This window comes from Phragmites australis, chromosome 19, assembly GCF_958298935.1.
Source record: "Phragmites australis chromosome 19, lpPhrAust1.1, whole genome shotgun sequence".
In the NCBI taxonomy this organism is placed as follows: domain Eukaryota; kingdom Viridiplantae; phylum Streptophyta; class Magnoliopsida; order Poales; family Poaceae; genus Phragmites; species Phragmites australis.
This window is the reverse complement of record NC_084939.1, coordinates 5,769,932-5,840,287: the sequence shown is the minus strand read 5'-3', so window position 1 is coordinate 5,840,287 and position 70,356 is coordinate 5,769,932. Positions and strand designations below refer to the sequence as shown.

The following is a 70,356-nucleotide window of genomic DNA, read 5'->3' as shown; positions in this document are numbered from 1 at the left end:
TGATGATTCTCCAAAGACAGTGCTGAGCTGCCACATATCTCAATTCGATAATAGGATTGGACAACAGAAGTCTTATTTCATCATGCCCTGCCCTGAAAATTTTCAGCCTATTCCTTCCTGTACCAGCAAGATAGTGAAAACAACACCCTCTGATTTGTTATCGCCTACCACAGAAGATTTCCTAAGAAAGCTTATTGCTCCTATCATACCCATCGGCTCACCTTTTCCCCCAACTTCTTATGCAGAGTTCAACACATTTGAAATTCCACACTAGTGAGTACTGAGTAGTGACTACACTGAAGCCTAGAGGAACGGACCAGATTTGGCCGCGGCGATAACATTCCTTAACTTGTCGATTCTCCCACGCAGAAATGCTTCAGTGTGCTCTTTCTTTGTCAGAATCCAATTGTTGCCCCCGCCGGTCCGCAGAGCGCCAGCCACGCCCACGCCCTCGCCCTCGCCGTGCCCGATCTCGACAGCATCCATGCCCTTGCTGGCGCCGATCCCGTCCGCAGTCAACCATACGATGTCCTCCTCCGTGAGAACGGGTACCTCCACGTCGATGCCGCCGAATGCGAGTGCTCTCGCAACCCGCGCGATCCGCTGGGCCTCAATCGTGATGTTGCCGAGGATGGCCAGGGTCGAGGAGGGGTGGGAGGTAGTGACTACATCATTTGCGGTTGCTCGGACTCCCCCGAACCGCGCCGCCTTCATCAGGATGTCGTCCTTAAGATCCAGGTCCATGAGGTCGAGGGTGATCTCTAAGAGCCCCAACTGCTCGTAGTGCTCCGCGGCCCGACGCAGACGCTCCATCACGGCCTGATCAATCTTCCAATGTCCCTGGCTCGAAGAGAAGTGGATAAGGAGCCGGTGGTAGATGGTCGCTGCCTCGAACAGGTCGCCGGCGTCGACGAACCTGACGAAGACGCGCGCTCGCGGGCCCAGGTCGCGGATGGCGGACTCGAGATCCTCGATGGACGATATCGTGATCTCCCTCGTCTCCATGGCCTCCAGGACGAGAAGATCGCTACTGCGGCGGCCGGATTCGGGTGAGGCGAGGCTGCGGCGGAGAGAGGCGGTGGGGAGGGGGCGAGACGGTGGTGCGGACGGGGGTTGTGACCGTTGCGCCGGGAGGAACCCCTATATATTCAAAATCGTCGAAGGGCGCGATCCGACGGATGTTATTAGTTTGAAGAAGCAAAAAATCAATCTAGAACGTACAAACGACCGGCGATCTGTGGCACCGTCACATAAACCAATAGAATACAGCCACGTGGCGGCGGACTGAGGAAGGGCTGGCTCCAGCTGTCAGCGCGGCGCAGGGCCGTTCCGATTGGGGTCAGCTCGTCGTTGACCTGACTTAGGCACTCGACGTCGTACCTGTGGCCCACCTGCCAGCGTAGGCGTGGGGCCGTGTCCGAGGCCCGAGCTCTCTACTTGTCGTTGAGCTGACTCCGTCACTCGATGCCGTTTGCGAGGCCCACCTATCAGCGATAAAGCGGAGTCCTGCCCGAACAGTCTGCTAGTTGTTGACCTGGTCTTGTTGCTAGCAGGGGCGGACCCACAGGGTAGTCCTGGTAGGCCCAGGACTACCCTGATCCAGCCTAGTTCGATTTGTAATTAGTTAGCCCGGTTGTAAAAAAAATCGAAAAAGCCCATCGTCGCGACGACTCGCCTCCTCGCGCCGCTGCCGAGTCTCCTCGCCTCCTCATCCTCGATTATAGCGCAATCGCCGAACCCAAAAAAAAAGGCGAAATCGCCGGAAGCGCACCTGCGCAAGGTAGAAGAAATCAAGAAAAAGGGTCTATCCATTGACCATCGGTCCAATTGGTTGCTCCCCTGGTATGGTAGGCTCTAGGCTGGTACTTCATCAAGGCATCAATCCATTATCCATTGATTCGTCTGGCAAGGCATCCGCAGCAGGCAGCACCTTGCAGTTGTAGACCATCAAGCATCAAAGCATCAATCCATTATCCATCAGTCCATCCGGTAGCACCTTGCAGGCTTGCACCTGGTACGTCAGTACGTGAGTACATCCATCGACCATCGGTCCATCCGCAGCCCCACTTCCATCGTTTTCTATTTTCTCGTTACCTCATATGATCGAATCGCATTATTTGGTTTTTCTTGCAGTAGCAGACTAGCAGGAGCAGCCGAGCAGGACCGTGTCCGCGTGTCCCTGGCATCGTCTGACGGGCCTACCGTGGCAGCGGCGGAGGCCAATTCACAGCTACTGTCACTTTTTCTGAATAATTGGTTTCAATCATAGTTGCTTTACAGAGATGAAGAGGCAGGGAGATATTGCTTCGTTTTTCTGGAAACATGAAGTGTATATTGGTGTCATTGTTCAAATTCGGCAAGAGCTTGACAATTGGTTTGATGAGGTAAATATGGAGTTGCTTATTTGCATGTCGGCCTTGAATCCCTTCAATTCTTTTGACATATTTATATTACGGTTTTATAAATTTGGGATTTATTGTTGAACTTACGATATTATACCAAATTACCGAATTTGCATTGTCTTTTATCAAATTTTATACTCTTTTACCGAATTTGTAGTCTTAAAAATTTGAATGCCTACCCTATGAAGAAATTCTGGGTCCGCCACTGGTTGCTAGACGCTGTCCGCGCCGCGCCAACCTGAGCGGCGCCGTCCCGCTGCAAAACACCGATACGTCTTTGACGGAGCGTATTCATATCGAATATGGTATCCGATATAGATATAGCTAGGATACGTATTATATATGGAAAAAAGAAAAAGAAAAATCGGATAGGTGCTGGATACGAGGGAGGAGGAGGAGACCAAGACGATGGAGGGGCGAGAGGAGGCGGCGATAGGAGCAATGGGGCAGAGGAGGCGGAGGCGGCCCAATAAGGGCAAGGAGGTGACGGGCCGACGGGAGTGAGGATAATGAATCCATAGTCCCTTCAGATACAACTAATACTATTAATATTTCTCAAATTATACAAGGTTCAATTACAAGAGCATATGTGTAATAATTAAACTATCAGGTGAACTTATTTCATACTGTTCATATTTTCCTTTGATGAATTACTACTAAATTTTTGTGATGTTTTATTGCTTAGGAACATGTGAGAAGCATCATAAACTTATTCGGATATCACCCCTCGAAGTCTAAGTTTACTCGGACTCGAGGCTGAACTCTAGTCGTGATCATGGTCGAATTCGTGGTCGTGGTCCAGACGCAGGATATTACGTTAGTAAAACATGCATAACTCTCTCATACAAAATCCGTTTTAGACAATCTTGGATATTTTGAAAAGCTTACGACGAGCTCTTTCTAATGGATATGAGCTCGACCAAGTATTCCTTATTTAGTCAGAGTCAAAGAAATAAGGTATAGCATCACCGTTTTGGACCTAGTTGGGTCTCGTAATCATGTTGGGGTCAGAGTCCAGGTTATGTATGCCTCTTTCCATGGCTGCACAACCCTAGGTCGACCCCTCCTCACGTCTCCTTATATATACACAGTAGTTATCGTAGTTTAGACTTAGATTTTGCTTAGATTATTCTGTTTTATACAGTTTCACCGCCTGTTCAGTTTGTGGAATCCCAAGTCGAGCACTTCATTGGTAATTACCAATATTCATATTGTATATACCTGTTTTTGCTTGTGTTCTCGATCTGCTTGCAGGAAAAGCTTTCTTGGCGAGGTCAATTGCGTCTTGGCACGGTTGATAATAACGGAGTAGTGGTGTAGTGGTTACGAGGGTTCTCGATCTGTTATGTTCAGAGCCTTTGGATCATCAACTTCGAAACTTCACCAATCAACTTATCATATTACCTTCGGAAGATCGGGCAAACACGCATCAAGTGGTATCAAAGCCTCGGTTGCCCATTAGGTAATCTCAGTTATCCCCTTTGTTTCGTTGTTTTTCATTACCTAGAGTCCAGAAAATTGCCCCACAAAAATATTTAGATATTAGTTTTTTCCTTGTCCAAACCACTTTGTGCCTTCGCAATTTTGTTTTTAGTATTCGTGTTGTTGAGTTTGAGTCCATCGTCGGTGTCTTTGTTGCTGATCGAGTCATCATGATCTAGTTTCTACTGTCGAGTCTTGCTATTTAGTCATCGTGTATCTCGGCCTGCCCTTATCTGTAATAGCTGAGATTGTGTCTCTAGTCGAGTCGACCATCTACTCAGGTTCTTTGTGTGCCACTACCAGCTGACACAAGACCGTGTGTGCTGGATAACGTACATAGTTGCCTGCTGGCTCATGCCCCGTTCAGGTTCAACTCACTTTGTAGCACTGGTAGTGGCTTTTGGTTGATGAGGAGGAACCTCGTGTTTGACATCCACATCGAGCCACACAACCCGAACCATGTTCTCTGGTAGTTTGGGGGTCCTAGGAGTTCCCTCTACCAAGAGGGCACCGTTTGCCAGATGTCATTGACAAGTAAGTTGTATTTTACACTACAAATTGATTAGTATTTGTTTAATTAAATATGGTGTCGATGATCGGTGAACCGTCAATCTTACGAATATTTGATGAATATAGGGGATAGTATCTCGTGCCAAATCAAACACCAAAGGGCGGAGATTTAGACCTGTTTGGGCCTTCCGAAGGATAATAACACTACATCCGATGTTCTTGTATTGATCTTGAGATAAATTATAAGGGAGTTGTGGCTCCCCTAGATGGGACCTACAACTAGCCGAGGGTTCCTTGTGCATTTTCTTGCGAGTTAGGGATGGTAGCTAGACCTGTGGGTCTGGGTCCCTATGGGTTTTGCGCCTAAAGGGTGCGGGTTCGGATGCTAAATCTCGCATACGGGTTTGGCGGGTTGGGTACCTGAACTTGAATGGGTTGCACGTGAGTTTTTAACTTCACCCATGGGTGCCCATGGGTCACCCAAATCATCGGGGAATCCCTCTACGAATCAGCGAATCGCAGCCCAGCCCAACACACCGCACTCGGCACTCGCCCACTCCCACTCCGCACTCGGCCGCCGTCAAAACCAAATCCCTAAATCCCTTGGCCAATTCTCAGATCTAAGACTGACCTCTCCCATTTGCTGGCTCACCGCGCTGCTGCCGCTTCAGCTTGGCCATCCACACCGCCAATTCCGGCCTCGTTGTCAGCTGTCCATTCAAGCTTTCGGTGCTCTCAAGCTCATCGTCTTCTCAACCGTGGCTTCCTCTACGAGTACGAGTAATATTTATCCTTTGCGCAGTGATCAAGTGCGTAAATAGCGTTGTTTGCATCGTTATGTTATTTTGTTCTTTTTTTTTCCCATTACATAGGATGCCATGTTGTCTGTTGATTTGCCTCTGCTTGTGTTAGTTTGTTGGCACATTTCACAATTTTGTTGTGTTTTATTTCTTTGGGTATTGCCTTATGTTCTGCAGAGTGTATTGCTGGTTATAATGCCTCGAGGTTCGCGGAAGAGGTCAAGTAATTGTGTTGATTTGAATTGCGTTGTGTTTATGTGATGTTCGCTCTATGCTTGTGTTGATATCACACTGGGGGGCTCTTTTCTTCTTCTTCTTTTTCAAAAAAGGGGAGGTCATTTTGCCGTGTGTGCCATCGGATACGGCTGTGGAGAATCGCCATAAGCGCCATAGACTGTTTAAGCACAAATGGTACAAGCTGCCAGGTACTTTGGCTATAGAATCGGTGTCTTGAGGTTCTTAGGTCCATACCTGAAGAGTATTTGATAGATTCGATTTTCCCTGCATTCTATATGTCCAATTAAGGGTTGCGTTGTTATTAACCTGCATGCGAGCTTCACGCAGGAGTACATTGATTACCTTAAAGGTATATGAATATGGATATCTACGTGCGTTCCTCTGCATCTAATTCTGTATTATTTTTCCTAATTCTGTTTGGCTCTGTGTTCCTCTCTCTGTCAGAATCTTATCGGGGAAGGTCATACTATGGTCCCCTGATTTTAGGTGTGAGCATTGCCAGGCATTGTTCTGGTATCTGGAAAGGGTACGAGGCTCTACCTCTACTAGGGGCCTAGCACCATCATATAATCTGTGCTGCAGAGGTGGCAGTGTCCAGATACCCCCGTTTAAAGAACCCCCACCATTTCTTCAAGATCTTATAAAATTCTATGGCAATACTCGTTGTAAAAAATTCCTTTGGCATATTTGACATTGACAATCCATGAAATGACTTACCTCATCGCTTGAATTAGACATTGACAGTTCATGAAATGACTTACCACATCGCTTGAATCGTCGTCGGAAAGCTCGTCATCAAAATTCACCTGATCGATCACCAGCTCACCAGGAAGAGGGTTAAAGTTATCGTAGAACTTTGTATATATAGAGGGGCACCGTACGTTCTCTGGTGTCTTCCTTCCCGTTCTTGGAGATAAACTTCTCAGTTTACAGGATGCCCTAGGTACCTACATGTGGTTTCCTTTCATCCAGAGATCCTCTTCATAGAGATAGAGATATGTCTCGAGAATTACAGAAAACCCTGGGATACCCGAGTATGGTAATTATCCTCTAATCATCGTCACAGTGGCATTAGGAAAATTACTCACATGATGGAATAGGGGCAAAATGGTCTTTTAGGCATCTAACAAAGGTCCATGGGCTGCCTAACGGAGGCGATGACATAAAAGGAATAAATTTGCTTGATATTCCATGGCATGGAAGGAAACCGGAGCTATTCGATGGCGAATCGTAGAACCTGTTGCTATTCAGTGACAAATAGTTTATTTTCTCCCGAAAATATCTCGAGTTTAATTTGTGATATTTGCACCGATCATGAATAATTTGTTCATTTTCTCCCGAAAATATCTCGAGTTTAATTTGTGATATTCTGGAATACGTATGGGCGCAGAGAGGATGACCGGATTCGAGAGGGACGGGCAGAACCGAACCTAACGAGAATCCGACACAACCACGTAATATGCACCGCGCCGAGTTGGAGTCTGACGGTCCGGCCGGCCTATATATATCTACCAGCACGTACGTGCATGCCAACCGGTTGAGCTCGACGGTGCAGATATCCGGCGTATATCGATCGAGTCAAGTAGGTAGGTAGGTACGCTCGTCAAAACTAGCAACACACGATCTAATCCAGTTGATAGACGGCATGGGTATGGAGGAGACCTCGACAACACCGGCGGCGGCGGCGGCGGCCAAGGGAAAGAAGAGGGCGCTCGAGCTGGACGAGAGCGAGCCAGCATTCGTGGCGTCGGAGGACGGCGCCTACAGCAACGTCGAGATGCCTAAGAGGATCAACTGCGGCCACATGATGGACGAGTTTCGAGCCGGCTGGGCTCGCATGCGCGCCTTCGATGCTGAGGACGAGCGCTTGACCGCCTTGCACGTGCGCCTCATGAGCGAATCCGCCGCCATGGTCCGGGAGATGAAGGCCAAGGCCGCCGCCCGTCTGTCGAGAGTTTGTGTCATGACCCAAGATCGGACGGCTGACACGGCCGGCACTCAACTCAGAACGCGGGAGAGAGACAGTTAATGGTAGTTTCGGTCGGTAAACAGTAATTAGGTGTCGGTACCCACGCGGGTAATAGATGCAAAACTTACTATTATATTGTTGTCTTAGTTACTAGCTTGGCTGTCTATACGTCGTTATGGTGGTTGTTTATGTTCATGTAATATATAGTGTCTCTCAGCTCATTTTTTTTTTCTTTCGTTTGTGCATAAACCACGTCGCTGTTTTCAAGGCGTAGAAACCCGTGCATCTTTGCACATCTCTCAATCAATTGACACGCAAAGCCTTTGCGCGTTTGTGAGAAAAAAAGATATGACTGATGATTCAATGTCTGCTTGATCGGACGTCATGGAGTTCTCTGTTTACGAATAAGGTCCTGTTCGGAAGACAATAATTCCTCCATGATTTTTTTTTGGAAACGCTGCCATCCATTAAAGAAGAATAGATGTTCTCACATTAATTTTTTCAAAGGACATGGCGCCGTGAAAAGAGGTTTTCTTTCCTAGAGGGTCCACTCGTAAAATAAGTGTTTTAAAAGAGCTAAAAAGTAAAAGTTCCACGAGTTCTCTATTTACGATCTGGGCGAGGCGGCGTTGGCACGGCCGAGCCCCTCGTGCTCCTCCATAGCCTTAATGCCGATCTCGCCTTGCCGTTTCCTCTACTTTTTGCTTCTTATTCATTCACAAGAATATAGTGCTACACTAGTTTATAAGCGTGTATATTTGTGAGAAATCTCCACCATCGTCTATACGAAGCTTTGTTTTGGATGGACCAGTTAAGCTATTTTAGCTACTCCGATCCATTTGAACTGCTTTTCGTTCATTGTTTTTTTGTTTGATTGTTCTAGTCTAATTACTTTGATTAGAGAGGAGGAACAAGGGCTTCACACCAGCATTCCTTCACAGACAAAGGAACACCCGCTTATTCGTAAGTTCTACACTGCAGCTTATGATTTATACGACAGTAGACAATAACCAGGCATAAGAGTTTTCGATCGATCTCACGGGTCCCCGCGCAGGGGGGGGGGGGGGGGGGAGACGCCGGACGGAGGCCGGTAGCAGCTCCTGTGCTGGTGGACGCTCGAGGAGGAGCCGGGGTGGTGCCGGAGGAACGTCCCCGTCCGCCTGAATGGCATCGAGCAGGGCGTCCACCTCCGCCTCCAGCGCCTCGTACTCGCGGAGTCTCGCGCAGGAGCCTCATGACGTTCTCCTGGAGTGCACGCACCGTGGCGCGCGCCGGGCTCTCTCCGGTCGCCCGTGCCGTCGCTTCCACGCCGTCCAGCTCCTCCACGGCCTCATCTATCTGGCGGTACCGCTTCTCCATCGCCCCGTACAGAATGCGCAGCCGCCGGTCCTCCACGCCGGCAGCTGCTGGGGCAGGGGCAGAGGGGGCAGTTACCTGAGCTGCGAAAGCCAGTGCCCGGTTCCTCCGCCGGCGGCAGGCACAGCGCCCAGTGCCCTGCGAACCCAGTAGTCAGGCCGGGCCAGATTGAATCAGAAACGATCGGGTCAGCAACACAAACCTGCTCGCGAGGAGCGTCGGCCCCAGCACCGCCATGCAGGCCGGCCCGAGCAGCAGGGACTCTGGGAAGCCCTGCAGGGTCCGCCCTCCTGGCCTGCGAACGGAAGGAAAAACCCAAGAATTCGATCGGCTCAAAGAAACAACGAGCCCAAAGAAAGCAAGAAAGAAAGCGTAAGAACGAGCACACGCGCAGCATCAAGCAACAGCGCAACGCATGTCCAACAGAACGCGATCGCGCGCGAAGGGCAGAAAACAAGAACGTACCACCGCATCGGCGTTGTCGAGGTGTAGTTGGGGCCGGAAGACCTCGCCATCCGCCACGACTAGGACCCGACCTGCCCGCTCGCTGACCTCCGTCAGCCAACCCGGCGCGGCCGCGACGTCAGCGTGGACCTCTCTTGTTGGAGGGCGGCGAGTTGAGGAGGAGCGACTTGGTTAGGGCGGAGGCGGGGGAGGTGGTGGTGAATTGGAGAGGAAGGCGGCAGCGGCCAGCAGGGGTGGAATTTAGCAGAGCAGCAGGAAGAGTCGGTTATTTTCTCTGGTGAGGGGGGAGGGGCCCACCGAATCGAGTCGGTTGCGGCGCTCGGCCTCGCCGCCTGCCACCGGGGAAGGAAATGCGGTGCTCTGAGTCGGGATGGCATGGCGAAATGTTCTGGAAGCAAGCCGAGGAGAGCAGGGAAGAAGGCCGTTGGCTTAGAATCATTATATTTCTCACAAACAATTTAACGCCGGTAAAATCAAGATTCGAAAGTATTGCAGTGGATTTGGCAGTCGAGGTGTGCATGGTGCTTGGAGGTCCGAGTTCGACCCTCCGTTGTTGTGCCATTTTTTTAGTTTTCGTCTGTTTCATTTTTTGAAATCTAGTTCCGTTTCAATATGTTTATAAGATTGAATAAATTTGCGATATTATGAATGTTTTTTCTCAGATGACGCAAGCATCGGCCACAAACTTTAAGGTGTTTTCATATTCCTCCATGGCTGCATTGGCGATCTATGTGGCGCTTGCATGGATCTCCTATGTGGTGCACTGGCTCTACCGTCTCTCATTTGTCCAGTGTGATTTGTGGTGGCGCATTGAGCTTGGTAATAGGTCATGCGATTATTCCTCTTTAAGTGTAGGTACGAATGGAAATGAATGATTTAGGATTGTGTTCGACCATAGGGATCTTTAGAAGGCGCAAGCATCGACCACACTGCACAAAGAAAAGACACAATGGAGCCGGTGTGCTCATACGAGATCCATGCAACCTTTACACCGCAAACGGTCAACGCAATGAAGGGGAATTTGAAAACATAAAGAACTTGCTGGCCCAATAAGAGATACGTTATAAACTCATGCAACAGTATACTCTTAGAAAGCAAAAAGTAAAGGAAACGGCAAGGTGAGCTCGCCAGTAAGGCCATCGAGGAGGACAAAGGGGCTCGGCCGTGCCAACGCCGCCTTGTCCAGCTTCAGCGCTCTCTTCAATAACTTTGAGCTACATTATATTTTTGAGAATTCATGGAGGAGGAATCATTGTCTTCCAGGCATGGTAGTATCTTATTCGTAAACAGAGAAATCCATAGCATCCGATAAAACAGACATTGAATCATTAGTCATATCTTTTTTTTTTCTTCTCGCGAACGCGTAAAAGCTTTGCCTGTCGATTGATTGAGAGATGTGCAAAGATGCACAGGCTTTACGCCACGCAAAACAGCCAGTGGTTTATGCACAAAAGAAAGAAAAAAAGAAGATCAGCTAAGAGACTGTTACATGAACATAAACAGTGATAATGAACATGTGGTTCTAAATTTGCAACATATCTTCAGAAAATTCATAATTTTTTCATACTAAGTTAGATGGAGATAAGTTTTATTTGAAAATTATAGCTCTCGACAAAATCTACAATCTTTTTAATTCGATGCCATTTAGACATACAACTCTCAAAGGCTATTTAGACACACAACTCTGTAAGCCTGCAATATAATTTGCGGTTGTCAGGAACAACAAATGTTCAGTGTTTGCATGCATGGAGGGATCCATCGCGATTACTTTTCTCTAAAAAAAACTTTGCTTAATGCTTTTTTGAAAAATGTACAATGAGCTAATGGTTGGCGGCTCCGGCCATTCATGCGTCAAACTCCCTGTGCAGGCGCTCGCAAAAGTTGTAAAGTGCGGCTCCGGGCGCAAGCTGCAGCCCGTTGAGCCGCCGTTCACCCTGTCCACCTCTGATCTCTTCTTTATCCCTGCCACCGCCGCCGAGTGATCCTGGTCCGAGTCGATCCGGCCGTTCGTCATAATTAACTAATCCGGAGCCATGTCGATATCTGAACGTACGTGTGGTCGGTCTCACGTGTAAAAGATAATTTAAGTTAAATCTAACCTTTAAATGCACGAGACGAGGTTTATGACTATTTTCCTTCCTCGACCGGTCAGGTTTGAGAGAAATGTGGGCAAAATGTGCTCACACGTGTCCCACTCCCATCCCCCAATCTTACATGCGGGCCCCACCAACTTAAACCACACAACGCCTTGCTTCCCCACCCACGCGGCGTTCCTTATCCCCCGCAGCCTTACACACACCGAAAATGGACGCCACCGCCGCGGCCGCGAGGCGCCTCGTCCTCCTCCCGCTCCGCCCCACGCCACCGCCGCCGCCGTGCGGCGCGGTCGCCGCGTGCTCCCGGCGCCGGTTCGGGCAGAGGCGAAGGGTCCGGGTCGGCCGGGCTCGCGCGTCGCTCGACCGCGCCGCGGTTCTGCTGGACGCGGCGGCGGCGGTGGGTGGGACCGGGTACTCGCAGGCGAGCTACTACACGTCGCTGGGGCTGTTCGTACTGTCTGTGCCGGGGCTGTGGTCGCTCATCAAGCGCTCCGTCAAGTCCAAGGTCCCTCCCCCTGCTTCCCTCCCTCCCTCCTCAATCTTGCCATCCCTGTGCCGCTGCCGGGCGTGCGCTCGTCGGTGCTGCTGGCGTGACTGACCAGGGCGCGCACCTTGCTTGCTCGCCTTCCATTAGATTAACAGTGATTCTGAGTAGAAGATTTCTTGCCGCGAAAATTGGGTAATTCTGGCCCTTCTGGACGAGCATTTCTTGGCTCCAAGACTGTGCGCGCATGCGCATTTGTTTGATTACCTTTGAAGCATGTTTCCTTCTTCCTTTTTTTCAGGTGTGGCTGGATGTGCTTGGTTGTGTGGGTAGTGGAGTAGACTAGTTCTATGTTGGTTAAAGGGGATACCTATCTTTCCTCCCTCCTTCAGTTACCTTTAGTGAGGTTCTACCTGTTCCAAGATGCCACCACTATGTCCGATAGGGACTGCCTTGCTCAATTAAAATCTGGTGGTTCTTGATGAAGCAAAGTTGTATGATCATTCATTTGAATGCAGCAATTTCATAGTGACTGAACTGTGGCTATTAGTTCTTAGATTTATGTGTCTTTGTTTTCTTGGATGTGCTATTTGGCTCTGGGCCAAAATTAGTAACGCTGCTACTGTGTATCATGTTTGTCGAATTGGTGAATGCAGATTGTGCAGAAGACATTTGTCAAGGAGGACGGCCAGTCGATGGCGCCAAATCAGGTAGCTGGGGAGATCCTGTCATTCTTCACCCGCAACAATTTCACTGTCTCGGACCGTGGCGAGGTCATCACGTAAGGAGCACACTGCCTCTCTATCCTGGTGCGGTAATACTTAGTAGCTATGCTTTGCAAGTGTCGAAGAAAGATCCATCCAACGGTTGGTGTGACAAAACGTTTGTTTATACATATAAGTGTATGGCATAGTTTTACTTTTTACTTTTGTTGTGCTTCTTAATTCTATTGCCAAGCTAAATGCTGCAGTCAATTTGCAGCTTTAAGTTCATGTGATGTCCAATCTCCACTGTAGTATTGGACATAGTAATTTGGTGTTTGAAACACCCAAACTTGATTGCATAAAGACAAATCTTTTCAAACAAGTACTTGATTGCTTTACGGTAGAATTACAATGATGAGGCTAACTAAAAAAGGTTACTTGGAAGGAAATGGCATCGATAATCTTATTCTTATCATTAATATCTGCTCAATAGTAGTGTAGCAGACTAGCAGCTGTCCCTGTAACTGGTGACTCCCAGTGTCAAGCTGCATTTCGCAGCATATCTGTAATATAGTCTAGCAAAAGTTACGGATTTTGTTACACGTGGAAATGCATTGTAATTTAACTGAGGTTTTTGTGTTTCTGGACAGCTTTGAGGGCACGATGGTACCAAGCAGAGGGCAGGCAGCGTTGCTGACCTTCTGCACCTGCATTAGCCTCGGGAGTGTCGGGCTTGTTCTATCAATCGCTGTCCCAGAAGGTGGCAACAACTGGTTCTGGCTTATGACCCTAAGCCCCTTGGCGTATGTATCTGCAACTCTACTAGCAGCAAATTCAGAATGAAACTTCCAGTGCAAATGTAGTAACTATCCCTTCATGTTCATGATGGTCCAGGGGAGTGTACTACTGGACAAAAGCATCGAGGAAAGAAGAGATCAAGGTCAAAATGATCCTGTCTGACGACGGGAGCCTATCGGAGATCCTTGTGCGTGGTGACGACGTCCAAGTTGAGCAGATGAGGAAGGAGCTCAAGTTCAGTGAGAAGGGGATGATATATGTGAAGGGCATCTTTGAGACATGACCAGGGTTTTGATTTCTGGAACCAAACAGTAGTTATGAGTCTTTGCTGTGATGAACACACCAGGTGGGGGTGGGGGTGAAACATACGGGCAAATATGTATCTTAGCTTTGAGAAAAATAGGTGATCCTCATACGGGATTCGATTAGTACATGTGTTGCCAATGTGAGGATAATTGATGTATTAACTCAACATATAACTAACGACGATGTAAGAAACTGTTGAGAAACAACTTTTTGAGCATGACAAAAAAAAGTTTTTTGTAGGGGAGAAAAAAGAAGTAGCTGTGGAAGTGTGGATGCAGCTCACATGAGCTCCAATTGAACATCAGCGGCCCAGCGCTGCACGGCTGCACCCAGGATCGCACGCTTTGCAACACCATGTTGCAATTGGGAAGATAAATTCTGGATTGCTGGAGTTTTGCTTTGACCTGTTCTTGCCTATATATGCATCTGATGAAAGTACAGTTCTTCTATGCTAGTATACTAATCTGTTCTTGCATTTGCATACGCATATGAGAGTAGGAGTGTACTTCTATCTTTACTGTATAAAACACGAGTTGGTGTATCAACTCTTACCTTATTTTTATCTCATCTAATAAAAATCTCTAAAATTCAAATAATTTACCCATTTTTATATTTACTTTCATCCTCCAGTCTTATCATCTTGTTATCTTTACTATATAAAACATAAGTCAGCGTATCAACTCTCACTTTATTTTTATCTCATCTAATAAAAATCTCTAAAATTCAAATAATTTACCCACTTTTGATATTTACCTTCGTCCTCCAGTCTCATCGTCTCGTTACCAGCTATGAATATAAGATTCGTTTTACTAATAAAAATAAATAAAGAAATCAGGAGGGAGTTAGCGGATAATCTCCTCCTCGTTTCTCGGATCACATTTGAAATCAAACTACGATATCGTTTCTGATATATTCATTCGGTAATGTTCTCATATCGTATCCGTATCTCCATATCTTGATTTTACGTTTGATGTTACCACATCTAATATTTATATATTTATTGCAACACAATGGTATTTAACTGGTGCCTATGAAAAAAAAAAGTACTGAAAAACTCAAAACTGATACCATGAGCACGAAGCCGATGCGCTCCACCGGCATGACTGGGCCAGTCTTCCAGCCTCGGGATTGGGTGAGACCGAAAACGTACCTGCAGATGGGTGGTAGTTCTTATTTTTCAATTGAAATGGCAAAATTAGTGAAACTCAAGTGTTCGTGAGCAAACGCAGAGAAGGAAATAGGCAAGTCTACATTTCCTACTAAATCCAAGGGGTTGCATCAGAGCATCATACAAGCAAAGGATTTCAGGAGGTACCCGGCACAATGAAAGTTCCTCCTCATGCATCCTCGGGGAGTGTCGTCGTCGAGGATGGATGGCTTAGCGCAAGTCGATATAGCGTTCTTCGACGTGAGTCAAGGTTGATTGTCATCTGTTTATGTGTATGTTCAGATACTATAAATTATATTTAGAAGAGAGATATAAAAAAATAACAAAATGGTCGATACAGGTTTAGTTCATTGGATGTCGGACTCCTTGCCCGTTTGAGTAGCAGAACGTTTTTGGTCAGCAGTGTCAGGTGAATGTTTTGCTTCTGTTTTGATGCGTTGATGTGATTGAAATAGCTGCTGCGGTTTATAACGGTTTCGTTCGCCACCAAAACTTGCATTGTGAGCGTTTAGCTGTTTGCTGCCTTTCTTTCTTTTTCTGATGCCTTTCCAGTCCCCAAAACAGAAAGAACCCCTCCCAGCTTTTCCTTGTGCTTGGTAGATGGATCTTTTTCTTTGTTGTCATAAAAGTATTTTTTATGTTGTTCATAAGGCGAGTAGATGAAATATGACATCAACTTCGAAAGTGAATAGGGGCAGATCCAAATGAAGATAAAAAAATTGAAAAATATAGCTGGGCCCATGCAGAGAGTTAGACCCACGTGTCATAGGAATCTCCAAGGAACCCCACCTACGCGTCGCTCCTTCCCCTCGTGTCAGTTCCACTCCGAAGTCAAACCCCCGCCTTCTCGTCACTGACAGGTGACCCATCTAGCGTCCTACCTCCCCCGGGCACGTCCTTCACTGACACACAGGACCCCACGCACGTTCTGTCCCACCAGTCAGTCACCGTATCCGCACCCGCGAGGACCCCGTCGTAATCGTGACGCTTCCAGTTCCCCACTCCCACTCCAGATCTCCTCCGCCTCCCCGTCGCCGCCGCCGTCGTCATCTTCCTCCTCTCCGGCCGGCCGATGCCTCCCAAATCCTAGCGCCGCCGCAAAACCCTAGATCCCGCCGCCGCCGCTATGGACCCCTCCGGATCCGCGTCCCGCCACGGGCGACTCCTCATCTCGCCGTCGCTCTCCACCCCGACCTTCTCCACCCGTTCCCCTTCCCCCTCCCCCGCGCCGCACCACGACCGCCGCAACTCCACCTCCTCCCCGAAGCCCCTCGTCCCCTTCCCTGCCTCTTCCTCGTCCTCCGTTTCCAGGCCCCGCTCCTCGGTCGGCGGCGCGGGGGCCCGCGCTGCCGCCGCGGCGTCCGCGTCGGGCCCGGCGTTCGCGCACAACGCGCGCGTCGCGGCGGCGCTCGCGCCCGCCGCGGCCTTCCTCCTCGACCTCGGCGGGCTCCCCGTCTTCGCCGTCCTGGCCGTCGGCCTCGCCGCTGCCTACCTCCTCGACGCGCTCCGGCTGCGCCAGGGCGCTTTCTTCACCGTCTGGGCAGCGCTGCTCGCCGCGGACGTCGCCTTCTTCTTCTCCGCCTCCCTCTCGTCCGCCGCCGCGGCCTCGCTGCCGCTCACCACCCTTGCGCTCCTCCTCTGCGCCGAGACCTCCTTCCTCATCGGCGTCTGGGCATCGCTGCAGTTCCGATGGATCCAGCTCGAGAACCCGACCATCGTGGCCGCGCTCGAGCGGCTCCTATTCGCATGCGTGCCTATCGCCGCGCCTGCGCTCTTCACATGGGCTGTCGTGTCTGCGGTCGGCATGGCCAACGCATCCTACTACCTTGCCGCGTTTTCCATGGTGTTCTACTGGCTGTTCTCCATACCCCGGCCGTCTAGCTTCACTAACCGCAAGCAGGACGCACCGATGCAGGACAATGATGGCATTCTTGGCCCCTTGGAGAGCTGTGTGCATACGCTGTATCTGTTGTTCGTGCCAGTGTTGTTCCACGCTGCATCCCATCACGCCACACTCTTCACATCATGGGCCAGTGCGTGTGAACTGCTGCTGCTGTTCTTTGTTCCTTTCTTGTTCCAGCTCTATGCGTCCACTCTGGGTGCACTGTGGTGGATCAGCAGGGATGCACGCACAATGGATCAAATAAGGGTCACGAATGGGTTGGTTGCACTGGTCGTGGTGGTGCTTTGCATTGAGGTGCGAGTTGTGTTCCATTCGTTTGGAAGGTACATTCATGCTCCACCACCGCTGAATTACCTGCTTGTGACGGTTACGATGCTTGGTGGTTCTCTGGGTCTCGCAGCACATGCTGCTGGCAAGGTTAGGGATGCTGTTAGCTCAGTGGCTTTTACGGTGTTGGCAGTGCTAGTCAGTGGAGCAGGAGCTGTAGTCATTGGATTCCCTGTCATGGTATGTTGCAGCCTTCTTTATAGCAATTGATATCTGCGCAAATTTCTCACCGACATTACTAGTGCTGAAATGAGTTTTTTAGTATGGGCTTAAAATAATTTCTGAATAATGTTGAATTTGTTGACCTTTTTTTCTTAACCCCAATGCTGTAATGCATGTTGCATACTACCGTGAACTAACAACTTATATGGACTGTTGAGTGAAGTACGTCTCGTATTATGAAGTCAAAGAAATGCATTGAACTTTTGATGGACCTAGGCTAATAATAACTACACTGTCTGTATGTTTAGGGTACTGTAGAGTTTTATCTGTGTTGCTACTGATAAGTTTTTAGACCAGCTCTGCATCAGATATTATATTAGTATTTGTGCTAAGATGAATTAGTCAAGTGGTTATTAACCTTCTCAATAAGCTTGTGCTGCCTAGTTGCCGTCACATTTGTTACAAGATAAATGATGTACACTTAAAACTGTTTTACGGGACTTGATACCAGTCATGTATTTTCTTGGCTATTTGACTGGATGATGGTCTAAGTTCTTACGTTCAATTGGTGCCTTAGCTGCTTTTCAAGCAATCGTTTTTAGAATCCAGATCAAAAGATCACAATAGTCCTTTTTAGACGAATCAGGCAGCACTTTGTTTATCTAATAAGATCATTAGGGTTTGAAATTTTGAATCATATTCAAAATTTCCAACCACCAAACTAAATCAACACATTCTTTTAAGCTTTTGCTAGAACATATGATACTTCATAACACAAATGATTGACATGAATAAACAAGAAGATTCGCGGGAGAACAGTGGTTTCTTAATACTTCGAACAGTAGTCTGTTGAGGAATACTTTGAACAAGAACAACAACAAAGCCTTTTAGTCCCAAGCAAGTTGGGGTAGGCTAGAGATGAAACCCACAAGATCCAATTAAAAAGATGATGAGAAAACAACAACAATAATAAAGGTACTAGTAATAGTAAAATATAGTAAAAGTAATAACGGTATAAGGAGACCGATGCATAAGTTATGGTTTTGGCGCGCGGATTGATAACTTGTACGCGCTTCTATCCATGGATAGTTCTTTGGGGATATTCCATTCTTTCAATTATCTCTTTACAGACTCCTCCCATGCCTGCTTTGGTCGACCCCTGCCTCTCTTCACATTATTTGCAGTATATTAAAGTTTAGTTATTCATATTTCATTGAACATTAAATTGTGATATTATGTTTCCAAACAGAAGCTGTTACTTAGTAGTACATGGCAATTGCTGCTGGTACATGCTCTTCAATTATGTACTACATGTGTAGCTGATCTTGTGGTCCTTGTTTGTTTTGCTCAAGCTGGTGTTTTTTTTTTTTGAAAATGCTGCTGAATGCCTGAATCCTTACACCCTTATTAGTGTTCCACAGCTTGTGGTATTGCCCCTCTACCACTATATCTTTGATGATGTTGTTGCGTAGTACACGAATCATGGTTGTGACGATGCCAGTGAGGTCCTTGGCTACGATTAAGGTTTTTGAAATGCAGCAGTGTTGCCTAACAAACCCTGCAAAACTATGTCCAGGTAGCATGTATGTTGTAAAAGTAGATAGATCTGTTCTTGACGATATTTGTCCCTGTTGTGAGAGTTTCAACTGGAACATATGAGTGTAATGTTTTGTAACATTCATGATCCATGAGAGCCTTAAGATATGTTTCCGTTAATGGGTAGAGAGAGAGAGAGAGAGAGAGTCCTCTGTCCTCACTTGTTCTCACTCTTCTTTAGGTGTTCAAATTTCATGGTGAAACAAGTCCAAGAACGATATGAGCGTCCACTTAGGGTTGCGGAGTAGCAGTCTCTCGGTGAGCAGAGAGAAGTTCCTTGCATGGTGAGTTCTAGGATAGAGTTGTCTCATTGGAGACATATTGGCATATGCTAACCATCATCTAGCCTCTTGGCAATCAGGCAATGACACAATGGCATATCTTGTTGCAACCAGTTTTACCTGATGGTCAATCTTACAATAACATGCAATTGAATTAACAAGGAACCCTCAATGTACTTGAACTTGTAACATTGTTTCAACCAGTTATTTTTTGTTTGCACACAAACAGACATTTTTGTTAGTCCATACTTATGTTTTTTTGTTAATCTTTTTGCAGTTCCTGCCACTGCCGATGATTTCTGGATATTATGTTGCAAGGTTCTTTACTAAGAAAAGCCTGTCATCATACTTCACCTTTGTGGCAATAGCAAGTTTGATGGTCTTATGGTTTGTGGTGCATAATTATTGGGACCTGAATATTTGGATTGCTGACATGCCATTGAAGTCCTTCACTAAGTATGTCGTTGCAGCTGTCATCATGGCAATGGCTGTTCCTGGTTTGGCACTTCTCCCAACAAAACTTCACTTTCTTCTGGAACTTGGTCTTATTTGTCATGCATTGTTGCTGTGCTACATCGAGAACCGATTGTTCAACTATGCCACCATGTATTACTTCGGATTTGAAGATGATATCATGTATCCTAGTTATATGGTTTTGGGTACAACCTTTTTGGGTTTGGCTCTTGTAAGAAGATTATATGTTGATCAGCGAGTTGGGCCCAAAGCTGCTTGGATCTTGACTTGTCTATATTCCTCAAAACTATCGATGTTGTTTATGACATCAAGATCAGTTATATGGGTTTCAGCTGTTTTGCTACTTGCTGTTACTCCCCCTTTACTTCTTTACAGGTATTTACTCAACTCCATTGTTCTAGTTGGATCATCAATAAAAATTTTGATGTGCCGTATCGATTAATGCTGTCAATTTTATAAGTTGATAAAATATTTTGCTTGTGACATCCAGGGACAAGTCCAAAGGGGCTTCTAGGATGAAGGTCTGGCAAGCTTATTTCCATGCATCTGTTGTAGCCTTTTCTGCATGGCTCTGTCGGGAAACAATCTTCGAAGCTTTACAGTGGTGGAATGGAAGGCCTCCTTCGGATGGTCTGTTATTGGGTTCATATATTCTGTTGACAGGAGTTGCTTGCATCCCGATAGTCGTTGTCCACTTCCCTCACGTTCAGGTTGTTGCTAGTTACCTCTTTGTTCTATACAAAAAGAGTGATCGTCTTACTTCTAAGAGCATATTAGTTGCTGTGCTGTTATACTGGTGTATTAATGCTTAGCGTTTGTATCATTAACAAATATCTTGTGAAGGCATGTTCATTTCTTGAGTTTTTATCATGATGTTATGTGCTTACTATGGATGATTTGCTCATTTTTAGTGCTAGAAACAGAAGTTCTAAATGTACTTGCTTTTAGTATTGGAAATAGAAATTCTAAATGTATTTAGGGGCGTGATATCAAACTGTCGCATCAGTTGTTAGAGTGACTTGACATTGATGTGGATATTTGTTCACTTATTTAGGACCACATGGCTAAATTCATAGATGCAAGGTCAGACAAAAATGTATCCAGATCTCACTTGCAGTGTGGAAGTTCCCCTTTCTTCTGTTAAAATGTATCTAACCTCCCTGCAGTTTTATGAACTTAGCAAATTTAAAGTAGGATTTTTTTTTTAAAAAAAGTCAGTAAATGGGATGCGTTCTGAACTTTGAAGAGAAAACAAAGCCTAATGGAGACAAATATCAGCTGCAGTATAGTTTGCTGCCCTGAAAGATTAGAAAAAAATCCGTTCCATCTGATGAATCTTAAGTTGGACTATTTTTTACTGTTCCTGGAGGAATTTAATTCAAATGATTAACTTGTGACCTGTATGATGTTATGATGCTAAAAGATATTCTTCATCTGAAACAGCCGTTATGCATGCACAAACCAATAATGTCTGGACTTACGGTTACCACAAATCAAATTGTGAACTTTTAGGATTATCTCAGGAGTTCTAACTATGTAGTCCTCACCTGTTAGTTTTATCTAAACATACGAGATAGTACTTGTAGCTTCTAATTTTATCAAGAAAGGGTGTTATCAAGTTATTCACATACATTTATGGTACCAATCAACTAAAAGGAAGTTTTTTATTTTTTATTTCACCAACTGAATATGGTTCCTCTTTACCACAAAGCATCTTCAATTTGATTGAACTATACCACTAGGTGTTTAGGTACTTGTGTTTTCCCTCTCTTCTGTGACTATTTGTTCTATACCTGTCTACAACTTGCAAGTTATTTTGGATCTGCACCAATTGATTATATTTCAATATTTCCTTGCAGTCAGCAAAGAGATTCTTGGTGCTCGTTGTTGCTACAGGCCTTCTCTTCGTTATTATGCAGCCTCCTATTAAACTGTCATGGGTATACAGGTCAGAGTTGATCACAGCAGCACATGTATCTGATGATGACACTTCAATATATGGTTTTGTAGCATCTAAGCCCACGTGGCCATCATGGCTGCTCATCGCAACTGTGGTACTTACACTAGCAGCAGTTACATCCATCATCCCAGTGAAGTATGTTGTTGAGTTGAGGGCTTTGTATGCAGTGTCGGTTGGGATTACACTAGGCATCTATATATCTGTTCAGTACTTCTTCCAGGCATCTTTTCTGTATCCTCTTCTTGTTGCAACAATTGTTGCTGCTGCAGTCTTTGTCGTATTTACACATCTCCCTTCTGAATCCAGCACAAGTGTTTTGCCATGGGTGTTCTCTTTCTTGGTTGCTTTGTTCCCAGTCACCTATCTGCTTGAAGGACAGTTAAGAGCCAAAAGTTTTGCAGATGAGGACGAGGCAGAGAAGTTCACCAACATGTTGGCTATAGAAGGGGCCAGAATGTCACTTTTGGGTCTCTATGCTGCCATTTTCATGATCATTGCATTAGAAATTAAGTTTGAACTGGCTTTGCTACTGCGTGAAAAGGCTACGGACAGAGGTGTAATGCATGGTCCATCTAGTCGGAGTTCTGCCTTTCCACCAAAAGCAAGGCTGCTCCAGCAACGAAGAGCTCATGCTGCACCAACATTCACCATCAAGAGATTGGCAGCTGAGGCAGCTTGGATGCCTGCGATTGGCAATGTTTCTACTGTGCTGTGCTTCATCATCTGCCTTATTCTTAATATAACACTTACTGATGGCTCAAACCGTGCTATTTTCTTCCTCGCACCCATCCTTCTGCTTTTGAACCAGGATTCAGACATCTTTGCAGGATTTGGTGACAGGCAACGTTATTTCCCCGTAACAGTTTCAGTTTCCGGGTATTTACTATTGACAGCATTGTATAGGATATGGGAGGAGACTTGGCCTGGCAGTGGAGGATGGGCTCTTGACATTGGAGGCCCGGGCTGGCTCTTTGCTGTGAAAAATGTCGCTCTTCTTGTGCTCACACTACCTAATCACATACTCTTCAATCGCTTCATGTGGGATTATGTCAGACAGACAGATGCGAAGCTACTGCTGACGCTACCTCTCAACTTACCGTCGATTATGATGACAGACATACTTACTATCCGGGTTTTAGGATTGTTAGGGGCTATTTATTCTCTTGCACAGTACTTGATATCAAGGCAGATACGAATAGCTGGGATGAAATACATTTGAAATAGGGCATGCAACTTTTGAGGTAAATCTTGTATGTCCCGAGACAATTGTTGTCAGTGTAGTCTCCACTTCCCTGAAGCAATCTTTCAATGCATTGCCTGCAGGCTATCAACCAAACATCAATTTCTTTCAAAGGCTCAGGAACAGACGTCTTTGCCCGATCGGCTGGGAGCAAAACTGTGCCTTGTAGCAGAGAGAAACAATGGTCAAATTTTGTACTGAATGATCTGTATACTGGTGCTCTAAAGGTGCTGTAGTATAGATGTTATTGAACAGCACATACAATGCTATCACCTTGGGCCATTTTCTTTGAACTCGTGATGATACCGCATTTTTTAGATAATATTTTTTGATGAGCCTCAGCCAAACTGACTTTGTGCATTTTCATAGATTCTTTCTTGTCTAATTGACTTAAATCTGAATGACTGGACATGGCAATATTCTCCATGAAGCTGTCAGGTCTGTTGTCCATCCGATGTTCTGTATATGCCGACCCAGTTGATTGATTGGTGCATTCAAATCGAATGAGCGATTTTCCTAATTCATGACCTTGCTTTTGGATTGTGTGGTATGGAGATACCTGTCGAACTTGTTATGTAGGTGGCCTGTAATATTGGCAATGTGTGTGCTGTCTTGGGTCCTAAAGTAAAAGCTTGTATGTGTGTGTGTGTGTATTTATATTCTGCAGGTATATTCATTGTAGTTTATATCTGCGTATATCCTATAAGTTGTAATTCATAGTGTTTCGGGTGATGTGCGCAGTATGAATAACAAGTTGTAACTCACATTATTTCGAGTTGTAACGGGGATGTGCGCAGTGAGAATAACAAGTTATAACTCACAGTGTTAGCTTCTTGTGTTGCAATTATATATTTTTGGATATGAAGTTGTAATTGCTCTACCTAATAAGTTGTAACTTATAGTGTTTCGGGTTGTAACTGGGAGATGTGTACAATGCGAATAGTAACTGCGTATAGGCGCAGAATAACCTCGACGTGTGTATATATATATATATATATATATATATATATATATATATATATATATATATATATATAATCTTAAAGCAGAATCTTTTTCAGATATAAATATATAAATTTTACTATTTAAATTTGAGTTACTATTCACTATTAACAGAATGGCTAGCAATATTTATCATTAGTGTGGGATGATGTAAAGATATAATATTATAATATACTTCAGCAACTCATTTACTTTCTACGTGCAATTTTATATTCAAGAATTACTATTTAGTATTGTTTGCACACCATGTGAACAGTAAAATATTATTAAATACTATTTTAAATAGTAATAATAATACTAAAATATTCAATATTGAAAGCGACATTTCTATTAAGTGATGCTATTCAGAATCTTTGCAAGTTAGTGAAATCAACAATTCAGCCGGTTGCACAATAATCATAAAAATCTTACTCGGTACTCACCATTCTTATCGTTAGCTTATTTCAGAGTAGCCAAGCTTTCCCTGTATATCCCTAGTCATGAACATATGTGATAAGTTTTTCTTATCATACCAGACAGTTCTACCCAAAAGGAACACTTCTCTACGGACACAGAATTCTCCTTACTCTGTTATGCTATGTCAGATACAGAGATTACATGAGAACCACTGAAGAGGTTTTTCTTATAGGGTACATAGTATAAAAACTTGTCTCATATAGATAAATTAGAAGACCAAGAGATTTTCAAAAACCATACTACTTTATTTTCATATGCACAGTTTACAAATAGTTTTTCCTTTCAGGCCCTAAATACTTACATACACGGATGTATAGCGGTAGTAACACAAATCCTTCCTTCAATATAACTATTTTACAATGTGGACTTAATACTAGGAGTGAGAGAGAGAGTGCTAAGGATGCTCTCGCTCTTCTCTAGATGCTGCTCGATAGCTGGTGTCTAGTGGTGTCCTCCCTTCTGCTGCCCGAAGCCTACTTTTATAGCTGTCAGAGGAGCTCATTTTCTCCTTTATTTAATCTGATCTAGGTACTTGGATAGTATCTTGGAATCTTAAGGTACAAAATATATTCTCTGTCGACAGAACGTGAAGCCACGTGAAGCCATCTGTTGATTGTCTTTTTTTATGACAGAACGCGTACTTCGGCCTTTTTAGAGCATGTGAGCATACAATCTTCTCAGCATATGAGTATGCAGGCTTTCTTCTGTCTTTTTTCTTCTGCATGGGTCTTCCACGCCCAAATTATTGATATCACCTTATCAATACCATATATCTTCGAAGGACGATATTCTCGACATCTTTCATCTTTCAACAGATATGTCTCTTTATATAATTTTCTTTTTTTAAGATATATTCTTTATTTTGGATTTTGTCCATGTCTGACAACATTCATAGTGTCTTCATCTGAGAATAGGATTTCAAATCTTTTATCATATGCTTTCTTCATTTCTTCAAACTTATCACTCATCTCCTTTTCTAATACTTTTAGAATTTCTTCTTTCATTTCTATCTTCCATTGCGGTAATATTGATTCAATTTTTTCTTCACCTTTCCATTCTATGTATGAACCATTCAAAGGATCCACATCTTTCATTAGGCATTCTTTATATGTGAGCTTTTTTGAAGACTCTTCTTCCTTGATACAAGATGCTGCTACTGAAATTTTTTTATTCTTTGCTCTTCTAAATTTTTGAATATAATCTTTAGCAGCAGGTTTTATATAATAATTTACTCCCAAAAATTTTTGGACTTTATTTAATGCTTCATCAATATTTGCATTTTTTTCCATGACATTCCTCGTGCCAATTTTAAATCTATCTTTTGAGAGATTATTTCTTCAAATGATATGTATATGTCTAGTACCTTTTAATCAAATACAACATATATAAGCTTTGGCTCTATTACCTCTGAATTTTCTGATGTGGGTAGTAATTCATTTATCATGTGAAAATATTCAGCAAGACTATTTAATTGGTAGCATATATCTCCTTTCTTCTCGCTTATTGTTATATTGAAACCAAAAGTTATCTAGTATGCATTCTTGTACTTTATCTAGGACTATATGATCCTTTGGTTTAAATTTATATGAATTTGGTGGGAATATTCTTAGTTTATTTCAGCTCCAAAGCTATATGATTTAACTCCACTAAAATTAATCGATCCCTTCATTCTTGCAAAATAGATGAACGAGAATATAAGTCAGACAACTTATTATTCTTTCCTTTTATATGTTAAAAAATTACTTTATAGCCATTTCCAATTATAATATCTTCAGACTAAATCCATCTTTTAGTAGAACTCTTCTTGCTATTGATTTAATTTTAATAATTCTTCAATATGCATTTTAAACTCGTCTATATCCTTTGGAGTGGCTTCTATAGGACATGTCTTAATTATATAATATGGATTTATAATGTTTATCTTACATACAATAGAATTCTTATCCCGGTGTTTTATTGGTATTTCTCCAATTATTTAGATATCTTCTAATCTTTGTACAATCTTCTCTATATCTTTTTAGATTTTATGTCTATATACCAGTTTGGTGCGAATGATTGTAATCCAATGCATTCTATATAAGAATTTGCTATGTAATATTCTTCTATGCTTACATTAGGCTCGTTTTCTTTATGTTTGTTTGAGAACTCATTGTCTATACTACACTCAAGATTACCGTTTTTAGTGTTGCGTTCCACCAAGCTTTCATACTTCTGAGATATATAGGACATTGTCTTGATATAGAATAAATGTAATACCTTGTTCATGTATAATTATGGTTTGTAAAGAATGTTGTAAAAACCTTAATCCAATTATCATGTCATCTGGTTCTAGTTCTAGTTCCTTTCTCCATCTTTGCTTTTTTGCTTTCAAACATTCTGAGCATACTTGTTTTAGACATATGCTGCATATAGCTCTATTTTCTTGACTTGGGTAGTATATACAAAAATCATATTTTATATTATAATCCCCCTTTCCTCTAATCCAATCATGATCATTACTTTCTTATCCATCATTTCTATTTTAGACCCGCTAATTTGTCTATTAAGTCTATTTCATCATTACTCATTGTTTTCAATCTCATCAGTTTCTATAATTGAATATATTGACTCATTGTCTTTGATTTCATCATCGCAAACTAATATATTTTCATTTACACTATCTATTATTAAAACTCTTTCTTGTTCTTCATATTTGCTAGAATATCTTTTATGATCCTTATTAGAAAAAGTCCTACTTAGGTGGTCAGGTGAATTGTATATAAAACATCTATATGTCTTATCCTAATTTTTCTTAGGATTATAGTGTCTTACATTCCTCTTATGTAAAAATAGAGCTTTATTATCTGATCTTCTTTGAAAATATCTTTTCTTAGTTTTGTAACTATTATTACTCTTTCGTTGAGGTCTATGATATCTTTTATTCTTGTGCCTTTTTTCTCCATAGGTTAATGGTATTTAGACTATTTTATTTCAAAAATTATAATCCGAGTGTTTCATGGATCTTTGAGCTTGTATGTTTATGCATATTTTCTTCAGCTGTTTGAGTACAAAGTTATGGCTTGAGATATATTAATGATTTCTCCTTCAGTTTCTTTCTTATACTCTTCAAATATCATATTTCCTAAAGGATTAGGAAGTTTATTAAAATATCGTTCAAATAATCCCTTGTTATAACCTTACTTTGCGGTAGTAGCATTATATAAATAATATTGCGAACATTCTTTTATTCCTTTCCAATTTGTTAATGTCAGCTTCTCTATTTCTCTTAGCCTTTCATTTTGTAATGTAGAATAACCTAATTCTGGGTCTTCTGCTATTATAATGTTTGATATTATATTTGTAAAATTATTTGGGTTGATGCGTACTCTTTTTAATTCTTCATAAATGTCAGGGTTATTTTCTACCCATTGTTCCCATAAAACCTTCGTTGACTCTCCTAAAAATGTTTCTAAATAAGTTATCATGTCTTCTACTTTATTTTCAATATCATGTTGATTTGTATATATTTCTGAACTATCAAACATTTCCATATGCTTATAATATTTGCCCAATCAATGGGATCATATGCAGCTAAGTTTAGTATTGCACCATCACTCTTACAATTTTGAAATTTTACAGTCTTTTCAAATTCTCTTCTCTTAGAACCCATATATGTATATTGCCCTGGGATATAATTATATGGATAGCCTTCTTTTTCTGGAGGCAACCTTCCTGATACTCTAGATGGTCTCTCCATTTCTCCTTCATTTTTTACTAAACTTTCACCATATATTCTCTTCTTTCCCTTTCCTATGTCTACTTCCATTGCTTCCATTGCATTATCTAGATTGTGCAATCCTACTTCATCTAGGGAGTTTATAAAAACCACTATATTGTTCCGAGGCATCATAAGTTTTGTTTTCAATATATATTTCATTAATTATTTCATCTTCCTCTTCATAACTTTCTAGTAATAAATTGTCGTTTATATCCCACTGCTCATCTTCGCTTGTAATTTTACTATCAATTATTTGCTTACCTTTATCATTAGCATATTCTATCTTATCTTCAATATGTTTATTTATTTCATTCTTAATCTCTAAACTTCCTAAAATTAACTTCTTCTCTTTTTTTAACTTTCGTAATCTTGCTAATTCTCTATAAAAATAAGGTTCTTTATCTCTTAGTTTAGACCATTCACTTGTCATGGTGTACTTATAATCTACAGATATTTGTTTTGATTTTTCTCATAATAATTTATTTCAGTATCTAGGTCCGCTTTTTTCATAAATTCAGATACACTATGCCGCCTATTATCTTCAATATCTTGTTCTGATATTACAGAGTCTAAATCATCCAAAGCTCTTTGACTTATAATTTATGAATATGATATTAGTATCTCCTTTACTATTTTGGTAACTTATATAGTTTTCAGGTTGTTTTAAAGTCTTGTTTTCTATTAACTCGCTTATATTCCATTCTTCTCCTGCTCTATCTTTAGAGTCTATCTTTAAAGGACTAATAAATTTTATTCCCTTTGATTGTATGCTTTCAATTACATCATTCACATTCACCTTATACCTAGTTCTACTTCTATTAGTCAATCTTCCTATAAACTCTATGCTTACTAATAAATTTGTTCCTTTAAATTCTTTGTATCTTTTGGTCTGAAAGCCAAAGCTCATTTTTTTCTATAAATTTTTTTATAGGCATCATCAAGTCTAGAGCTATGTAAGTTATTAATCTATTTTCATTCATATCTCCTTATAAGAATCCTAATGCAGCTTTATTTATTGTATCCAATCTTTTATCTAATAATGTTATTAGAACCTTTATTCTTAATTTTTTCCTTGTCATACCCTTAATTCCTATGATATACATTCTTTGGTGAATATATTTGTACCCCGAATACTTTAGATCATTTTCAAATTACTTACTTACAAATCTTAATTCTACTGGTTGTGTTAAAACACTTAATTCTACTTCTCTAGATATCCTATATAACTCATGCCTACTTTCAAACATACCCATTTGGTAGAACTGTTGATGTTTTATTTTTCTTAAAGTACCCTTCTGATATCTCTCAAGGTCCTTTTCTACATCTATGACTTCTTCTAGGTTATCTATATCTTCACTTTTACCCTTTAGCTTATCCATTAGAGTTAAAGGTCTTGCATCTTGTTTTACTAGCTGGAGTGTTTTTTCTCTTCTAACGAAGCTTTTAGATATATCCATCTTTGTGAATTTATAGCTTTAGTGGATGCAACTATTCTAGATGAAGCTAATACGATCTTTTTGTTGTTTTCTTTGATATTAATTATATTTAAAATTTGGATTAGCAACTGTAGAATGTATTATTCTGCCTTATTATTATCTTAGAGTCTTCTTTAAGTGATTCGTAATAAAAAAAAGTCAATAAGGTCAACTAAGTATTTTTCTGTTTCTCTTGAGGCTTGATTATATTCAAACATTTATTTATGAGAGAACTAATGTCTTGACTTCTTCTAAAAGTCTTTTAATATTACCTATATTTTGATCTAAAGACTTTGATTCTTCTAAAGCCCTTATAACTTCTTTCTTATCAAATAATTTATCTAGAATTAACAAAAAGTCTAGTTTCTTATATAACAACGTAACTTTTTCTTTAATATAATCGTTATTTTGACTTGATTTATTTTGCCCGGTCTTACTTTCTCCTAAGACTTGTAAGACCAAATTTGTTATGTGTGAGGGAATATTTTTCTTCTAACTGCTTATATTCTTTGTATAATCTTTCTAATTTTAATTCCAAGTCATCTTGTCTTTTACCCCAAATTATATAAAAGTTTTGTAATAGGTCAACAATTAGATTTAGTTGGCTATGAGATGAATGCCAACTATGTTCTTCAGAGGAATTAAATGTACACCTAATAGTAACATTATCCTTTGTACTGACAATGTCTTCTAAATTAGATATTTTAGCTTTTCAATGATGACCAGACTCTGATACCAATATTATTATCTCAAAGCAGAACCTTGTCCATATATAAATATATAAATTTTACTATTCAAATTCATGTTACTATTCACTATTAACAGAATGACTAGCAATATTTATCGTTAGCGTGCGACGGTGTAAGGATATAATATTATAATATACTTCAACAACTCGTCCACTTCCTGCATGCAATTTATATTCAAGAATTACTATTTGATACTATGTGGTATTATTCAGATACTATTTAGTACTATTTGCACACTATGTAAATAGTAAAAATTTAATGTAATGTTATTAAAATATTATTTTGAACAGTAACAACAATATTAAAATATTCGACCTTTCTTGATTCGGTAGTATTCATTGATGCTATTAATGATCTTTGCAGGTTGGAAAAACCAACAATTCAGCTGGTTGCACAATAGTCATAAAAATCCTACTCGGTACTCACCATTCTTATCGCTAGCTTATTTCAGGAGTAGCAAAGCTTTCCCTCGACATTCCTAGTCATGAACATATGTGATAAGTTTTTATCATCACCTGAGACAGTTCCACCCAAAGGGAACACTTCTCTACGAACACCGAGTTCTTCTTACTTTATTATGGCTATGCCAGATGCGGGGATTGCCTGAGAACTACTAAAGAGATTTCTCCTATAGGGTACATAGCATAAAAGCTCGTCTCATATAGACAAACTAGAAGACCAAAGGATTTTGAAAGACCACATTAATTCATTTCCACAAGCATAGCTTACAAATGGTTTTTCCTTTCGGGATCCAAAAACTTACACACATAGATGGTTACCTTACAACGGTAGTAGCACAAATCTTTCCTTCAATATAACAATTTTACAAGGTGGACTTAATACTAGTAGTGAGAGAGGGAGTGCTAAGGATGCTCTCGCTCTTCTTTAGATGCTGCTCGATGGCTGGTGGCTAGTGTCTGGTGGTGTCCTCCCTCCTGCCGCCTGAAGCCTCCTTTTATAGCTGCCAGAGGAGCTCCTTTTCTCCTTTATTTAATTTGGTCTAGGTACTTAGATAGTAGCTTGGAATCTCAAGGTATAGAATATATTCTCTGCCGACGAAACGTGAAGCCACGTGAAGCCGTCTACTGATTGTCTTCTTTTGATCACGTGTGTAAGCCTTTTGTAATCTCTTCTTTCCCGGATGAGGGTGACCAAAGTTGGATTTCTTGGTGCGAAGACTCTAAGCAACCTCCTCACCACCTTGTGATCTTCAAGTTCCTCACTTCTAAGCCCTCTAATCTTATTGATCAACACCATCACCCGATCATATATGGCTTGCGGAGTCTCATCATCCTCCATCACAAATCTCCCTAATTTTCCTTCAAGCAATTCTATCTTGGATTCCCTCACACTAGTTGCACCTTCATGGGACACTTGAAGTGTATCCCAAATTGATTTTGCCTCCTCAAGCCCATCCACCTTGTTGAACTCTTCGGGGCTTAAGGCACTGAGTAAAACACTTGTTGCTTGGGTATTTCTATGGATGGCTTGTTCTTGTTCGGGTGTAAGCTCAATATCTTCCGCTGGAAAATCAAGACCTACACACATAATTTTCCAAATGCTTGGATGGAGCGATATTAAATGCATCTTCATCTTGTGCCTCCAAATAGTGAGTACCATAAAAGAATGGTGCACGCCCAGAAGGTACGGAGATAAAGTTGTTAGACGGGGAATTTAATTTGCTATAATCAAAATTAATTTCAACTTCTTTTCTATCTTTGGAGCCACCAGCTGTTGAAGCATCTCCCGTATCCATTTGTCTTCTCGAATCACCACTCGGAGTTTTACCTTTAGGACTTCTCGGGCTTTTCTCTCCGGATGCCGACATCTTTAATTCCTCCAAGCGGTTAAGCCTTGTAGGAGGTTAAGCTTTGATACCAATTGAAAGTCCTTGATGTCAACTAGAGGGGAGGTAAATAGTCATTTCTGAAATTTAAAACTCTGCAGCGGATCAGACAATGTCTGGAGACTCCAGCTCAATCCGGATACTCCGGGTTCCGGAGTATCCGAGTTCACCCGGATTATCCGGACTATACAAGAACTCAAAATCAAAGTAAATTTAAGTAAGTCTAATATAGTCTACGATTTACCACTGTCTCTATAGGATGTATAAGCTCCTTTCAACAATAACCTGCACTCAAATACTCGCAAACAACAATATTGAGGCAAATCCCCAAATAATAATTTGAACAAGTAAATTGCAAGAAATTAAATGGAGACAAGATTTGTTCCCGAAGTTCGGCCACCTCACAAAGAAGTACCTACATCTCCGTTGAGGAGCTCACAAAGATCCGGGCCTTTTTCAACCCTATCCTCACCCAAGCGACCACAAAGATCGAGCTAGGGTTCTTACTCAATTCGCGGGTAATACAAGCTTCCCGTGGCACTCCATAAAGATTGGGTAAGATTGGGTGCTCCACAAGTGACCTCTTACCGTCTAGAAGCACAAAGCTTCAAGAGAAAAGAACACAAATCGCAGCTTGGCAAGAACTCAAAATGCTCAAAGATTTTCTTGTTGCTCTCTTGCTCTAAATCTCACTTGCCAAACCCTAACTCTCAAATCTTGTAAAGATCAAGCATTAGAGGGGTTTGGAAGGGCTATTGAATGCTCTTGAGGAAGTTTGTTCACTGGTAGCTCATCAGCAATAAATGGAGGGGGTGAAGAGGTATTTATACCCTTCCCCTAAAAACTAACCGTTACTGTCTTTTCAAACAGACTCAGAGTATCTGGGTTCACCCGGAGTATCCGGGTAGCACAGAAACTCACGCACCTAACCTGTCAGAACTAGCCGTTACACTGACTCGGAGTATCCGAGTTCACCTGGAGACTCCGGGTAACACTTGAGAAAAAACGGCTAAAACACTAGTTCGGAGGATGCCCGGAAGGTCCGGAAGCATCAGGACCTGGAGACTCCGGACCAACTCGGAGACTCCGGCTATAGCACTCTCGGCAAACAGAGGCTCTTTCTCGGAGTTTCACAAGGAGACTCCGGGACACTAACAGTATCCGGAGTATCTAGGCTAACCTAGAGACTCCGGGCTCAGGCTTTGAAGCGAGACAAGGACTCTCTCTCGGAGCCTCACTCGGAGACTCTGGAACACTTATACTGTCCGGAGTATCTGGGCTAACCTGGAGACTCTGGGCTCAGACTTAAAGCCAGACAGAGACCTTTTCTCGAAGTCTCACTCGGAGACTCCGAAGCACCTAACAGAATCCGAAGTTTCCGAACTAACCCGGAGACTTCGGGCTCAGACAACTCTGCCCTTTTTCCCAGTGTCTGTGAGTGATGATGTCTCTCAAAATTTGGTTTTAACAAGATACTTTGAGCACTGAGACACTAGCAAGACTAGCAAAAAATATCCCTATTTATAGTATGACATTCCTAAACTCAAATTCAAAATTAAAATAAATTGAACCATATGAGTTTCTTCATGCCGCTTCTCTTTTCCTTTTTGAGGGACGTCGACTTCTTTTAACCTTTTTCAAAGGGACTAGAGCCTGTTCATAAACTCGATAAACTCATTAGTCCTTTAATCGTTTATCATCAATTAGCCAAAACTCACAAGGGACCTAGATGCACTTTCAGTTTTGCATTTGTAAAAGATTGAAAGGGCAACATAAAAGATGGCCAAATCACTAATTGTGTGTAGTCTTATTAATGTCAAGGTACATCTTGCATGTGATTTTCACTGAGAAATCAGAGTGCCAACAACACGAGTCAGTCATACGGGGTTTTAGTTTCACAGCTCTAGTTATACACTTATACTGATAGGAAACTAACACCAACTATTTATATGGAAGGAAAATATAAGTAGTTCATTAATGCTATGTTTGGAAAAAAAATATATAGGGCTCCACTAATGAATAAGTATGATGCAAAGTTGTGAACAACAATAGCTAAGAAATCCAATCCTTTATTCTAGTTTCCTTGTTTTGATTAGTTTCATATTCTCTAAAATTATTATATAAGTAATGGCTATAGTCAATATCAAGTATCAATCATTAATATTACTTTTGAACAAAATCTCGAGATTAGTATTTTATTCATTTTTGGAACAACACTCTTAGTTTATTCCTGGTAACAGAGAGTTGCAAGATGACTAAAAATAATTAATTAGTTCACCCTTGCAGAGATAGATACTGATAGATCAAGCAATAGAGTGAGAAATCATAACTACTAGCTATAAGCCCCAATAACAAGTTTTTCTAGAAGGAAAGAAGCTTCACTAACAAGTTCCTGATGATTCTCCAACCAGCAAAATAGGCTTGATGTTTGTTTAGACATAGTAGCCTGGGCATAGGTACAAATGATGACAAAGAGCTACAATTTCTTTAAATATTTTCTTTCCAATAGAGTAATTTTAGTTCAGTGAGGATCGATGAGAACATATTTGAAGAATTTGCAATTATTGTGCAGGATCCCATTTTGCTCATGGCTCAAGTTGTCCATTCGTCGATCACGATACATGCAAATTGTCATATAGAATGGCTAAGATGCATTCCCAACGAACATCACAACCCTACTGCTTCCTATGATGTTGCTGCGAATGGCATTTTTTTGCTATCATCATAGCTAGCTAAATATAGGTAAAGTATTTTTCCTCACTGTTGGTCCGGGTCCTCCATTTTTACACCACCAGATAGCAAGAGATGAGATGGACATTCATTCATTTCTGAACTAAGAACACATCAACCTAAAGAGAAAAGAAACGATTTTTCCCCTTATACGGAGGCAACATGCATGAGTAATCCAATGGCGATATAAGATGCACAAGGACAAATTGAATTCTCGATTCTATCTGAAAGCATGCACAAGGCAAGATCTGGATCGCATTTGTTCAATGCCAACAACAGTCTAGGATGATGACCCCTCCTCCCCATGTGGAATCTAGTCGGTTCTTGATTCAGCATCAAAAAGCATATGCTAAGGACGGATCCATCCATGGGAAGGGAAGAGAAGTTGCATGGAAATGGACCTGGAGCGTCTAGAGCTCCTAGTCGAGGTGGGAGATGGTGGCAGAGAGGTGGTGCTTGTCGATGTACCTGACATTCTTCATCATGGGAGGCGTTGACTACGGCCCCAAAAAAGGCATCGCTGTCCTCTGACTCTGGCTGTGCTACCTCTGCTGCGCCGGCATTGCGATGACAGTAGAGAGGCGGCACTTGCCAACGTACCTGACGTTCCTCATCGCAGCGGTGAGTATGCACGGAGTAGAGGCGGCACAGTAGCGGTGGCAAGGTGCGCAAAGGCCAGAGTCACACGGAGGCCTATCCATTGTGCTCGGAGAGGGCGAGCGAGGAGGGATTAGGATCGAGAGAGATCGCTGGAAATAGCGAGGGGGACAGGTGAGAGAGAAGATAGATATTTGATGGGTAGTTTTCCTCAATGGAGAGATCCGATGGTTGATATTTTGATGATGACATGGAGCAGCCTGGCAGCACCGAATGCGACCGCATTTAGATAGAGAGAATTCAGCCAGCCTTCTGTGGGAAAACTATTCACACAGAATCCGCTTCCTCTGTCAGCAAGCGCATGAAAGAAGACGACGCACGCACGCACTCGTCCGGCCCAGGCCGTGCCACGCTTCCACGTTCTCCGGACCAACCCAACCGGACCCAATAAAGTGGCCGCGGTGCGGGGCCACCAGTCAGCCACGTCGTCCTCTCTTTCCCAGCGATCTCTCCCTCTCCTCTATCCTCACGACAGCCGCGGCAGCCATGGCGGCCGCGCTCCTCCGCCGCGCGCTCCACCTCCGCCGCGTCCTCCCTTCGCCCTCGTCCCCCCTCCCCGCCTCCTCCGCCCACCGCCTCCTCTCCGCCTTCGCCACCACAGCGTCCCAGCAGAACGCCGCCACCGCCGTGGACCTCTCCTCCGACGAGAGCCGCCGCCGCCTCGTCAACAGGTGCGTCCTCCCCGATCTGCCGATCAATCCCTGGGTATCTGACAGCGGGTCTTGGTTGGGATTTGATACTTTCCCTCTCTTGACGTGAGTACGGGTGGGCTGTGCTGTGCTCTGCTGTGCAGGCTGGTGTACCGGAGCAAGCAGAGGGGATTCCTGGAGCTGGACCTGGTGCTGGGGAGCTGGGTCGAGCAGCACGTCCACGCCATGGACGAGGCCAACATCCGCGCACTACTGCAAGTGCTCGACATCGTAAGTCGTCCTGCTTTACCCATTTCCCTTTCTGTTGCTCTAGTAATTTCGTCGCCTGATCGCTCTACTGTGTCATCTTTTCTCTTAATGTAGCTCAGATCAATCGGTTAGTTCATATTGATTGGTTGGTTGCTGAGTAATCGGCCATGTACATGTACAAATTTCCTCTGCAGTAACATATAGCATGTCGAACCAATTATCGGGTGTTAATTGTTATGACTGCCATATCAGGCATTACTTCAGGCAATATCTACGTATATTTCCAGTCCGACATATTTGAAAAGGTATGAACAGTATAGACATATCAAACTTTGAATCAATGGGAAGCGCAAAGCCGACCTTTTTGCGTTCTACAGAGATGGGATCAGTTCTCTTTGCCTTAACATGATGGACCTACACGATTTCTAATGCTTAAGTAAACACTAAACACTGCCTCCTAGTCTGCTGATTCAAGAACTTTTTTTGGTACTGCTTGAGTTGTCTTAGGATCAGGGCTACCGATTGATCCATTAGAATCCTCCCTGATTGTCCCACCTTTGTTGCCATAGACCCAGCCAAATGGTATTGAACAATTTGATCAGATTACCTGTAATCTGTACAGGTTAACAATTTAGTAATGGGGGGCCTTCGCTGGATCGCTTCTATATGCACCATTTGGCCAAGTCTACTAGCACTATCTATGGAATTGTTTCCTTCAGTTCCATATATTGTACTCCACAGGTGTGAAAGTAATTGAATGTTCACCACCCACTCACTGCGCAAGATTTTGAGTATCCCATCAGTTGTACCTTTTATGTTTCAGGGTTCAGTTTATAGGTTTTACTTTATGTATCCTATCAGTCACTCTGAAAAATGGCTGTCCTTAATATTGTTCCTTAGTCCTTAGTTCCTTTGAAGTATTATTTACATCTGTTGTAACCTGCAGCATAATCCATTTACACTAAATTTTCTTTGTCCATATGAATATGAAACTTGTAATAGCACTGTTTGAATGTGAATTGAACCTCATACTCTATTGCTAGTGCGATGCAATAGAACCCTGTTTAAGAACACTTTTCCACAATTAGTGAACTTCTAGATCAACAAGATATGATTACTGCTGATCAAGCCTTTAATGGTATCATTGGCACTTGTTCTAGATAGCAGCGGATGTCTGATGTGCCAATCTTATTCCTGTGATGAATCTGCTGGATGACTGCAGTTTAAAGCATTTATGATATACTTCCAGATGACATCATTCTTTTACCTTTCCCAGATGATACAAAATGTATGTCCTGTCTAGATAGAAGCTTTCAGGACCCACATGTAGGGTATGCTTGTTACTAGTTGATCCTTACTAGTTCTTTGCTAGTAGTCCGTTGTAACCCGCAAGTTCATGAAAAATTCATGCACCCAATTCATCTTGCTGAGCTTCTTTCATACAGTCCAGTGCGTTAATCCCCACTGTGCTAGTGTGGCCTGACCATATGCTAACAGTTATAAATCTGGAGAACTTATTTGCTAAATCTCACACCATGAAACTGTATAAATTGAGCTACTGATTTTGTTTGATAGTATAAGTTCTTACTTTTTCCCTCATGTATTCAGCTGTCAGAGACCTAATCTTTCATGGACCAGCACTAACATGCTCACTATGACATCTGGTCATCAATCACAAACAGAAACATTTTACTGTAGGAGATGCATGCTAAGTAACATCTATCCATAAAGTCCCATTCATAAGTTTGTAGACTACAGATAAGAAGACAAATTCCACTTTGTACGCTGAGATACACAACCAAACCTACTTTTGTCTTTTATGTATCCTGTTCTCATCATTCCTTTTTTCTTGAGCAATGTTTCAAATTTGCATATTGGTTCTAAGATCACAATTGTTTGACTCTTCAGGAGAACCCAGATTTGTGGAAATGGCTTACTGGTCAGGAGCAACCACCCGAAGATCTGAACACTAATCATGTATGACATACCACAACCATTCTTCTGGCCCTTATGTATTTTTTTTAAAAAGAAACTGCTTCTTTACTGAACAACTCATGTCCAAATAGGTGTTTGCTGCCATCAAGTCGAAAATCACAGAAAACCTGGCCAAGCATGCTTCTCCAGAGACCCGATCAACGCCAGGTCAGCCATGGGTAAGAGGATGGGATGACATTTCGAAAGGCAAAGATGGACCAAAGTACGGAAACCAGTGATGAGATGCCTGAAAGAGAGATGTCACTTTTATGTCCTAAATAAAATCCATCTCTTTTCTGCCCATGTATGGTGTTTGTGTAGAATAAATTGAACTGCGGCAGGCATGTCTAACATGCGTCCTCGTGTGTTGAAGTTATCTGGAGAATTGGTTTGTCTCTATCGATGTGTGGTAATAGTGCTCTGTATACTTTCATAATCTTAGTGAAGCATGGCCCTCGTTGTTCCAGACAGTTCCAGGGTAGGGTCTTACCATCTCGGTTTACTGCTGCAAGTGTTCTTGTATTCTTAGCTTGTTTATATTGGCAATTGACGGAGCATCTGGATTGAAACTTCATTAATGAAAACACGGGCAACAAGAATAACCCTGGAAATGTCTTTCTTTGATTGATTTCGTCAATTTTGAAAAGTTATGTGGTTTCTGAAGGTTATTAGCTTATTTTAACACAACAGCATATCTGTAACGAAGAATGGTGAAATGTCTGTCAGGCCTGATGCAAATAATCTCAAGTTGTGAGTCGTCTTACATCTAGAACAGCTTGTTCTGATAGGTGAGCCGTGGCTCGCCAGATCAGAAACTTTTCTTGTTAGATTACTGAGTAGTTTTGAATTGATAGCTATGGTATTTACATAAGCTCCATCCGTGAAAGGCATCTACGGTGACTTCGCGTCGGTCGCTCGGGAACTGACACAGTGGTTTCTTCCTGCTAGCTCAGAAAGAAAGCCACAACCTGTGCCTTCTTGTCCAATGATGCTCAAGTCTTCAGCTGTTTCTTGCCAGGGAATATAACCGATACCTAGATTCGATTGAGGATAGATAAAACCATTATCCCCACAAGATGATTGAGGACAGATAAAACCATTATCCCCAGAAGATGATTGAGGATAGGTTCTTATGGTGCTTCCAAGCAGCAATTGGCAAGATGAGACCTCCTTATTGATATTCTATCCTTGGTGGAATTGAACCGCGCCTAGATGTAAAATACCAATTATTGGTTTCTTAGGGAACAACTCCTGTTGTATCATTGGGTTCACAGATCAATTCAAGTCATTAAAAAAGGGATCATCTGGTCCACTGAACCCTGTTGTATGGCCTCAGATATTCTCTAGCGCAAGAAGTGGACTTCTATTGCCCATTTTAAAGAGTCCAAGACTGAAATTTCCGTAGCTATGTAAAATGTTGTAGTGCAATAATGCAACGGAGAAAACTTTTACCCTGCGCCGCCGTCTAGCTGGTGCCATAAGGGATTATCAGTGTTCAGTTTAGGCAGGATCATAGTAGATTCATGCATGTACTAGGTCGATGTGAATTGGATCAGAAAACTTAGATTTTGTTTCTGCTACAAGCGTAAATCGGAGAAGTATTGATTCTCCTGTATCTCCTTGACTAGTAGGCTATCCATTTCACAAATGCTAACGCTCAGTCAGAAAAGCACAGGGGGACCTTGGGGCACATGGAGTTGTTACTGATTACAACACACACTCAACATGAGCAAATTATCAGAATATATCAAATTATTATTTGAGGACTTGTATCAAATTATTCTCAGGGCTGGTGTGACGAAGCAGTGAAAGCATTAAAAAATGAACAAACTGTGCAATGGAAACAGCAAGCATAGCAAATGGCACAAAGAAAGGTCTTGCCCATGTTAATCCTGTGATTTACAGATCACTTATTCCAATTCACAGACACTGAAAAATGGAAGAGATCATTCTTACTTACAAACAAATGAACAAATAAAAGATTAACACGACGTGCCTTTCAGCGTGAAATCTTCCGAGAAGGAAGGAATTATCACTTTGACATATTGCAGAACCTATGAGCCAGCTGGGGCTTGCTGGGCTCGCATCACCATTTCTTCGGTAGTAGTCCCTATTATCTCATTTGCGCGCTTCAACGGAACACACAAGATCCTCCCAATTGAGTCCTGAGTATAGAATTATTGCAATAATAAAGAAATTTGGAATGGAACAGAAATTTTGAAATTGGCAGGTTCCCACTGGACATTTAAAGTTTATAATGTCACTTTGGTGCAAACAGATACTTCTGTTCTTGAAGATTTGCATGAGTTGGCTTTAAAGTTACTCAGAAGACAATTCATTAGAGATGCAAATGTTTTGAGGGGCAAATGTTACTAGAAGTTTGCAGGAATTAAATAAAAGAAACTTACCCGAGAAACAATACCAAGCTTTTCTAGCTTCTTTACAGCATCCACAACATCAAAGTTGCACTCCACACCAAACTCTTCTTTGATGAGCTGTTCGCAACGTAAGTCAAGATCCTGGAAGGATAAATAGGATACAGCCAACTTAGTTACTGTCAACTTTCAAGCTTCAAATAAAATGGTGGAACCTACTTAACTACACTACAGGAGAAGTACAGTTGCATGAGCATGAAAAATTCTGTGCAAGCAGAACTTTGAGCAAAACGACATAATGATGCACAAGACGTGGCAGAAATGTCACTGGAATCGATACAGAAAACTATGTAGAGCTATACACATGATAGAAAAGCTGGCACCACGTAGGTACGCTTACCTGTATAGTTGCCTTTCCTTGCTCCATCAAAATATAGTAAGAAACGATAACCTCCTTCACCTGTAAAAAAGTTTTAGACACATCTGTGGCACATAAAAGTCAAGATAGCAACAAACAAGAGAAGGTCCTCAATGTTTGCATACTTCTTGCTGGATCACATCATCACACAAGTGAAGAAGTGTTCCTTTCCCACTATCAAGTTGCTTATCATACATTGACTTTGTAATCAAATTTTGGTATGCAACCATATTTGCCTGAAATCTGTTTGGAAAGAGATAAATTTATCATATATCAGTGTAGTACCAGGGAACTGACCATGTTGGTAAATTGTACTAGTCCTTCAGATACTTACCTTCAGACATATATTAGTGATACTTATCAAATGAGATATACACAAAACAAATTCTTCTTATGAGGTATTATAAGATAAATCACTTACGTGAAGTAGATCTTCGCACAGTATCCAATCAGACCAGACAAGATAGCTATGACAACCCATACGTCAGCCTTTGGCATTTCAAGAGAACTTATTAGAGTGACCTGGAAGGAAAACGATATTCAGATGGTTGAAGATAACTAAGTAGCATGTTTTATATCGAAAGCATCAGAGACATACCAAACCAATCACAGCAGAAATAAGAAATTTGACCCAATCCATTGGTGTTAAACTTGGATTCTTCTTCTCTGGCTACAACACAAATACTGATGTCAGATACTCGGTAGGAGAATAAACAGAACCTACAGAAATAACAAAAAAAATCCTGAGAAGAGCACTTCCCGTAATCCATATATATTACCAGAACTAATTCCATATCGGCCATTGGAATGTGCTTGAAGTGCTTTACAAATATTCCTCGATCTGGCTCACTTTCTGTGCTAGCCCTCCTATAGTGTTTTGATCACAATGGGTAACTACGTCAGTGTGTCAACTCTGATGACAAGAGATTGATTCAGGATTTAAGAAGGCTAATGAAAAGACAATTTACAAGAGAATTACCTACCTATACACCACGATTATCCTTTCAAATGTAGGCTCTTGAATTGTCATTTTTCTTAATATATTCTTTATGCTGCCGTAAAAAAGGAATAGCATACATTAGATAATAAGTTCAACTGTAGTTTACCAAAAATTCTGGTAGAGGCAAGCCCGAAACTTCAACCTCAGCTCCATTTTCTCTAGACGAATGCGCTCAACGTGGAGTTCTGGTTCTTCTTCGTCTTCATTAATTTCATCAGTCTTCTTTGTGTCTTTTTTTGATGTTACTTGTTTCTTCGAAAATAATCTATCAATCCTGATATTAAACATTGAATTGATATGATGCATTATCAAAGGAAAAACCATTCAGTTTAGCGCAAAAAAGAAAACAATTGATATTGAGATGTTAACCTTGTGACTCTGAGCAATGACCTCCATGCTCGAGATATGATGACATCCACTTTATCCATGAAGAAGTAGTCAGTTGTTTGATCATTTCCAATGCCCCGACGGAAGACAATAAACTGCAAAGATGTAGTTGATGCGAAAATGACTAAGAAAATACTATTCAGAACCCTAAAAAAAAAAAAACAGGGGCATCCTAACTTGGATGTCTTGCTCAGCAAGGGGTGCCAAGGAAAGACTATTTATGTGACAATTAGAACAAAAATGCCAGTTTCTCCCATTTTCATTTGTTTTGGTTTTTTACATGTGGCACTCTGTTCATGATTCATCGGCATAACAAAAGAAATTGTACACTTTAAGGAGGAAAGAATGAGTAGCAGAATGAACTATAGGAAATGAAAAATACCTTATCAGCGAATGCTGGTAGATTATCATGTGGGTGCTCTTTAAAGTACCTTGTCAACAACTTGTTGTCTACCTAAAATTGTTCAAATAGCTAGTTGAAAAGTGAAGATTGCTGTGTCAGCGTACATATTGAAAATTTTACAAACATGACTTCATACCTTGGATTCATCAACTTTGATGGGAAGGTTCAAAAGATACTGACCAGACTGGGCTACCTCATACTCTTCATCAGATAACAACTTGAAGTTGCTCTTTTCCATTATCTACTTAAGATCACGATTTGAATTTTGGGAACAGAGATAGTTGAAGTTATTATCGTATAAACTCTAACAAACCACACTCGTTAGTATGAGAAGGAAACAATAGCGGGCGAACCTGAAAAAGGTAAGTTAAGAAATTTAGTTCTAGAGTTTCAATCTCATTTGATGTCATGTTCTGCTGCTCCAAACTCTTCTTTCCATAAACAGGATCAAATAAGGAGTACAATTGCTGCATCACAGAACAAACATTTAGCTGAAAGAAACTTGACCAATGTGGACTGTCATAAATGAATAAAATAAGAGGTACGAACCAATAGATCCTCAAATTGCAGAAGATACCAAGCACGGATAGTGTATTCCACCCTCCTACATAGCTTCATGAACTCAACACGGTCGTTGTCACGCTCTGAAGAGTAAATCCAGAGCATGTGTGCATTATGGCATGGCAAATTAAATCAAACCAATTCAATTCCAAAATTTCACAAATAGAGAAGTAAAACCAACTTGGATTTTTTGTGTACCTAGAAGTCACATATGTGGAGATGATGCCAATATGGTACTAAAATTGTGTAGAAGTCACATTATCTATAGCCCATGCAAGCATTAGCGGAGATGGACAGAATTTTTGTGAGAGACAGCAACGAAGGGATTGCGTTACATATCACCTAAAAAACTAAAAAGTACCTAGATATTGTTGGGAAACATAAATACCAAAATTTAAACAATCAACACACTGATCCTTCATTAATATGGGTAAAGATAATATAGGATCGGTGACTGCAATGACTAGAACTCCAAAAACAAAACGAATACTAATATTGAAACCACAGTTCCATACCCAAGAACTTGTCATAACAGCGATACAGATGGAATGGCCGGTCCTTCTTCAGCAATTAAGTAAAATCCGGTTCAATCGGCGCATCTAAGTCTTACAAAGCTAACAAACTTGTGCATTTTCTCGCAGAAGTCGTTCCACTTAACACCTCTAGGTCCGGTTGTCGCAATGAGAAGGGGGAAAAAAATCTAACCAATGATCAGACAATTGGGACAAGAAATATCATCGCCGGTGACGCAATTACAAACTTATAACACGATCCCTGAAGCCCTCATAATTGCACACCGAAAAAAATAAATAAGTTTGAGTTTCATCTCCCATTTTTTTCAAGAAATGCGAAGCCTCCAGGGCCTGCCGGTGATCCATGGCAGTGAGGCGCAATCGGAACAAACCAAGAAGCAGGCGATGATTGAAGATATACCGATGAGGTCGGCGAGCTTCATGACGAGCTTGGGCTTGAGGATGGGGATGACGGACTCCCGCTCGAGCCGTATCACCTCCTTCATCACCCCGTCCTTCTTCTCCCTCCCCTTCGCCTCCATCGCTGACGCCGTCGCGGGCCGCCCCTCCGCCTCCATCAGTGGCCCGGGCGGGCGTCGCAATGTATAGAGGAGCCGGCCGGGGTTGGATTCGATTCGAGCAGTGGAGCTGAGGCAAGGGATCGGGTGGCGTCGCGTCGCGGGAAGAGGGAAAGCGATGATGCGTCGAGAAGAGGCGGAGAGAGATGCGCGCCATTTCGTGAGTGGCCGCCCGTTGGCTGATTCCGGGTTTGATTGGGTGATTAAGCTTTGATTAATCATGGGCCCGTGATCAGTAGGAATGAAAACGATAGGAACTGTTAAAAAAACCTCATAACCATTTTCATCTTGAAAACGGGAAATCCGAAAACGGGTGTGAACTCGGGAACATCGGATATCGAAAGCGAACCCATCCGAATGGAAACACGTTAGTGTCGGTTAAGAACTAATACTTCAAACCGAGAACACATATTCATAAAACCCTAACTTCAAATATCGATAATTATTTACATTAATAAAAATAATTCATATATACATAGATAAATCATATAATGATATAAGTCTTACTCGATAGCCTTTGTTTTACTTAGGGGCTACTGCCCTGAGGAGAGCAGAGTACCAAACAACTCACCCACAACCCGAGAAAATGAGATAGGTGATCTGTTTCCATCTTGATCGATCGTATTGAACATGGTTTGATAGACGCAAAACATGGTGAGCTTTGAAGGTTGGCTAATTAGAATAGTGAATGTAGGAGCGATTTTGTCATTTTGGTTCACACTCAAATACTTCGATTAGTTAAAGTTGCTTTGAAGATTGGCTAATTAGACTAGTGAATGTAGGAGCGATTTTGTCATTTTGGTTTACAGTTGATTTAGGTAATAGTTGAGTGGTCAAATATCATCGATTGTGATGAAAATCTGAAAGCATGTTGAGGACTCATTGATCTATGTTCCTTCCAAGTTCTATGCAATGTGAATAAGTGGTTTGCAAGATATGAATTGAGAATCGAAGAAGACGGGATTGAGCTTCGCTGTTTCAGTTTAACTATCTCTTGTTGGCTCTTGTTGAAAGATTTGGTCATTGTTGTTGTAACTTGATGGTGGTGTTACTGTTGTTATCATCCGCTAAAAGTTCTAGAGAAGACCTTGTACCCATTATGATTGGTTAGTGCAGTTGTTGTTTGCTCTCACCTTGAGAAGGTTTTCCCTCATAAACTCGTGCTGGGAGATGCCCACCCCGGCCGCTTAAGGACCGAGTCATTGCGGCCCGTCTAGCCTAGGCACTACGTACAACCATGCGTCCTGTATGGGCAGGACTTGACTTTCCTTTCACTGGACTGGGTCGGACATCATACCAGGAGGCTGAGAGCAACGAGCAGGCAAGTACTATCCTGTCCCGCATGCTTGGGGGTTTCTAGTACCGGCCAAGGCTTAAAAGGGGATGCTGGCCTTCGGAAGCATGCAGCTCTGGTACTTGGGCGTGTCTCGTGGAAAAGCCCGGCAGGAAAGGTGTTATGGAGGGTCTCGGTATGATTCGCTCCCCTGCATGCAACAGTAGGAGGCTGAGCATATCACATGGGTAAAGTTGTACAACCTCTGCAGAGTGTAAAACTATTCGAATAGCTGTGTCCACGGTCATGGACATGCGAAAGCAGCAATCGCGTTGACTAGACTCAGGGTGCGTGTGTCTTGATGAGTGAGTGTGTGGACTAGATGTCCGTATGTTAATGCTCTTGGCTCGATTCCGCCAGAAGCTGTGTGGTACTAGAGGTACACCAGTTGTGATAAAAGGGACTGCGGAGTGAGGTATAGCCCCTCCCAGGACCGAAAACCCCCAGATAAAGCTTGTTACTGGTTTTGAACTATTAAAACAGTTTTAAAGATAATCATTGATGATACAACTAATACCTGCATAGATTGCTTTACGCTAAAACTATTCCGTAAAGCCTTATCCTTGAAATACTTCATTATGCATCTATGAAACCCTTGAAAGTAGTATAGGGCTTGCTGAGTACCTTTTGTACTCACTCTTGCTGTCATTCAGATGAAGAAGATAACGCCGACTTTGCTGGGGGCGAAGCCGGAGACGAAGAGTAGTCTAAGTGTCGTGTTCGCACCCTCGCTGCTTGTGGCTTGGGTCCTTTTTTCCGCTGTGCTTTTCATGAAGGCCGTTAGGCCATATTTGTAAGAGACAATATGGTTTGTAACTTAAAGTACACTGTACGTTAATGTATTATACGAAGTTGACTGTGATACTACAACTGTTGTACTGTGCGTATCACCTACGTAATCCAGGGACTGATACAGGAGGCACAGGAGATCCCGGCAACGCGGGTCTTACATCCTAGGTGTGAAATCGGGGTCTCACTACAAGGCCTTTACAAAGCTCCCACCGATCCATAGGCACTCACTGAGGTTTCACCGCTAACAGATGATTCGATCACTGCAGAAGTCCCCTCTTGTGCCACTCAATCATACATTGGTGCCCACAGAACTGGAGGGGTAGCTAATTAGTTGGCCAGTCCGTACCCATATAAGCCTCTTGGTTGTACGGTTTAGTCGGGTTACATGCTTCAAGAATCAATCCTTAGGATCCCACATAAGAGCAACCACAAACCAACTGTGCATTACCTGCACATGTGCATTCCTGTTGGGATCCCTATACCATTTTGCTACCAAATTACCATACCCGATTCTTGTTGCATAACTATTAATCAATATTAACATTTACCCAACTATGATAGCACTAGCATATCTAACCATCATGACCCATGACTCATCAACAGCGACAAGGAATAGTCTTATAAAAGCTGGTAACCCTAACATGGGATTCCAGTTTAGACAAGCATGCAATAAAGGAATAAATAGTTACACATGAATCCTAAAATAGGAGCAAGATGTTCAAGGACACTTGCCTTCAGCTGAGGGTTGCTCGAAGTCTTTGAAAACTTGATCTTGTAGATTCCTAAACTGATCACCTCCTAATTGACAAATCAAAAAAAGCACACAAGGTAAACTACTAAGAATAGTACACCAAATAGTACTAAAACTAAGTAAAAACCCTATAACAAGATTCTACATGTCGCTACGAACATTTGAGCATGACAATCGCCCAAATCGGAGCTACAAGCAAAAAGTTATAAGCTTTTGAAGTTCTAGGGGCTTTTCTGCAAGTTTTACTTAATTTCAAAGAATAAACCAAATATATTTTATACTGAAAATCTTGATTCTGACATCATTAAGCAATTACCGAATTATTTTTCTATTGGAAAATGCATGGAATACGTCCATGTCCACTTTGGACCAGTTACAAAATGGATGAAGGGGTATGCAATCAGGGCCGTTAGATTGAGATCAGAGGGCTGGGCTTTGATGGGGCTCGGGCCGGTGATGCTGGACATGGCTGGCGGCCGGCCGATGGTCGCATACGGCGGAAACATCGTCAGAGAAGCACGAAGTCACACATCCGGCCACGGATCATGATGGGAAAAAGCGCAAAATGAAGAGGAGCGCACGGGGAGTCTCACCACGGGCTTCTCAACGGCGGAGAGGGGTGGTGGGTAGGGTTCAAGCTCGGTGCAGGTGGCATTCGGCGGCGAAGAGAGGCCGAGGAGCGGCGCAAACAAACCCACGGACACCTGTGCACACGAGAAAAGGGTCAGGATGGTCAAAGAGAGCTTGCCGGTGACGAAAATGAGGCGATGGAGCTACTCACCGGCGTTGAAGAAGAACAAGGCGCTGAAGACGATTCTGAGCGGGAAATGAGGTGGGAGCAGGTGGGAAAACTACGGAAGCTTGCCAAGAAGGTGATGGATGACTTATATGAGCGAGAGGGGAAGATAATCGGCCGGGAATTGGAGAAAATGGCCGGCGGTGGGGAAAAATTGTGGGCAGAACCACCGGTGGGAGGAAGGAGAAGTGGAGCCGACTCGGGTGGCTCAGCGGCTCAGGCACGTAGCTCGGCTCCAATCGGGGCCCACACGTCAGTGGAATAGGGGAGGGAGCGGGCGGCCCACGCAGGGAGAGGAAGGGAGAGGGGGAGGGAGGAGGAAATGGGCCGGGGGAGGGATACGGCCCGGAAAGGGTTTTATAAATTGAAATTGCTTTTTCTTTTTATATTTTGAACCAAATTCAAAAGAGGTTTAAACAAGCGCCTTCTAGCGAACTTTTGCAAACATTTTTCATGCATAAAACCCTATTGCAACTACTACAACATGAATGCAATAAACTTAAATATAACCTATGGAAAATTTAAATTTAGAAATTAATTTCCTTCTAAAATGAACAAACCTATAACTCCTATTTAAATTCTAGCAAAATTTTAAACTATTTCAAAAATTGAAAATTTAGGGTGTTACACTCGGCCTGGGTGCTCCGGGTTTTCCAACACCGCTGAGAGAACATCATATTCCTTGACCCCGATGAAAGAACCTTGGCTAGCTTTGGCTGCCTTTTCTTTTACCTTTTCTACAACTGACTGGGTTTCGCTGTTTCTGAATGTGATTTCCTCGCTTTCGGATAGCTCACCCCTTGCATGCAAATACTACCATAATCGTCCTGAGAATTGCAACAAATAATTCTCGTGGCCTTCTCTAGCTAACTTATCATCCTCTGCCTGTCATTTCGCCCTTTTCCCAATGTACCCGATTGCACTGGTCCTGTGGTTGTGCTTGCTCCTAGCCCAAAGCTGCTTCTTCTTCTCACTCTCCTTTTTAAATTGCTCTGAGTTCTTCATCTGCACAAAAGCATCACAATCTTCCTCTTTCAAGTGCTTGTAGCTCTCGAAGGGAACCACGTGCCCCTTTAGCAAAGAAACGATTAACAAGTTTGCTCTTAAAGCTTCGGTGAAGTTTCATGATCACTTTCATTGTTGTATTGATCGCGGAAATCGTTTGATGCTCACTCATGTTTCTAGGATACTCCAGATATTCCTTGATGACATTATCGAACAAGTCCCTCTTCGCTTCGTCACTGAGGTCATCGAACTTAGTCGTTATTGGTACCCTCTGCCGAGCAATGAGCCACGTGAACCTCTGTAATCTATTCAAGGACTTTTCATCTATAGGCAGTCTGTTAGCATCGATTCCCGTGATAGTAACCTTGTCCGACAGCCATTGTGTTTGTGACATTGGCTTTTGAGCTCGTGCACCACTACAAGTTGTCTAGCTTTGAGATTGTGCTTCCTCCATCTTTGACGGGATTGTATTCTTCGTCACTTGCTTGACATTGGCTTGGAGGCTCGCATGAAACAGAGCTCGGGCTGTGATACTGGCTTTCACTACTGCCAGAGAAGGACGTCGGGTGCGGGCTTGGGCTCCTATCCACCCCATCTTGTGCTGGGGCGGCCTCTAGTACTAGCATCCTCTATGCTTTTGGTTTTTAAGGGGTGACAATCATCTTCTGCCCCATAGTTTGTCAGAGGAAAGAAAAGGAATCAAGGTTAAGAACAAGAAAACATGTGTCTTTCCCTCAACTGTTTAGAAAGTGTCCGTACATATATGGTGCAATATTACACCAAGGGAAATACTACTCCAATGAATGACATTTGTAGGCTATAGATTGTATATTTAGAAAGTGCCAAATTCAAATATGCAAATGTATGTGTACAAGTTCGTCTAACTACAAGAGGTGTAGAAAGGAATGAAGGTTAAGAACTAAAAGAACTAAAAGAAGGAAACAAACTGAAAAAGGAGGTGTTCTCAGTCTTTTATGAATGGATTGAAGTGTCTTTCATGGAAGAAACAAGTCTCAGGTTAACGAGAAAGACATCATCAGAGCCTCCAACTTTACAAGGCAAGTATGCAATTTTGGGATGCAAGGCACCAAAAGACAATGAAGAGATCAACAAAAAAAAGAGGAACTAGATCAGAGCCTCTGCATTTCACATGATCCATTGATATGCCTTGTTCCATAAACACATGTAACATGACAGATTCAAGACGTTTGACTTGTTCTTGATGACCTAGTTAATTAATCATGATTAATAGTTCCTTAAACTCCGATAACCCATAAGAGTAAAAATGCAATCTTAGTACCCATTTATCATAGCTCCTTTGTTGCAACAGCAATTTTAATCCATGACACTCCAACAATAACCATTTCCGGCATAGCTACTTCACTAAAAGAAAACACTCACCCATGTCTCTAGACTCCTACCTACAACCTCCTAATCTCAGCCGACACAGGCCTTAGCTACACATCTAACAAGTCATCACATTGAAAAAACATCAAGGCCACCGATCTCATGAGCATCATTGGCCATCAAACATTGTAGCAGCACTGTATAACCCTCAGTGGAATCAACAAAGTTGCAGCCCTCGAATATGATAGGAAACAGACCTAGCATAAAGACCAAATTCTAAACAGCAAGAACATAACTTGTATGAAAGTGCTCTCAGGAAGTAAATGACAATTGGTCCCAAGACTAACAAGATCCTGCCCCCAAATTTTCCTATCGAAAACATCATTGATTGGACTAATTTCTAATATAATAGCTAGTTTTAGAACCTGAGCAGAATTCTCTAGATTTATAACATCATCCTGGACGATGCTGCTGTCCCAAAACAAAGCATACACGTACTAAATAGATAAAGCAAAGAGATGAAATTGATCAGCAACTGCATCTAGACTCAAAATTGACAAGCACACTCTGTAATGACAGCAGCGTCCAAACCAGGAATCACACAACGGGTAGTTCACTGGAGTACAAAATCAAAACATGTATCTCGGTGTACAAGAATAGACCAGATATATACACCAAGTAAAACATCCAAGGCTACCAAATTGCTGAGACACTGGAGAATGCACATGTCTATCTATTGTACTAAAAAATCATGTCCAGTCTGAGCATAAATATTCGTCATCAAGCATCTACGAGTATGTAATCATGTTGTCTAGAACAAAAGGAGAGAAAATTCATAGAGTAACTTGCTGAAAAGCACAGATGACCGAGGCAAGGCATGGCTCTACTTGGGATGTTGAAGAGGAGAGGAGAGGAGAGGAGGAAGATGGCGGGAGGTGTTGTCACTAACCTTGGGAGCGAAGATGGAGAAGGAGTTGTGGCCCCAAGTGGAGAGGGGAAGGAAGGAGGGTTCGTCGGGGAGGCTAGGGCCGAGGACAGCTACCAAATCGGGGACGAGGAGGCTAGGCGGTGCGTTCGGGGATGAGGAGGTCGGGTGACGTGTCGAGGATGAGGAGGCAGGGCCGACCTTTTATTTACAATAAGTGACGGGTGATACTTATAGGTGACAAGTGATATTCATCACCCGTCACCTATGACTTATATGTATATAGGCGAATTTGGTATCAATATTACAAATTTGACATTAATATTACAAATTAAAATTTGACATTAATATTACAAATTCAAACAACTTGAAACCTAAAATTCAAATTTGACATTAATATTAAAATTTGATATTAATATTACAAATTCGACTCTGAAATTCAAATTCACCGTTTTTGTGATTTCTTGATATTAATCCCTTCGTTATGGTTGGAGCACAGGTATGGAGTTTTCTCGCTTGACGAAAGGCATGGAACGATTGCAGTAGCAAAAGGGGGGATTTCATCGAATTGATTGAACTCCTCCTCATCAACGACGTTTGCAACTCTGACGATGCGCCTTTTCCCAGCGAGAACCACATGGTGTTTCTTATTTGTTGTGTTAGTCACATAAAAGATTTGGTGAACATCTTTAGCGAGTAGGAAGGGTTTAGACTTGTATCTGACATGTTTGAGATCAACGCTGGTGAATCCATACTTGTCATTAGTGACACCCTTTGCCCTATGTACCCAACGGCATCGAAACAGGACTACCTTGAATCCCAAGTAGTTCAGCTCCCAGATCTCCTCAATTTGACCGTAGTATGTGCCCCTCTGCATGTCGTTGTCATAAGCATCTATATAAATACTACTGTTCTGGTATATGCTTTTCTCATCTTGGGCAACCGTGTAAAATATGTATCTATTTATATTGTATCCTTGATATGTCATAATTGTGTATATAGGACCCGATGCTAGTTTTTTTTATCAGAGCACTTGTAGGAGTACTCGATTGTACGATTTGATCTCGGAACCAAGTGGTGAACCTTTGCATATGTTGCCTTGCAACCTAAGCTTTGGTCTGCCTTGGATTCTCTTCAAGTAGCATCTGCTTGTGCTCATTGATATATGGGCACACTTTGCTCATTTGTTTCAGCACGAGAAAATGAGCTTGGTCGCATGCCTTCGGATCAAGAGTTATTGCTATCTTCCCCAGAATCCCTACACATGTGAGCCTCCCCTCATGGCGAGACTTGGGCATGCTAATTGGGTTATTTAGGTCAATGTAATTAACATACCACTCCAATGTCTCCTCCGTCGTGTAACTCTGCACGATGCATCCGTCAGGAAAGGCTCGATTCCTCACGTACAACTTGAGAACGCCTCTCATATGGAAACATGTGATGCAAGAACATGAGGCCAAGGTAGTGTATCCCCTTCACAAGGTGAGCAGTGAGATGTACCATAATATCGAAAAAGGATGGTGAGAAATACACCTCAAGAATACATAGTCTCAAAGTATTTTTTTTTAGCTCCTCCAGCGCATCTGGATCGAGCACCTTTTGTTCAATTGCATTGAAGAAAAAGCACAGGCTCAGGATAGCCTCGCGAACCTTAATTGGAAGGATGTTCATAATAGTTACCTTAAGAAGTGACGTAATCATCACATGGAAATCATGGGACTTCATCATGACAAAATTCATTTTCAGCTCTTTCACCGAAACAAGTCTTGCGATGTTGGGTGAGTAACCGGAGGGAACTTTCACACTGTGCAAGAACTCACAGAATTCTTTTTTCTCCTTCTTGGAGAGAGTGATAGCTGCTAGGGGTAGGTGTTTTTCTTTGTTCGTATCATGTGCATGGAGCTCCGACCTTAAGCCTATTTCCTCAAGGTTAGCTCGTGCGTTCTCATGATCCTTTTCTTTTCCCTTCATTTGGAGCAATGTATCGATCAGACTCTCGCAGATATTCTTCTTTACATGCATGTTGTCGATAGAGTGACGAACATCTAATTTTTTCCCAATACTCTAGCTCGAATAGTATTGATTTTTTGTTCCACATTCCTAATTGCTCATCATCCTTGGAGGATTGTTTTTTCTTGCCAAGGATAACATTGATATTCTTAACCTGATTGTGGACATCTTCCCCGTTGAAATGTCTTAGAGGTAACACTTTCTCCCTTATACCATCGAACTGCTTGTCAATATTTCGGTACGATTGTTCCTGGGAAGGAAACGTCGATGCCGCATGTATACTATTTTCTTTGAGTTGTCCAACCTCAAATTGCATGTGTCATCTAAGCAATGGGGGGCAAGCTTTAGCTTTTCTTTTGGTCTGGCCTGATAAGTTACGAAGTGTTGACAGATCATTTATGGTGACGAACAACATGGCATACAAGGTAAAGTACTCTTGCTTGTACTGATCTCAAATCTAGATGCCTTCTAACCAGAGTTTCTTAAGATCATCGACTAAAGGCCTAAGGTACACATCGATATCGTTGCAAGGTTGTTTCAGTCCTGATATCAAGATCAACAACATAATTTATTTCCTCTTGTTACAAAGGCTAGGTGGAAGGTTATAGATAGACAATACAACAAGCCAGGTGCTATGCGAGCTACTCATGTTACTGAATGGATTTATGACGTCTGTGCTCATAGCAAATCTAATATTTCTTAGTTCATCAACAAACCAACTAAATGTGGAATCGACGATTCGCCACTAAGCGAAATCCGCCGGGTGCCGTATAATTGCGTCGTTCTTATGACCCTTCTTATGCCAACGCACCTGCACCTCCTTTCTGTTGGCAAACAAAGGCTTCAGATGGGGAATTATAGGAAAATACCACACCACCTTCCTAGGAGGCCCTTTTTTTTTCCTCCGTCCCTATCACCATCGTCATTTCTACGCTTATATTGATAGGTTCTGCATACGAGGCATTGATCTAGCTCTGCATACTCTCCACGAAACAAGATACAATCTTGCTTAGATGCATGCATTTTTTTTATTTCCAAACCTAAAGGACAAATTATCTTCTTCACGTCGTAGACGCCCTCGGGCACCAAGTTCCCCTCCGGTAGCATGTCCCTTAGCAGATCCAGCAATACTTCGAAACTCTTGTCAGTCCAATCATGGGTTACATTCAGCTGTAGAAGCTTTAGGTTCTCAAATATCTGCATGTACTTATCCTTACAGTTGGGATAAAGAGGCGTCTTGGAATCCCGCATAGATTCATGGAATTTAGCAAACTCACCATTATTATACTTATTATGCCGCTCGACATCCAGCACCATCTGGTCCACATTCTCCACAAAATCCTCGAGAATACTATCATTGAAACCTAATATGTCCGTGTCCTTGAGATGATGATCCATTTCACTGGGTGTAAGTCTTTGATGCACACTGTCAGCATGGAGGGCCCGATCCTTCTCTCCCTCGTTAAGGCATTCCTCGTCATGTTTGTTCCAACATGTATAATTCTCTTTAAATCCATATATGACCAAGTGTGCATGGATATTGTCTAGTTTCGTGAACTTCTAATCATTCCTGCAGTCATGACATGGACAATACATTGTCATTTTATCATGATCCTTCATATCCGCAAGGCAGCACTCATGAAATGCTTCACCCCACTTAGGTACTCCGAACAAGTCCGGGTCTCAAGGTTCATCCAACTTCTGTCCGTCATCTACAATTAATGTAAAAACATTCATTCTTCATTAATAATTACCTTAATTTCATGGATAAGCATGCAATTAAAGATTCTATGCAATTACACTAGACCTGTGGAATCTCACGGTAGATCGGGCAAATCTAGTACCAAATCTAACATAAATACAACTCACTTGTAGTAAGATTTTGGATAAAGATGGAAAATGGCTGATTACAACTCAAAACACAAGAAATTTCCTAAATAGGGATTAGATGAGGAGGAAAGGGGGGATGCAAACCTTCAAAGACCTAGCACCAATTCAAACCTCAAATTAACAAAATATTAGAGAGTCTCTAGAGGAATCGGAGAAAATCACCAATCTACTATGCGCGCACAGTGCTGGCCAGTCTGGGCTTGCACAGTAGTGGGTCAGATTAAATAACAGAGATAAGTCATAAGTGACGGGTCATAAGATTACGTGTCACTTATGACTTATCATAAGTGACGAGTCGTAATATGACATGTCACTTATTACTTATAGAGGGAGACCCGTCACCTATGCCGTGTTATAAGTAACAGGTCGTAATATAACCCGTCACTTATAACTAGTGTGGGGAGACCCGTCACCTATGACCAGGTCACAAGTGACAGGTGTAGTTATAACCCGTCACCTATATCATAAGTGGCAGGCAGTATTATAACCCATCACCTATGTAACACCCTGAGTTGAGCATGTTAATTAGTTACAAAATTCACTCCAAATTAAAAAAATTTAAGATTAATTAGGCTAACGATGGGTTAAGAGAATAGTTAAGTAGATGTATATGTACCAGTATGTATGTACATTCATGTCTACAAGTTGCTTAAGTAATTCAAAGTGCACTAGATTCAAATTCGAAATAGTCTCTGCATTAAGTTGGTTCATTGCATTAGTTTGAGATTTCATGGTTCTTATGTGGAGGTTTGAAATTGGATGTCTCTCAATTTCAAACCTGCTCTTCGATTCTGTTGGCTCCAATTCAAATTGAGTTCAAATCTTTTGTTTGAAATCCTTTCCCAAAGATCCTTATCCAAATTCAAATCAAAGTTCAAATGCTCAAAATAAAGTTAATCTTAATCCCAAGTCAAAACTCAATTTAAAATATTCCATTTTAAATTTTCCCAAAATTTCCCCCCTCTCTTTTCTTTTCCTCTTTTTCCTTTTCTTCTTCTCTTTTTCACTCGGGCCGAATTCCCCTCCTCCCTCTCTTTCGCAGCCCAACAGCGGCCTTTTTCTTTTTTTCTTTCTTTCTTTCTTTCTTCTCTTTTCTCCTCCGGCCGCGCGCTGAGCCTAGCCTGCTGCGATGCTGAGCGGCCCAACTCCCTGCGCCGTGCCGGCCCGCTCGCGTGAGCGCGCTCACTCATCCTCAACGAGACGCCAGGCCACGCGTCGCTCATCCAACCGCGTGCCTGCGCACCTCTCGCCTTCTCCTCCCTCCAATGCGGTGCGCTCATCGCCAGTCGCCGGTCTCTCTCTTTCCCGCCGGAAATATCCCGCGCCCGACCGGCCTCCGCTTCTCCGCTCTCTTCATTCCCTCTCCGCCCATGCTCTCTTGCCCATACCGTGTGACTTTTCGCGTCCGCATGCGTGGCCGTCGCAGAGCGCCCACCCCACGGGAAATGCGGTGGGCGCCGATCCGCCACCTCACCGCCACCCCACTCGCCGATGTCCGCCCAACGTCACGCACGCACCGCCTCCGTGCTCCCTCTCTCCCTCTCTATAAATAGCAGCCCCGCATCTCTCTCTCTTCCTCTTCTCTTTTCTCCCCGCCACAGCGCAGCCGCCATCGCCATTGTTGCCGCCACGACCCTTTCACCGCCCATTTGCCGATGATGTGCTGCTAGGGAGCAGCGGTGAGCCATCACTGTCCTCATGCCGCCGTCCAATCGTCGGGAGCCCGACGGGAAACCATCCACGCCAATAGCCGAGCATTGCCGCCGCCACCTCTTCGACGAGTCGCTGGCCACCGACCCGCTTCTCCTCGTTCTTGAGCTCGGTGAGCCTCTTGATTCCCCTAACACCCCCTTAGACAGCATGTAGGCGACTCCCGAGCCCCCTTCTTGCTTATCATCGTGCGCCACCGCATGATTGCCGCGCGCCGCCGTGCAAAAGTCACCGTCGACGTGCTTGTGCACTCTATGTGGTCACCGACCATCGTGCCATGTGCTCTAGAGGCCTTAGAACTCTTCCCCGTGTTGGCTTGGCCCCTCCCCATGGAGGGGAGGTGCTGTCCAGTTGCGCCGCGCCGCTGTTTCCTCTTCAGCGATGAACTGGCATCGTCTTCGCCGTCGACCGATGACGAGATGCCCCCTGTCAAGTCCGTCGTATCATGTAGAAGGCTAACGCCTGCTCATCGTCGTGAAACTCCGACGAAAACCCAACCCCGGCAACCTTTCTGGCGATGCCCCAACAAAGTTCCTCGCCACCGACCGAATCTTTCCCCCTTCTCCGCCACGCGCTCGCGCGCGCAAAATCGGGCCATGGCTCCATCTGGCTTGGCCTAGCCACCGGCCTCGCTGACCCAGCCGCCAGACGAGCCGCTGGGTAGGCCGGCCTGCCTCCGCGTCCCGTTAGCCAACCAACCCAAAACGCAAACGAGCCTGCACAGTGCGGGCCCAGCACTGTACAGCCCAGCTCATCCAAACTCGAACCTAGCCCATCTAGGCCAAAAATACTGTTCATGTGGGCCTAAGTTACTATTCAAGTGGGCCCCACCTATGAATAGTGCCATTTCTTAATTTCTCGATTTAAATTTTGATTAATACTTCCAGGAGCCGTAACTCCTCCATTCTGGCTCCGATTTTGGCGATTCTTTCGCCAAAATTCATCTAAAATCGAGATCTACTCATATGTCCATTAGGGCTCAATTGGCTTTCCATTTGGTGTTTAATTGATTCTTCTTTAATATCGCCATTATTAATCGTAGTCGCGATTTCAGGGAAACTCGAGTTCTGCGAGTGCTACGCCGGAAGTATCCGGAGTGAGGAGGATATCGATTACAATTAAGACTTCGAAGAAAACTCCGAAGAAGGCAAGTCCTATTTTCTTGACCATATTGAACCTATGTTTTCGAATAATATACAAGATCAACTAAAACCGGACTTATTATCGTATGTGCTATATATTGCGTTTTCTTTCAAACTACTTGTAGTAGTTAATCCTATCAATACTGCCATGCCATACATGTCATCATCCAGAATACATATCACCCTAAGAATACCTATTGTTAAATATATTAACGATAGACGACGCCTTGATATCTAGCATGCTTAGGATGGAATACGTCTCCTCGGAGACATCGCTTTTAAAAACACTCCTCTTCGGAGGCAAGAGTTACAGTTATCAATGACAACTCATATACCATGCCTCTTTGATGGTTGTGAATTCCATGATAGTCGTGAAATCCTTGATGCCATGTGGGACATGGATGGTGATGTGTAAAAATGGGTGAAAACTATTATGGCGCAGGCAGGTAGAGTGGTCCTCCAGGGAGGATACTCTTGGGGGCTTGAGTTACATGATGGTATTCATTGCCCATGAAGATGCCTGGCCCGGCCGCTTAAGGACCGAGTCATTTCGCCACCATGCCTTAGCGATCCCATGCAACCATGCGTCCTGTATGGGCAGAACTTGACTTTTTCTTCACCGGACCGAGTTGGGCATTATACCAGGAGGCTGAGAGCAACGAGCAGCCAAGGGTCTATCAGTCCCGCTATTTGGAGGTTTCAGGAACCGGCTTAGGCTTAAAAAGGGATGCTGGCCTTCGGAACATGCAGCTCTGGGACTTGGCGTGTCTCGTGGAAAAGCCCAGCAGGAAAGGTGTCTGGAGAGTCTCGGTATGATTCGCTCCTCCGCTTGCAATGGTTAGAGGCTGAGCATATCGCGTGGGTAAAGTTATACAACCTCTGTAGAGTGTAAATCTATTCGAATAGCCGTGTCCATGGTCATGGACATGCGAAGGCAGAACCTTTTTGACTAGACTCCGGGTGTGTGAGTTTTGATGAGTGAGTGTGTGGACTAGATGTCCGTGTGATGTGATTCCTGGCTCACACCGCTAGAAGCTGTGTGGCACTAGAGGTATACCAGATGTGATAAAAAGGGATTGTGGAGTGAGGTGTAGCCCCTCCCAGGGCCGAGAAACCCCAGATACAGCTCGTCACTTGTTTTTGAATTACTTAAAATATTGGAAGTCGATCATAGTTGATACAATTGATAATCTGCATAAACTACTTTACGCTTAAATCTAAAACGTAAAGCCTATCCTTAAATAAACCCCTTTATACATCTATCAACACTTTGAAGTAGTATAGGGCTTGCTAAGTACCTTCTGTACTCACTCTTGCTATCATTTAGATGAAGAACCCAATGTTGACTCCGCCGGAGGTGAAGCCGGGGATGAAGATTAGTCTCTAAGGCTGCGTTCGCCCCCTCGCTGCTTGTGGCTTGGGCTTTTGCTTCCGTTGTGTGTTTTGCTGGCCGTTAGGCCAGGTTTGTAATATTCAGTGGTTTTTGTAAGCCTTTTGTACCCCCGAACCTTGCTATTTACATACGAAGTTTGACTGTGATATTACAACTATTATACTATGCTTATCAGCTACGTAATCGAGGGACTGATACAGGAGGCACAGGAGATCCCGGTAATGAGGGGTCTTACAACCTATGACCTACAATCAGTGACAGGTCTATACCCTATCCCGGCCCGAGGCTATATAAGTGACGGGTTATATAATGACCCGTCACTAAATCGTGTCTCCTTTGTCCGTTTTTCACGTAGTTGTTGAAGTTAAAAGGATCAAATGGTCTAAGAGGAGGTGAATTGGACCTTAATTAAATTTTTTCAAATGAAATCTAGAAAAAGTAAATAATCTCAGCCTAGATAGAGAAAATCGACTACAAAGACCAAACTAGATGGAGTTTTTACTTGTAAGAAAGTAAATGCTCAAAGTAAATACATGAGAGTAAAGAGATAGGTAAGAAGACACCAAATTTTTTTCCGAGGTCTCGAAGAGTTGACACTCCCCCTTATCCTTGTTAGAGCATCCACTAAGGGCATCGCTCCCCTAAGCCACCAAGACTCAAGTGCTCTCTAGTGATAGCCACCTCTCTATCTCCGGATTAGCAGGCTTCAAACCAAGAACAAAACTTCTTCTTGGGGCTCTCACAAGAACTTGAAGAGCTCACCAAGATACCTCCAATCATCAAGACTGGCTAGGTGTTGCCAACCACCAAGAGTAATAATACAATAGCTTCACTTAACTCAAATCAAGCCTAAACTATAGCTAGATGCACACTTGCTACTCTCCTTGTACTAATGATGCCCTTAATCTTCAATTAAGACCTTTGCAAATCACTCTAGTGCACTCCCTTGCCTCTTGATATCGCACTAAGTGTTTCAGATCATCTGAATGGCAAAAATCACCAGGGAGACGAAATGAGGGGATGTATATATAGGCTAGAGGTCCAAAACTAACCGGTGCCCAACCACCCACAGTTTTCGTGAACGTCGGATGATCCGTCATGCACAGGTTCTAAATGTCAGACCATGCAGCGTGTATCGTCCACCCAAAACTAGATGTTACTAGCCATTACTGCACCAAATGCTTCAGTGAAGCCTCCGATGTATACGCCAGACCATTCGGCGTGAATAAGTCTATTTTCTAGTGATCAGAAAATCTTCTGGACTTCACTCCGATGAAGCATCCGGTGTATACGCCAGATCATCCGATGTGTACAAATATGATTTTCTTCTTCTGAAAAATATTCCGGTGTAGCCAACATCACTTCATCGGATCATCTAGCATGTACAAGAGCGCCGAGATAAAAGCTCTAACATGTACAACGCTTTAGCGTCGGATCATCTGGCGTATAGAAAATTTTCAAAACTTGTCCAATTCAAACCTCTTTAAGTTCTAACTTCAACTCATCCATAGGCTTCTCTGAGCTATCTAGTGCTAGAATTTCATAAGTGTGCATCCAAGAAAAATTAGACATAACTAGATCAAGCTACTACTCTTAGTCCCTATTTATAGTACGGTCAAAGAACGAAAAAAGATCATATGATACTTTAAGTGCCTTTCATATTCTTGTGACATTTAGAACTAGAAGGTCTTTAATCTTAGCGTTCATATCCTTTGATCGCTCATCCAATCAATTAAGGGACCAAGATCATCTAACAATATTATGAACTAAATTTTTAATTGCTCTTCAAAGCAAATTTGTTAGACATAATGATATAATTATCATTAATCATCGAAATACTTACCACTTACCTAAGGACCTAGATGCTATTAAAGTGAATTGTACTTTGGAGGCAACAAGCTAGTGAATGCAACTTAATATGGTATCTGACATAGAGGTCTAGAGTTTGAGATTGGCAGCACAATTTAAATAAAATATTTGTAATCAGTCTTATTTCAGATTGAAGTCTTAGGGATGCTTGAAGAATAAGTGAAACCGCTTGCTTTTCTTTGTCAGCTTCAGATTTTAGAGGCAACTAGCCGGCTCATCCAGCTCAATACTTACAATTATAAATGTCTCATTATTCATGAAGCATCAATGCTTACTCGATCCAATTATATATATATATATACACACTGTATGTATATTCTGCAGGTATGGTCACTGTAGTTCATGTCTGCGCACACCTCATAAGTTACAACTCACAATGTTTTGGGTTGTAACTCACAGTGTTAGCTTTTCGTGTTGTAATTATGTATTTATGGACGTAAAGTTGTAACTGGTCTACCTAACAAGTTGTAACTCACAGTATTTCGAGTTGTAACTGTAGAATGTGCGCAGTACGAATAACAAGTTGTAACTCACAGTGTTAGCTTCTCGTGTTGCAATTATGCATTTCTGGACGTGAAGTTGTAACTGTTCTACCTAACAAGTTGTAACTCATACTGTTTCGAGTTGTAACTGGAGGATGTGCGCAATGCGAATAACAAGTTGTAACTCACAATGTTAGCTTCTCGTGTTGCAATTATGCATTTCTGAACGTGAAGTTGTAACTGGTGTACCTAACAAATTGTAAGTCACAGTGTTCCGGATTGTAACTGAGGGATATGCGCAGTGCGAATAGCAACTACGCATAGGTGCAGAATAGCCTCGCCGTATATATACATAGAAAAACGGATAAGAGCAAGATCTTTGTTACAAAATAGAAAAACATATATTTTAAAATCGGAAAACCGACGAACGAAAAATCTTAATTTAACGCACTTGGTGTTAAATATGAGTTATATATATATATATATATATATATATATATATATATATATATATATATATATATATATATATATATATATATATATATATATATATATATATATAACAAAGATCTTGCTCTTATCCGTTTTTCTATGTTTATAATGTGTGATTTTCAATTTTATATTAAGGATTTTACTGTTTCCAGTTTTCCTATTTTATAATATGTGATTTTCACCTGATTGGCCGGCACATTAAATATTTATTTAAGTTACATCGCGTTAAATAGCGCAGATTGGCTCTAAAGCAGAGGGACGTCTAATTTGTCTAGAGTTATTTTTTTCTCTACTTTTCTTTCCGTTTTTAAATAGCATTGGGCTCATTTGACGCTGGCGTACAGCTGAGGAGATAAAGCTCGGAAAACTTTTGAACGAGATACACTGTGGGCGGGAAGGCTTGGTGAGACTTGTTTAGCCCACAGATGAACTACTGGCAGTCAACACCCCCAACAAAAAAACTGGAACCTAGGCAAAACACTTAAAATCAGCTGTCAGCTCAGTAATGTAGTAGTATTTCAAGATTAACTTGTATAACAGTCTTGGAGCCCTAGTAGTATGTAGCATGACAACACATTTGGAAAGACAAAAAGAACGGCGAAATGGAACGAATCCCGTTCCCTGCGCCAAATGCGCGGATCTTTCTCATGCTCCTTCATCTAGTTGTAGGCATTGTTTAGGTAGAAGTACAGGCCGGCCAGGGCAATGATCCCGACGACGACAGCGATCGGCAAGGCTTGCCTGCAAATTATGTAATTGGCAAAATTTGTGTTAATTTCGTTAATTAAATCTTATACCAAGAAACTAACGACTGCACAATGCTGATGAATGCGTATATGAGAAGTTTAGTGTTGTGCAATGTCTTCTTTAGTATTTTTGAAGCTTGGTGAATTACCCTATGGCTTCGTCCTTCTTCAGCTGCTCCTTCCTCGACTTCCGGACGTCGGTGGAGTTCGCGTTCTTGGACACCGCCGGTTGGTACGGCTTAAACCTTCTCTTCGGAGCTCCACAAACTGCATTGGCAAACAACAGTGGAGAGCCATCTTCAGTGAAGAGGAAAGGAGTATCATGTTCATGTGGCCAGTCATTCTCATTCATAACTAATAACACTACAATGTATGCTAACAAAGTTTGTGTTTGTCCGGAACCAGAGCATGCGTGTGATTCTCCAAACTGTCGCCATGATCATGCAAAACCAAGGAGCGATGCAAACAGTTTCTCACTGTCATACATACCTTAGGATGTGCAAGAATCTACCATCTTGCAAACTCTTTGTAACCAACAATACCGGCGTGGCACAATGCAAATGAGGCACCAAATGAAATCAAGATGCTGAACAACAGCATACTTGTCAGGGAATCTGTTCGTTCTCACCAGGGCAGAAATACTTGTCAGGCAGCTTCTCAAACGGAGTCCTGTCGTTGTATATGTAGCTGCAGCACAAGCAGAGGCAGATAAGCCACAGGCACACGACGCCACGCGCGGCCTGACCACCAGAAGCGAGCGAGCAACTCACCCGCAGTCGCGGCAGATGTAGGCCTGCTTGGACGCGACGCGCATCGTGATCCGCGCCGCCGTGGCCGACCTGGCGACCGGCCGGCGCGCCGGCGCCGGCACCCGCACCGACCACGGCGCGCAGAACGACGGCCGGGGGAGCGCGTGCCGGTCCGACGACGGCGTCCTCGCCGGCGCGCGCAGCAGAGACGACGTCGGAGCCTGCAGGGCCATCGCTGCAGGCTGCAAAGTCCCCGCTGACGCGTGCAGGAACCAGCACGCTAAGCCAGGGACGAGGACGCGGCAGAGCACGAGAGCTGGACGTGGACGCGGCGAGCACCGGAGCAGAGCGATAACAGATGAGGGAGCTGGAGGAGATAAGAGGGATCGATGGAGAGGTGATTGGTGGCAGCTTGCAAGCTTGCCTTTTTGGTGTGCGCGAGGCGCGTGGTGAAGTGGAGCTGGGCTGAGAGGAGGTGAGGGCAGTGTGGAAGCTGCGTGGCGTCCAGAGTGACCCTTCGCTCGCTATCCCTTTCCTCTGAACGCCCTTGCCACCTGGCGTGCTGTCAGGTGAGCTCTCCACAAGCCTAAAAGGTGCCAAATGGTCGTTCTGTTCTGTCGTCGTTGGGGACCCATTCAGACGCGGGAACCTGTTTTCCGTCTTTCCCCAAGAATTGAACTGTTTTCAGTATATTTATATGAACGTAAATAACTACTTCCTCCCTCCTACCCTAAATATTTGACATTTTGATCAAGATCTGATTAAACTTTTAAGACTTGATCATTAATAATTTTAAAAATATTTACTTTAAAAATATAAAAATTTACATATAAATTTATCTTGAAAATACTTTCATAACATTACATTTTTATTAGATATTATAACTATATTCTAACAGAAAATAGTAGTTAAAGTTGTACGTCGAAGACTATAAAATATTAAAAACATCAAATATTTTTAACTAGTGAGAGTACATTCCAAACAAACCTGTAGATTACAGACCTAGCTGCTACCATTCATCTTTACACCCCCTCTAGTTTACTTCTATTGTTGCTTTGCCTGGGTGGTATCAAGCTCCTATCGACCGCCATTGTTGGCCTTGCCGATAACTTAGTAGCGGACACAACGAAGTTATGGAAGGGTTGATATTCTACCTCCTCATCCACCTTATCTTCCTCTTCTTTTCTTTATTCTCTTATAAAAAATGGTGAAGGGGGCTGGGGGGCTTATAGAGGAGTGGTAGCCAGTAGGGGGATTCCTCCTCTGGATCTGCCCCTGCGGATGACCATCATCGTTTATTTGACCCCAAAATATGAGGTAATTTGGAATCAAGAATTTTCCCTCCAGTAATTTATATTAGGGATGTAAATTAATTAACCTAAGAGTATCCAGCGATTCTCTTTAGGTCAACAAATAACACTATTTTTCTTAAATTGAGCAATTTTTTCAAAAAATTAGTGTTATTGATTGAACTAAAGAGGGTTGGTAGGTACATCTAGGTTCATCAATTTACACCCCTAATTTATATTGCAATATGTTTTTGAAAATGTCTCAAAACTATATTATTATTAAACCACTTTTTAAGACTATAAACTTATGCATCTTGGACGATCTGCCTCAAAGTGAATTAAAAAGGTTCGGTGACTAAATTAAGGTTGTTTGACTGCAGTGATTCAAAACATGTGCTCTTTTATTTTTATATTGTAAGGAACTTAACCTTTCAATTTTGTTCAAAACATTTTTTCATTTTTTGAGACATCATAAAACTCTCACCAAAAGAACATGAACTGCGGAAGGAGCTCAAGTACAAGTGCATGGGTCTGGCTTCCTTGGCGTGTACCATTGCTCGCCAACGTTCTCACATCTTATGGCTATCCAAGGGTGATGCCAGCACAAGGTTCTTCCAACTACAGGCATGCCACCATAGGCGCAAGAACTACATTGAGTCGCTGCAAGTTCACAGCCTAACAATGGTGAACAAGGATGACAAGGTAGCCATAGTGTTTAACTACTTCAATGAGGTCCTTGGCTCCTATGAGGGGAGGTCGCTAACACTTGACTCACAATCTCTGGACATCACATCCTAAACCTCACCAAGCTTGACTTTTGTTTCTCTGAGGAGGAGATATGGAAGACCATCCAAGAAATCCTAGTGAAAAAGGCTTTGGGACCTGACGGTTTCTTAGGTCTTTTCTACAAAATGGCTTGGGAAGTAATCAAGCCAGATATCATTAGGTCCTTTAATGCCATTTGGACGCTAGACAACATGAGTTTTAGCCTTGTCAATCAGTCCCTCATGATTTTACTTAGAAAGAAGATTGAACCTCAGGAAATCAAAGATTATCGCCTGATCAGTTTAATCCATAGTTTTAGCAAGTTGTTCACCAAGGAACTCGTTGGGCGCCTGGCGCCGCAGCTTCAGGATCTGGTGCTTCTGAATCAATATGCGTTCATTAAGGGTCGCTATATTCATGACAATTTCATAGCCATTCATTTATGGGCACGATTGTTGCACCAAAAAGGCGATTGAGCCTACTTTTGAAGGTTGAAATTGCGAAAACCTTTGACATTATTTCTTGGGTGTTCCTCTTCGACATGCTCTGTCACCTTGGTTTCTTGCGCCGATGGATCAATTGGATTGCTATTCTACTATCCATGTCAAGCACTAGAATCCTTCTCAATGGTCGACCTGGACGAAGAATTTGTCATGCAAGGGGACTCCGCCAGGGTGACCCTTTGCAGTCGATTTTGTTCGTCCTTGTGATGGAAGCCCTGAACGCCTTGATATTAAAAGCTGATAGGCTTATGTTGTTCAACGATCTACAGGTGGCCAGGATCAAGAGTAGAGATTCGCTTTATGCTGATGACTTGGTGATCTTCCTCTCACCGTGCATGCAGGACCTAGTGCTCATCAAGGCCATGCTTGATGCATTCGCGGCAGCATCAGACCTCTACAATAATTTAAACAAATATCAATTATCACCGATTCAATGCCAGGAGGAGGATATCATGACTACAAACTGTCTTTTCCCTTGCCAGGTCGCCACGTTCCCGGTTAAGTATCTTGGAATCCCTTTACCGTTGACAAAGCCGTGGAAATGCAACGTCCAGCCCCTCGTGGACGCCGTGGCTGATAGGTTGCCAACATGGAAATCGAGCATGCTCACCACAGCCGGTCGCGTTGTTCTCACCAAGGTGACTCTTACAACGATTCCTATCTACATATCCATCGTAACTTGCCTACCGACATGGGCACTTGAAGCTATTGACAAGCTCTTACATGTGTTCCTTTGGTGTGGCACGCACATGGTGTCCGGTGGCCACTGCCTGGTGTCCTAGCTGTGTGTTTGCCGACAGATGTCGCTTGGCAGTTTGGGGCTACTCAACCTCTCATGTTTAGGCTTTGCACTCCGCCTCCGTTGGGAATGGCTACGCCGAGTGGACGATATGAGAACTTGGGTTTCCTTGCCATCCAGAATTGAACACATCATTCGTGCAATGTTCGATGCATCTTTCTCAGTTGAAATTGGCAAATGATCCATGGCCTTGTTCTGGACAATAGATGGTTGTCTGGTTCTTCTATCCAACAAATGCCGCCTAATATGTTCCAAGCTGTGGGTAAATGCACCTCGCATACATGCCTGGTGGCTAACGCTTTGTGCAATCGACAGTGGGTGTGGGACATCAAAGGATCCCTAACGATGGTTATTCTGATTGAGTATCTCCGAGTCTGGGATGTCGTAGAACATGTCCAATTGTTCGATGCTCTGGACAGGTTTATTTGGAAATGGTTGACCGATCAGTGGTACTCATCATCTTCAACATATAGAGCTTTCTTCCATGGACAAACGGAGCTTCCAGGGCTAAACATGGAAGACGAAGGCGCTGGTAAAATGCAAGTTTTTCTCTTCGTTGGCGCTCTTTGGCTGCTGGTGGACGAACGATCGACTGCAGAGGCACAATTTGAGGAATGGAGGCCCTTGCTTCCTATGTCACTAGGTGCCGAAAACCATCCAACACCTGATTCTCAGCTGTGTTTACAGTTGGGAGGTTTGGTTTCACCTTCTGCAGCCGACAAATCTTCATCGTTCCACTCCGCAAGCTGACATGGACCTTGTGGAATGGTAGCTCCCAAATCGCAAGCCGCTCCCTAAGGAAACTAGGCATGGATTTGATTCCCTCTTCGTTCTTGGCAGCTGATGCATCTGGAAGGAGCAAAATCAACGAGTTTTCAATGATACAGCGACCTTGCTAGGTGTCTTGAGCATGGTGATCATGGACGTGGGGCGCTGCTGGGTGCGAGCCAGGAGCAGGTCCCTTGCTAGAGCTCCTGCAGGCTTAGCTTTTGTGTTTTGTTTTGTCCTTGTTGGTCATTCTTCTTCCTACATGTAATCGCTAAACGTTTTCCTCAGCCGCACCGTCGGGCACGGACGCGGCGATAAGGTCGCTTGTACGCGTTTCCTCTTCGCTTATTTCTCTTAATGAAAAAACACGCTAAGGCACGTTCTCAAGAAAAAAACTTTTTTCATTGCAGCCGGTGATCAACGTTATCCAGAATAGGGCTCAAACATTACGCTGGCCTAAGGCCTCAAGCCCATGTCCTTTCGACTCAGATAGACTGCTTCGTCCCCCGCCTCACCTCTCCTCGCCGCTCCCGCTACCGCCCCGCCGCATGGAAAGGCTTCGACTTCGACGTCTCCGCTGCCTCCTACGTCCAGCGCGCTCCGCCGGCACGCGCTGCTCCCGTTTGCCTGCGATTTCTAGGTTGGGGTTTCCTCTTGGGTGACGGTGCTCGACCTCGCCGCTGGGTTGGTGACGCTGCTTTGCCGGCTGACCCGAATCATGCATGTATGTACAGCCCAAAATGACATACGAGGAATGCAAGCATGCATGCCTAGTTGCCGAGTTTCAAACCGTGTGCGCAGCGACCCAGACAGAGGCCATTTGCACCGTCCTGCCTAGTATCTTTCATCTGTTGGGGATAAAATCGATTGCTCACTCGCTCTCCAAATTGCTGGCACACAGCGCTCACTTCCTCTCTGACGAAAATCCGGCACACACACGACGAACAGATTGCGCAGCGTTTTCTTCATTTAATCGGTACTTAAAGCAATACAATTAGGAGATCGTGGCCTCCTAAGAGAGGTCCATGAGCCGCTGCGACATGCGCCATCCTCGCACGTCCAGCTAGTGCCACGCGCGACTCGGACTCACTGCCTGCCCGTGTCGAAAACAGAGGCGCGAGCTGACGGAGTCAACTGACAAACGAAAAACCAGGAGCAAATGCTAACGCCTAAACTAACTACCAAGCTAAGCCACCACAGGATTACAAGTTGTTCAACATCATCGTGAAGCTCAGCCCCAGAGTCTCGATGGAGCACATAGCTCTCCTCACGCCAAGAGGCCACAGCAGAGCTCAAGCTTGAGCTCGTGGACAAATTCAAGCCTCAGGATCTAATATCCGAGTAGTACTCAAGCCCATCACACCAACAGCTACATATTGCCCCTCAAAAGAAAAATTAACAGCTACGAATTGTGGTTTTCGCGTGGATCTCGGAATTTTCTACCATAGTGTCCCTATGACTGCACTATTAAAATGTTACCTTGCGTATTGTTTGATGTTGTGCAGTTGGTTATCATAGTCATCTTTGAAGTTTGACAACTGAAGGGCTGTTGGGTGAGATCTCGTAAATTAAGCCAGCAGATACTACAGCTAACATGCAGTTAGTAGGACTCGGGTAGTACCGTTCGTCACAAAACACGGTGTCATTTTGATTAGTTTGAATGTAACTAAAAACATCGTCTAAAAAGCACTTCGAATATTGTAGGCACACGGCACAGACTAAACAAGCACCTGATCTTTTGTTCCAACGCACATCGCTCTAGCATATGTATGAGCAGCTGCATGCTGCTCCAAGCTTCCAGCCTAGTGCGCACAACTATTATTGTCGCGCATTTAGCACTGCAGGAATCCAGATCAAGAACAACTTCAGAGCATACTCTTCAAGCCTTGATCAGTTGAACACAAATTTTCAGGTCAAAGGATTCTCCTCTATCTTCCTCACCCACCTGAACATATGTGCTATCTGCAGAGATGCAGCAGAACACACAAATCGCAAGGCATCATCAGGAGCAGCAGAAGCAAGGAGGAGGCAGTTAGAATCTCAGCAGGCATCTGGCTTTATTATTTTTCTAGATTGAAGAAAAATTTATCGCAGATGCTGCACCAGATCATGAAATCTCCAACTGAAGATTGGTCGGCACGGGGTGTGCACAAGACGGTTATGTGAGCTAGCAGCATGATCACACCATGCTGTGCAAGATTAATGGAAGATCAAAGAATTCCATGTACATAGATCATGCGCAGCTTCTTGGAGGGAGGATTCAGGAGCCTAGTTTAGTGGCCCTCCTTGGTTAGGGGT

The 70,356-nt window shown here is 43.0% G+C and overlaps 6 protein-coding genes across 8 annotated transcripts in view; 3 read left to right on the top strand and 3 right to left on the bottom strand.

Moving 5' to 3' along the window:
- The window catches only part of LOC133900769 (uncharacterized), a 1,481-nt gene extending 383 nt beyond the window's left edge, over positions 1–1,098 (bottom strand). Inside the window, exon 1 of the mRNA XM_062342000.1 lies at positions 1–1,098. This exon is cut by the window's left edge and continues 383 nt beyond it. Coding sequence (XP_062197984.1) covers positions 304–1,005 — 702 coding nt within the window. The 5' untranslated portion in view covers positions 1,006–1,098 and the 3' untranslated portion in view covers positions 1–303.
- Positions 1,099–11,481: 10,383 nt separating this feature from the next.
- On the top strand, positions 11,482–13,815 carry LOC133900756 (protein COFACTOR ASSEMBLY OF COMPLEX C SUBUNIT B CCB1, chloroplastic-like). Its single transcript, XM_062341985.1, has 4 exons — positions 11,482–11,822; positions 12,458–12,582; positions 13,156–13,308; positions 13,400–13,815. Exons 1-4 carry the CDS (start codon positions 11,526–11,528, stop codon positions 13,584–13,586), a joined length of 762 nt encoding a protein of 253 aa, XP_062197969.1. The 5' UTR covers positions 11,482–11,525; the 3' UTR covers positions 13,587–13,815.
- A 1,891-nt stretch (positions 13,816–15,706) lies between these two features.
- On the top strand, positions 15,707–23,061 carry LOC133900341 (uncharacterized). 2 transcript variants are annotated; one of them, XM_062341435.1, is made up of 5 exons: positions 15,707–17,187; positions 19,324–19,895; positions 20,011–20,230; positions 21,380–22,721; positions 22,804–23,061. In XM_062341435.1, the coding sequence occupies exons 1-4, from the start codon at positions 15,904–15,906 to the stop codon at positions 22,697–22,699; spliced, it is 3,396 nt and encodes a 1,131-aa protein (XP_062197419.1). In that variant the 5' UTR covers positions 15,707–15,903; the 3' UTR covers positions 22,700–22,721; positions 22,804–23,061. The 2 variants fall into 2 exon arrangements, with proteins under 2 accessions (XP_062197419.1, XP_062197417.1); XM_062341433.1 differs by having other exon boundaries at positions 21,380–23,061.
- Positions 23,062–35,792: 12,731 nt separating this feature from the next.
- Positions 35,793–38,839, top strand: LOC133900703 (succinate dehydrogenase assembly factor 2, mitochondrial-like). The gene is made up of 4 exons (XM_062341915.1): positions 35,793–36,063; positions 36,186–36,312; positions 38,200–38,268; positions 38,358–38,839. The coding sequence occupies exons 1-4, from the start codon at positions 35,879–35,881 to the stop codon at positions 38,502–38,504; spliced, it is 528 nt and encodes a 175-aa protein (XP_062197899.1). The 5' UTR covers positions 35,793–35,878; the 3' UTR covers positions 38,505–38,839.
- A 1,278-nt stretch (positions 38,840–40,117) lies between these two features.
- Positions 40,118–44,572, bottom strand: LOC133899934 (uncharacterized). 2 transcript variants are annotated; one of them, XM_062340977.1, is made up of 15 exons: positions 44,343–44,571; positions 43,398–43,492; positions 43,202–43,315; positions 42,985–43,089; positions 42,828–42,899; positions 42,428–42,540; positions 42,201–42,332; positions 42,042–42,110; positions 41,838–41,925; positions 41,657–41,728; positions 41,480–41,580; positions 41,184–41,301; positions 41,041–41,100; positions 40,674–40,784; positions 40,118–40,430 (listed from the first exon to the last, which is right to left on the bottom strand). In XM_062340977.1, the coding sequence occupies exons 1-15, from the start codon at positions 44,497–44,499 to the stop codon at positions 40,320–40,322; spliced, it is 1,518 nt and encodes a 505-aa protein (XP_062196961.1). In that variant the 5' UTR covers positions 44,500–44,571; the 3' UTR covers positions 40,118–40,319. The 2 variants fall into 2 exon arrangements, with proteins under 2 accessions (XP_062196961.1, XP_062196963.1); XM_062340979.1 differs by lacking the exon at positions 42,042–42,110 and having other exon boundaries at positions 42,165–42,332; positions 44,343–44,572.
- Positions 44,573–62,938: 18,366 nt separating this feature from the next.
- Positions 62,939–64,446, bottom strand: LOC133899873 (uncharacterized). The gene is made up of 4 exons (XM_062340902.1): positions 63,956–64,446; positions 63,814–63,872; positions 63,335–63,452; positions 62,939–63,180 (listed from the first exon to the last, which is right to left on the bottom strand). The coding sequence occupies exons 1-4, from the start codon at positions 64,165–64,167 to the stop codon at positions 63,099–63,101; spliced, it is 471 nt and encodes a 156-aa protein (XP_062196886.1). The 5' UTR covers positions 64,168–64,446; the 3' UTR covers positions 62,939–63,098.
- Positions 64,447–70,356: the final 5,910 nt, after the last annotated feature.

Bases quoted from the DNA above. Each gene is read 5' to 3' on its own strand.
- LOC133900341 (XM_062341435.1), top strand. From the start codon at position 15,904: ATGGACCCCTCCGGATCCGCGTCCCGCCACGGGCGACTCCTCATCTCG. The intron at 17,188-19,323 runs GTATGTTGCAGC...ATCTTTTTGCAG, and splicing joins TCATTGGATTCCCTGTCATG to TTCCTGCCACTGCCGATGAT. The intron at 20,231-21,379 runs GTTGTTGCTAGT...ATTTCCTTGCAG, and splicing joins TCCACTTCCCTCACGTTCAG to TCAGCAAAGAGATTCTTGGT.
- LOC133899873 (XM_062340902.1), bottom strand. From the start codon at position 64,167: ATGGCCCTGCAGGCTCCGACGTCGTCTCTGCTGCGCGCGCCGGCGAGG. The intron at 63,873-63,955 runs GTGAGTTGCTCG...CTTGTGCTGCAG, and splicing joins TACATCTGCCGCGACTGCGG to CTACATATACAACGACAGGA. The intron at 63,181-63,334 runs GTAATTCACCAA...CATAATTTGCAG, and splicing joins AAGAAGGACGAAGCCATAGG to GCAAGCCTTGCCGATCGCTG.
- LOC133899934 (XM_062340977.1), bottom strand. From the start codon at position 44,499: ATGGAGGCGGAGGGGCGGCCCGCGACGGCGTCAGCGATGGAGGCGAAG. The intron at 43,090-43,201 runs GTTCGCCCGCTA...GATCTTAAGTAG, and splicing joins TCTTAACTTACCTTTTTCAG to ATAATGGAAAAGAGCAACTT. The intron at 41,729-41,837 runs GTAATATATATG...TTTGTGTTGTAG, and splicing joins CCGATATGGAATTAGTTCTG to CCAGAGAAGAAGAATCCAAG.
- LOC133900756 (XM_062341985.1), top strand. From the start codon at position 11,526: ATGGACGCCACCGCCGCGGCCGCGAGGCGCCTCGTCCTCCTCCCGCTC. The intron at 12,583-13,155 runs GTAAGGAGCACA...GTTTCTGGACAG, and splicing joins GACCGTGGCGAGGTCATCAC to CTTTGAGGGCACGATGGTAC. The intron at 13,309-13,399 runs GTATGTATCTGC...ATGATGGTCCAG, and splicing joins ATGACCCTAAGCCCCTTGGC to GGGAGTGTACTACTGGACAA.
- LOC133900703 (XM_062341915.1), top strand. From the start codon at position 35,879: ATGGCGGCCGCGCTCCTCCGCCGCGCGCTCCACCTCCGCCGCGTCCTC. The intron at 36,064-36,185 runs GTGCGTCCTCCC...TCTGCTGTGCAG, and splicing joins CGCCGCCGCCTCGTCAACAG to GCTGGTGTACCGGAGCAAGC. The intron at 38,269-38,357 runs GTATGACATACC...ATGTCCAAATAG, and splicing joins AAGATCTGAACACTAATCAT to GTGTTTGCTGCCATCAAGTC.